A 71703-nucleotide genomic window follows, 5' to 3' on the forward strand; every position below is an offset into this window, starting at 1 on the left:
ACACAACCCTTCGTTAGCGTGTTTAAAGGCTAGCTGCGTTCTCCTTGTGTTTGTTGCTCCTAGTTGCTACTAGCAATGAGGTTACACTTTTAGTTAGAATTTTCTCGGTTTACAACACCACAAACCCGGTACGTAAACGAACGTCTAACATGAAACTGCCTGGTTCCAATATTTCGTACGATCGATTGCATTTTAATTTTAACGACTGTGTAATTTCAATGATAATTTCGACGCTTAAATGACTAGTACTTTAAAGTCAATTTAAAAAAATTTGTTCAGCTTATAATACGTACATGTAGGGCCAAGCCAACTCTAGGTAGGCCCTAGAACCTAGGAGCAACAAACACAAGGAGAACGCAGCTAGCCTTTAAACACGCTAACGAAGGGTTGTGTACGAATTTCATTGGACGAGCGTCACGAGCCTTTACGCTGAACGTATTACGGGCGGGGACAATTTCCGAATTTTCCCCTTCCGACTGCAGCAGGCTCTAAAGCGTGTAGCCAATGAAAAACGTACACAAGAAAATCCACGACTTTTGACGGGTTGCGTTCTCCTTGTGTGGGGTTCTGTGTTTGTTGCTCCTAGCTAGAACGTAGCCCTGCCTACGAAATTGTACACATTGAGTTGGGAATATTAATCTAGAGGTCCAATCGAAACGTCGGATTTCAGTATTTCGCGAAACAAGTTTTTAAAAATAAGAATACTGTCGTCTGCTCCCATCGGCGTCCCAAATGACGAGAAAACGTTATCATTCTACCCGTGGCGCCGTCTATCTCTCAATGATTCGTTCAAATAAGACGCGTTTTCAAGCAAAAAGATTTTTTTTCTTCAAAATAATGGATGGCGCCACGGGTCATATGATAACGTTTGCTCGTCATTTTAGAGCAGACGGCACATTCGTATTTTTCAAAAACTTGTTTCGCGGGGAGCAGATTTGATTGGATCTCTAGATTAATATTCCCAACTCAATGATTGTACCGGCACCAGAATGACTAGAATGTTAAAAAAAAACAAAACAGATGTTGTAAAATGTAACAAATTGTAGATTATCAATGTACGTTGAAACATCAACAAACCAGCCAAAACTTTATATTAATAGTAGTGTTTCAAACGTTAATTCAAACTTGATTCTTGATTATTTTTCCACATAAATATTTTAACATAATATAACATAACGAATATAAGCAATTAGAGCGCGCATCTACGCGTAAAAATAACAAAACATCTGCTAGAAAGAACGACCTCGCATTGCTCTTTGCGTCTCTCTGAATAGTCTAGATTGAAAATGAGCGGCAGCAACATGGAATCACGCAACTGGGCGGCATTCGGAGACACAGGGTTCATCGTTCTAGGAATATTCTTCTTCGTAACCGGTCTGTGGTGGCTACTGACGTCCATTAAACACTATCTGAAGTCCAAACTAGAGTCCAAAGACTTCGTTTCGACGGCTATCCTGTCGGACAAGCCGCTGTTGGGTTATTTCAAGATCCTGTTCAACTGTACGAGTTTAGCCTTGCAGCTGAACCACTTCGACAACAGAAGCTACGAAGACAACTCGAAATCGTGGCTGATTATAATGGTTCACTTTTCGTTCTTGGTCAACGGTCTAGTCGACGTTCTTTCGTCCATAAGTAACGCTTTAGTCAATGTCCAGTACGTTTCTTTGGTAATCGCGTCCTTGGTCGAAGTGATTTTGTTTAAATCGTACCGCGACGATGGAGTTTCTTACGTCGCTCAGTTTCTGTTAGAATTGACCATTCTGGCGTTGGTGTACGTGACTGTTATCGAAGTGTCCTACACTGGGAATCCGTTGTGGCCCATCGTCAGATCCGGCGTCTGCGTCCTCGAAGGACTTTGGCTCGTCCAAATCGACATGTTCTCGAGACACGCTGCTCTCGATTGTTTTGGGCTGCAAATCGAACAAAGTGTTTCGTTCGTCTCTTCAGTATTCGCGATTCACGTCAACGCTGTCGTGTTGTTCACTTTAATTACGACGTATATTGTCTACACTTGCCATTGTAAACCAACTGGTAATCAGATTTGTAAGGTATAAGAGACCTAGGAGTGATTATGTTGGGAGAATTTGGAGCGTTTCCACCAATCTACTTCGCGGTCCTGCCCTTCAAGAGAGTATGAACTAAATCCTAAAATCGTCCTCCAAAACGGGCTACGACTGGTTTTAAACGTAACTAGCGCCAACCACCCGGTTCACCCCTAGCGTCTGTTCATCCTGGTGGCATCAATTTGTTCATACTTCCTTTAAAGGGCGAAAGTATCCTTTGAATTTTGAGGGTATAGGCTCCATAATCAGAAGCTGGGAGTTATGCCCGAGTCACGTGACAAAATGGGTGGTGCACCTCGAATTCGCCCCGAATAATGACGGAAGCTTGACCTTTCTTGCTAGGGTTATGCTCCCTTTAAGAGTCAATCAAAGCAGTGGCGTATCCAGACTTATGGTCGCCCGGGGTGGAACATCGAATATAAGTATAATGATAATCTGCGACCTACCATTAAAAATGGCCAAAAACGCGCCCCCTTGAAAATGTGGTCCCGGGGCCATTGCCCCCCTCACCCCCCCCGGTAGATACGCCACTGAATCAAAGCAGCCTGGTATCTCATGTTTTCCGTAAAACTGACGTCTTCCGAAACGATTGAAGCACGCGATAGTGACGTATTTCCTTCCCCCATTTCCCTGACGTGGGAATACGGCACCATGATACTCGCGGATCGTCATTCTCCCTAACAATACGTTCTTGGTGACGTCACCGGAAGTCTAAATGGATATAAAACTAGTCTGTCGTTTAAAACCGCATTTATTAACAGGGCTGATTAATTTATATCAATTTAAATAATGATTTAAGTTTTTATAAAATAAAAAACCCTTGATACAAACTACTTAATGTATTTTAAAGTAGGAATAATTCATTATAAAAATAAAATCTAAAACAATTCCACTACAAAGCTAATCGAAGTCAAATAAAATATGAAATAGTAATTAAATTTATATGAAATTAAGATAAGCAAAGTTTCGTGAAATTAGATTGGAAATCACCATTCATTGTTAATAAATAATAAAATTTAATAAAACTAATAAACCTAATATTAAAAATAAATTCGAAAGAAACTTTAAAAGTAGCTCAAATTATGTTATTGTCTATATTTTCGAACATAATTGCATTTTTCGAATATTAAAAATACTGAAATTTCGCGAATAGTCCTTGTTACGAAGCGGGACGTTTTGACCCCGCCAGTTTGACCCGGGTAGTTTTGCCCCGGAACATTTCGATCGCAGAGACGTTTGGACCAGGGCCATTTTGACCCCAAATAATTAAAAATTTATTTACTTTAAAAAACTTTATTTAAAAATATACAGATTAATCAATTAAACAATTATGGGCAATAAATAGTGATTTAAGACCCGTCCAATGAGTGTCACCAAGAATGTCATGAATTCTACTTCGGGAGGATGACAATGTCGATACGATCCTCAGGGTTCAAGGTTCCCTTTACCCCCAGGTACGAGAGGTGGTTCAATGGCGTCGGAATCGTCAGTTTTTGGGCGGATTAGATTTATTTCGGGGGATGAGCGTGAGGTAGATTGGGAACTACGCTACAAATCGACTCAACATCGTAACATTCTACCCAAGTAGAAATACACACTTATTGTAGCAATAATGCATTTAACACATCTATATCTTATTATACCTGTGGTTCTCAACCTTGGTCACCTCGTGGAACCCCATTTCCGTTTAAAATTTATCGTGGAATCATTGCTTGAAAAAAAGTTCGGTATTTAAATTTTTTTCTGCCGAAAATAAATCTATTATAGCACAGCTCCAAATCTCGGGAAGTCCTAGAATTTGAAATGGAGCCTAATTTGAGAATCACTGCTGTATACTGTAAATATTATTAGCTGGAAACACTTACCTTCCTAGGGATCTAAGTACGTTCTTGGTACTAAGTATAAATTTGGTCTATTTCTCGCCAACTGCACTCCTGTAAAAGGGTCATAGGCGCGATACACAGTGGTTGAAGGATAAGTTAATTCGCGGGGTTGTTATCGGAAGAAAAGGCCGAGGGTCTAGCCACTGTCCGATAGACTACATGTACACCGATTTCGCGTACTCAGCACTGTTAAAGGTACAGACTTTAAACAGTAGGCGCACTCTCATTAGTACCGTGAAAGGTACGAGCGTATACACCTTGAAGTGACTTGATTTCCATATTTTTTCTCGAATTCTGCAGATATTTAAATATATCGATAACGTCATAGTAACGTCAGTTCAAACTTTGTACATTTTCGTAATTAAAGCTGATAAAATCAAGGAAATGCGTTTCATGACTTTTAAGAGAATCGAAGATAAATCCTTCAAAAGCAACCTGTGGGCTATAATCTTTGGTAAGAAACCTATTTAGAAAGTTAAGGTGTGAAATGTATAGGTGTTTCTTAAGGGTCCTTCCAGTTGCTCTATCATAAATTAAATCTAGCCATATTAATTAATTAAAAAATCCAACTGTATTTTTTGGTTTTCTCTTGTGTTTTAGGTATTTTCAAAAATCAAACAATTTAAAAAAAAATTACGGATTTGTAAATTTTCTTTTATATTTTGTGAATTTTCAGTAGAATTGTGTAGATTTATAGATTTGCCCAAGAATTATGTAAATTTGTGGGTTTACTCTAGAGTTTTTAAACTTATGGATTGTATTTAGAATTGTTTAGATTTAGGGATTTGATTTAGAATTGTTTAGATTTATGAATTTAATTTAAAGTTTTGTAGATTTATAAATTTGCTCTAAAATTATGTAAATTTGTGGAATTTGATTTATAATTGTGTAGATTTATGGATTTGATTTAGACTTGTGTAGATTTGTGGATTTGCTCTAGAATTATGTAGATTTGTGGATTTGCTCTAGAATTATGTAGATTTATGGATTTGATTTATAATTGTGTAGATTAAGGGATTTGATTAAGAATTGTTTAGATTAGTGTATTTGATTTATAATTGTGTAGATTTAGGGATTTGATTTCTAGTTATGTAGATTTAGGGATTTGATTTATAATTGTGTAGATTAAGGGATTTTATTTAGAATTGTGTAGATTTGTGTATTTGATTTATAATTGTACAGATTTAGGGATTTGATTTATAATTATGTAGATTTGTGGATTTTCTCTAGAAATGTGCGGGTTTCTGGATATTTCCTTAGATATATGTAGTTTCCATAAATACACTGATTTGCGTTTTTCATGGACTCGTTTCGATAGTTTTGTAGATTTTATTTAAATTGGTAGGTTTGTGGATATTGCAAAAAATTTAGTGAATTAGTGGATGGTTTTAAAAAAAAAACATAATTAAAATAAAATACAAAATGATTGTAAAATGTTTTCTTCGGTTTGGGATCCTTCTGTGGATTTTTGGGTGGAGCAAAATAAATCAGCACCTGGTACAACTGAGTATCTTATCTAAAGAGCAAGGTATTTAGATTTTATGTACGCCAATAAGTTTGATAAATAACTGAACCCTCATAATCTAAACGCGATGCAGGTGTTTTAACGATGTGTAGGTGAAACGTAAACAGCGTGCATATTTTATCAGACCCTAAGTAGGTGGATCTTCCGTAATGACTAGGCTGAATATCCGCCGCCCTCGAACGAAATAGCGGCCAACAACGTAAATTGGACTTTAACGCTACGGCAATAAATAATTAGTGAACGTTTCGACGGTGGCGGGAGTTTGGTGGCACTTCAATCTTCGATAGAAATTCGTCATGGGGACCTTCGCGGGTCACGTCCTTCCTGGGCTCTTCATCTTCGTCGCGGGTTTCCACTGGATACTCGCGATCTTCAACCAGTACTTCCAGACGTTGTCTCGACGGAAAAAATCCGGTGGACAACTGGGTTTCAAGGCCAGATGCACATATCCGTTTCCTTGTTGTCCCAATTATCCGTTGGAAGGAATGCTGAAGATGGCCTTGGCCGGAATCGGCTTGGCTGGAGAAGTGGCTACTGGCATTAAAAGTGAGTCTTGTGATGGTACCACGCTGACTTGGGTTAATTAACTAAGTAACTGCAGTGGCGCGCTGGATCTAAAAATATTGGTTGCCACATCATTCATATTTTAACACATTGTTGACCTTGGACATTCGAAATCACTGAAATTCTTTCGCAAGTGCGAAAAGTATCACAAAGAGCGGCCATAATTCTAATCTTTAATCATGGCTGCTACTTGTGATACCTAATTTGCAAATGCACAGAGTGAGTTACGCATTTTCTAGTCGGGAGAGAGATCGGAAGAAGTGGTTTTTACGTGTTAGGGGAGGGGAATTAGTATTAGTTAGTCCAAGGTGGATCTTGGGACGCGCAATAAAGCTTAACTTTATTGGATACCAGGTCATAAAGGGCTTCATGGGAACGAAAAGGCTGACGCCTTGGCCAGGGAGGGCGCTAAAGATGGGTTTAGTGGGTCTGAACCTGCTCTTCCCATCCCCCGTGGCCTGGTACGCGGCCTGGTCTCCAAGTATATTTCGGATCGTCAACTCAAGCTTTGGCTTGAGATGGATGGTCAAAGGCAGGTCAAAGAATTTATCCCTAGCTCCTCTAGGCAGAGAGCAAAAGAGCTACTCTCGATCTCTAAGACGAATATAAGGTTGGTAACTGGCCTACTTACAGGCCATTGCCAACTTAACAGACACTTCAATCTTATTGGAGTCATCGATGACCCAATTTGTAGGGCTTGTCGGGATAAGGAGAAAACCGCCTCTCACATTCTTTGTAGCTGTGACTATTATGCGGCTCAAAGGTTTGAGCATCTCGTTATGCATCGGCTGGAGACGCGTGACTTCTTCAACATCCCGGCCAAACGAATTCTTAACCATGTGTCGGAAATAGAACATTTTATCTAAAGTCACAGGATAGGGGTTGCACGGCTTTCCACCACTTTCAATAATAATAGTCCAAGGTTCCCTTAATCAATAAACAATGAGTTAAAAATATTAACGACTTGGCCAGCCTCAAGCTACTTGCCTTCCAGTAAGGTGAGACCCTGGTCAGTTCGCCACTACGTGAAGGAATGCACTTCAAACACAAAGTCGTTTAGTCCAGAAAGAAACCTATTTCCACTAGGTGGAGTTCGGAACTGATACATTGCAGTTTTTCCGCGTTAAGTATACATCTTTGAGATAATTAGATAATTCAAGGACAGTAGATACAGGGACGAGAAAGCAGGGGAAAAAAATTGATTTTAAACGTCTTCATATTCACGGGGAGTTAGATGTAAACAAACCGCGGCCATTGTTAAGACGTGGTTCACCATGGACAGTATTATTGTAGTTAGTTTTTACCATTTTGATGTTAAATTAAAAATAAAACTACGAGCGTAAATAAAAAATGCCCATTTGTTTTGAACACTGAAGCCTCGTCAAGAACCGCTAAAATTAGGTGACCGCCATTTTTTTGTTTACAACTAACTCTCCTTGCATTTATGTCGTTTTAGGTGATATATAATCCAACAGAGGCCACCAATACACTTTCTCATCCCTGTATCTACTGTCCTTGGATAATTCAATGATTGGGAGTAGAGGTTGGTGATGGAGTTATACAAAATCCACATAAACGAAGCCAGGCGCTTTTGAGATTTCAATAGCCTTTCGAAACCTAGCTTAAAGATATTAAAAATTTTAATATATAGCTATTCTATGAGCAAATACCTAACCACAATTGCTACTGCGGTCTAAGGCTAGATGACCTCTATTTGCAAGCTTTTCATTTCATGCAAATATTAATTTCCAGCGAAGTTTAATAATCAGCTAGGCTAAAACCCAAGGCACAATCCTAGGCCCACAACATTTAGCGACCTTTAATGGAATTATCCCAAGTGGCCGGGTAAATTGCTTATGTGTCATGGTCTCATTAGTTCTGAAAATTACCTGACTCGAATTTGTTAAATTATACGATTCGCAAGTTTTCAAATTATCATTCACAAAATTTTCAAATTATGATTCACAAAGTTTTCAAATTATGATTCACAAAGTTTTCAAATTATATGAATCGCAAAGTTTACAAATAATATGAATCGCAAAGCTTTCTCGTGGGTGTAACCATGTTCTTGTACATGGTAACGAATTTGTGTCGGTCATAGAATTAAGACGCCCATGATGATCACGTGGTTATTTGATTTTTAATTTAGTTACAGGACAGGCTCAGTATTTCGAACTGGAGAACAGCCAACACGTGGTCATGTACTTCTTCTTTATCCTCAGCGGACTGGCCGATGTCTTGACGTCGTCTGGACACTGTGTCCCGCGCAACACGGACTACGCGGCTCTCCTTATGGTACGCGCACAAACCATCGAGTCTATTCATATTCCAGAAGTGTGTCACTTCCACATTACGCTCATTTTTACTAATAGCTTGGTCTAGAATGAATGCGCAATTTAGGTGACCCAGTAGATCAGCAGGGGCCCTAATGAACTTTGTCTTAGGTGACCCAAACGAAGCTGAGAAATGTCGGCAAGGGCCATAATAAAGCTTAAGCCTAGGAACCCGGAATTTGGTCTAAGATGGTCCGAGACCAGGCTAGGGAAAGGTTGACAAGGGCCACAATAAAAAGCTTAGGGACCGATAACTTGGTCTAAGGTGGTCCGAGACGATGCTAGGAAAAGGTTGGAAATGGCCATAATAAAGCTTAAGCCTAGAGACCCGGACCTTGGTCTAAGGTGGTCCGAGACGAGACTAGGGAAATGTTGGCAAGGGCCATAATAAAGCTTAAGCTTACGGACCCGGAACTTGGTCTAATGTGGTTAGAGACGAGGCTAGGGAAAGGTTGGCAAGGGCCATAATAAAGCTTAAGAATAGGAACCCGGAACTTGGTCTAAGGTGGTCCGAGACGAGGCTAGGGAAAGGTTGGCATTGGAAATAATAAAGCACCTAGGGACCCGGAACTTGGTCTAAGGTGGTCCGAGACGAGGTTGCAAAAAGGTCGGCAAGGGCCATAAACAGCTTAAGCCTAGGAGCTCGGAATTTGGTCTAACGTGGTCCGAGACGAGGCTAGGGAAAGGTCGGCAAGGGAAATAATCAGGCTTAAGCCTAGGGACCCGAAACTTGGTCTAATGTGGTTCGAGACGACGCTAGGAAAAGGTCGGCAAGGGAAATAATTAAGCTTAAGCCTAGGGACCCAGAACTTGGTCTAAGGTGGTCCGAGACGGGGCTAAGAAAAGGTCGACAACAGAAATAATAAAGATTAAGCCTAGGGACCCAGAACATGTTCTTAGGTGGTCCGGGACGAGGCTACGAAAAGGTCGGCAAGGGAAATAATAAAGATTAAGCCTAGGGACCCAGAACTTGGTCTAAGGTGGTCAGAGACAGGGCTACGAAAAGGTCGACAAGGGAAATAATAAAGATTAAGCCTAGGGACCCAGAACTTGTTCTTAGGTGGTCCGGGACGAGGCTACGAAAAGGTCAGCAAGGGAAATAATGAAGCTTAAGCCTAGGGACCCAGAACTTGGTCTAAGGTGGTCCGAGACGGGGCTACGAAAAGGTCGACAAGGGAAATAATAAAGATTAAGCCTAGGGACCCAGAACTTGTTCTTAGGTGGTCCGGGACGAGGCTACGAAAAGGTCAGCAAGGGAAATAATGAAGCTTAAGCCTAGGGACCTAGAACTTGTTCTTAGGTGGTCCGGGACGAGGCTACGAAAAGGTCGGCAAGGGAAATAATAAAGAATAAGCCTAGGGACCCAGAACTTGGTCTAAGGTAGTCCGAGACGGTTCTACGAAAAGGTCGACAAGGGAAATAATAAAGATTAAGCCTAGGGACCCAGAACTTGTTCTTAGGTGGTCCGGGACGACGCTACGAAAAGGTCGGCAAGGGAAATAATAAAGATTAAGCCTAGGGACCCAGAACTTGGTCTAAGGTGGTCCGAGACGGGAATACGAAAAGGTCGACAAGGGAAATAATAAAGATTAAGCCTAGGGACACAGAACTTGTTCTTAGGTGGTCCGGGACGAGGCTACGAAAAAGTCGGCAAGATAAATAATAAAGATTAAGCTTACGGACCCGGAACTTGGTCTAATGTGGTTAGAGACGAGGCTAGGAAAAGGTTGGCAAAGGCCATAATAAAGCTTAAGAATAGGAACCTGGAACTTGGTCTAAGGTGGTCCGAGACGAGGCTAGGGTAAGGTTGGCAAAGGAAATAATAGAGCGCCTAGGGACCCAAAACTTGGTCTAAGGTGGTCCGAGACGAGGTTGCAAAAAGGTCGGAAAGGGAAATAATAAAGATTAAGCCTAGGGACCCAGAACTTTGTCTAAGGTGGTCCGAGACGATTCTAGGAAAAGGTCGGCAAGGGAAATAATTAAGCTTACGCCTAGGGACCCAGAACTTGTTCTTAGGTGGTCCGGGACGAGGCTACGAAAAGTTCGGCAAGGGAAATAATAAAGATTAAGCCTAGGGACCCAGAACTTTGTCTAATGTGGTCGGAGATGAGACTAGGGAAAGGTTGGCAAGGGCCATAATAGAGCTTAAGCCTAGGGACCCGGAAGTTGGTCTAATGTGGTCCGAGACGAGGCTAGGGAAAGGTCAGCAAGGACCATAATAAAGCACCTACGGACCCAGAACCTAATCTTAGGTTGTCTAAGACAAGACTACGAAAAGGTCTGCAAGGGCCATAAAAAAGCTTAAGCCTAGGAACCTGGAATTTGGTCTAATGTGGTCCGAGACGATCTAGGAAAAGGTTGGAAAGGGAATTGATAAAGCTTAAGCCTAGGGACCCGGAACTTGGTCTAAGGTGGTCCGAGACGGGAATACGAAAAGGTCTACAAGGGAAATAATAAAGATTAAGCCTAGGGACACAGAACTTGTTCTTAGGTGGTCCGGGACGAGGCTACGAAAAGGTAGGCAAGATAAATAATAAAGATTAAGCTTACGGACCCGGAACTTGGTCTAAGGTGGTCCGAGACGAGGCTAGGGTAAGGTTGGCAAAGGAAATAATAGAGCGCCTAGGGACCCAAAACTTGGTCTAAGGTGGTCCGAGACGAGGTTGCAAAAAGGTCGGAAAGGGCCATAAAAAGCTTAAGCCTAGGAGCTCGGAATTTGGTCTAAGGTGGTCCGAGACGACACAGGGGAAAGGTCGGCAAGGGAGATAATCAAGCTTAAGCCTAGGGACCCGAAACTTGGTCTAATGTGGTCCGAGACGAGGCTAGGAAAAGGTCGGCAAGGGAAATAATTAAGCTTAAGAATAGGTACCCGGAACTTGGTCTAAGGTGGTCCGAGACGAGGCTAGGGAAAGGCTGGCAAAGGAAATAATAAAGCGCCTAGGGACCCGAAACTTGGTCTAAGGTGGTCCGAGACGAGGTTGCAAAAAGGTCGGCAAGGGCCATAAAAAGCTTAAGCCTAGAAGCTCGGAATTTGGTCTAAGGTGGTCCGAGACGAGGCTAGGGAAAGGTTGGCAAAGGAAATAAAAGAGCGCCTAAGGACCCAAAACTTGGTCTAAGGTGGTCCAAGACGAGGTTGCAAACAGGTCGGCATGGCCCATAAAAAGCTTAAGCCTAGGAGCTCAGAATTTGGTCTAAGGTGGTCCGAGACGAGGCAGGGGAAAGGTCGGCAAGGGAAATAATCAAGCTTAAGCCTAGGGACCCGAAACTTGGTCTAATGTGGTCCGAGACGATTCTAGGAAAAGGTCGGCAAGGGAAATAATTAAGCTTACGCCTAGGGACCCAGAACTTGTTCTTAGGTGGTCCGGGACGAGGCTACGAAAAGTTCGGCGAGGGAAATAATAAAGATTAAGCCTAGGGACCCGGAAGTTGGTCTAATGTGGTCCGAGACGAGGCTAGGGAAAGGTCAGCAAGGACCATAATAAAGCACCTACGGACCCAGAACCTAATCTTAGGTTGTCTAAGACAAGACTACGAAAAGGTCTGCAAGGGCCATAAAAAAGCTTAAGCCTAGGAACCTGGAATTTGGTCTAATGTGGTCCGAGACGATCTAGGAAAAGGTTGGAAAGGGAATTGATAAAGCTTAAGCCTAGGGACCCGGAACTTGGTCTAATGTGGTCCGAGACGGGGCTACGAAAAGGTCGACGAGGGAAATAATAAAGATTAAGCCTAGGGACCCAGAACTTGTTCTTAGGTGGTCCGGGACGAGGCTACGAAAAGGTCGGCAAGGGAAATAATAAAGATTAAGCCTAGGGACCCAGAACTTTGTCTAATGTGGTCGGAGATGAGACTAGGGAAAGGTTGGCAAGGGCCATAATAAAGCTTAAGCCTAGGGACCCGGAAGTTGGTCTAATGTGGTCCGAGACGAGGCTAGGGAAAGGTCGACAAGGACCATAATAAAGCACCTACGGACCCAGAACCTAATCTTAGGTTGTCTAAGACAAGACTACGAAAAGGTCTGCAAGGGCCATAAAAAAGCTTAAGCCTAGGAACCTGGAATTTGGTCTAATCTGGTCCGAGACGATCTAGGAAAAGGTTGGAAAGGGAATTGATAAAGCTTAAGCCTAGGGACCCGGAACTTGGTCTAATGTGGTCCGAGACGGGGCTACGAAAAGGTCGACAAGAGAAATAATAAAGATTAAGCCTAGGGACCCAGAACTTGTTCTTAGGTGGTCCGGGACGAGGCTACGAAAAGGTTGGCAAGGGAAATAATAAAGATTAAGCCTAGGGACCCAGAACTTGGTCTAAGGTGGTCCGAGACGGGGCTACGAAAAGGTCGACAAGGGAAATAATAAAGATTAAGCCTAGGGACCCAGAACTTGTTCTTAGGTGGTCCGGGACGAGGCTACGAAAAGGTCGGCAAGGGAAATAATAAAGAATAAGCCTAGGGACCCAGAACTTGGTCTAAGGTGGTCCGAGACGGGGCTACGAAAAGGTCGACATGGGAAATAATAAAGATTAAGCCTAGGGACCCAGAACTTGTTCTTAGGTGGTCCGGTACGAGGCTACGAAAAGGTCGGCAAGGGAAATAATAAAGATAAAGCCTAGGGACCCAGAACTTGGTCTAAGGTGGTCCGAGACGGGGCTACGAAAAGGTCGACAAGGGAAATAATAAAGATTAAGCCTAGGGACACAGAACTTGTTCTTAGGTGGTCCGAGACGAGGCTACGAAAATGTCGGCAAGGAAAATAATAAAGATTAAGCCTAGGGACCCAGAACTTGGTCTAATGTGGTTAGAGACGAGGCTAGGAAAAGGTTGGCAAAGGCCATAATAAAGCTTAAGAATAGGAACCTGGAACTTGGTCTAAGGTGGTCCGAGACGAGGCTAGGGTAAGTTTGGCTAAGGAAATAATAGAACGCCTAGGGACCCGGAACTTGGTCTAATGTGGTCCGAGACGAGGCCAGGAAAAGGTCGGCAAGGGAAATAATTAAGCTTACGCCTAGGGACCCAGAACTTGGTCTTAGGTGGTCCGAGACGAGGGTTCGAAAAGGTCGGCAAGGGAAAAAATTAAGATTAACACTAGGGACCCAGAACTTGGTCTAAGGTGGTCAGAGATGAGGCTAGGGAAAGGTTGGCAAGGGCCATAATAGAGCTTAAGCCTAGGGACCCGGAACTTGGTCTAATGTGGTCCGAGACGAGGCTAGGGAAAGGTCAGCAAGGACCATAATAAAGCACCTAAGGACCCAGAACCTAATCTTAGGTTGTCTAAGACAAGACTACGAAAAGGTCTGCAAGGGCCATAAAAAAGCTTAAGCCTAGGAAACTGGAATTTGGTCTAATGTGGTCCGAGACGATCTAGGAAAAGGTTGGAAAGGGAATTGATAAAGCTTAAGTCTAGGGACCCGGAACTTGGTCTAATGTGGTCCGAGACGGGGCTACGAAAAGGTCGACAAGGGAAATAATAAAGATTAAGCCTAGGGACCCAGAACTTGTTCTTAGGTGGTCCGGGACGAGGCTACGAAAAGTCGGCAAGGGAAATAATAAAGATTAAGCCTAGGGACCCAGAACTTGGTCTAAGGTGGTCCGAGACGGGGCTACGAAAAGGTCGACAAGGGAAATAACAAAGATTAAGCCTAGGGACCCAGAACTTGTTCTTAGGTGGTCCGGGACGAGGCTACGAAAAGGTCAGCAAGGGAAATAATGAAGCTTAAGCCTAGGGACCCAGAACTTGGTCTAAGGTGGTCCGAGACGGGGCTACGAAAAGGTCGACAAGTGAAATAATAAAGATTAAGCCTAGGGACCCAGAACTTGTTCTTAGGTGGTCCGGGACGAGGCTACGAAAAGGTCGGCAAGGGAAATAATAAAGAATAAGCCTAGGGACCCAGAACTTGGTCTAAGGTGGTCCGAGACGGGGCTACGAAAAGGTCGGCAAGGGAAATAATAAAGATTAAGCCTAGGGACACAGAACTTGTTCTTAGGTGGTCCGAGACGAGGCTACGAAAATGTCGGCAAGGGAAATAATAAAGATTAAGCCTAGGGACCCAGAACTTGGTCTTAGGTGGTCCGAGACGAGGCTACGAAAAGGTCGGCAAGATAAATAATAAAGATTACGCTTAGGGACCCGGAACTTGGTCTAATGTGGTTAGAGACGAGGCTAGGTAAAGGTTGGCAAAGGCCATAATAAAGCTTAAGAATAGGAACCTGGAACTTGGTCTAAGGTGGTCCGAGACGAGGCTAGGGTAAGGTTGGCAAAGGAAATAATAGAGCGCCTAGGGACCCGGAACTTGGTCTAATGTGGTCCGAGACGAGGCTAGGAAAAGGTCGGCAAGGGAAATAATTAAGCTTACGCCTAGGGACCCAGAACTTGGTCTTAGGTGGTCCGAGACGAGGGTTCGAAAAGGTCGGCAAGGGAAAAAATTAAGATTAAGCCTAGGGACCCAGAACTTGGTCTAAGGTGGTCCGAGACGAGGCTAGGGAAAGTTTGGCAAGGGCCATAATAGAGCTTAAGCCTAGGGACCCAGAACTTGGTCTTAGGTGGTCCGAGACGAGGCTAGGGAAAGTTTGGCGAAGGCCATAATAGAGCTTAAGCCTAGGGACCCAGAATTTGGTCTTAGGTGGTCCGAGACGAGGCTGCGAAAAGGTCGACAATTGAAATAATAATGATTAAGCCTAGGGACCCAGAACTTAGTTTAAGGTGGTCCGAGACGAGGCTACGAAAAGGTCGGCAAGAGAAATAATAAAGCTTAAGCCTAGGGACCCAGAACTTGGTCTTAGGTGGTTCGAGACGAGGCTACGAAAAGGTCGACAATTGAAATAATAATGATTAAGCCTAGGGACCCAGAACTTGGTCTTTGGTGGTCCGAGACGAGGTTACGAAAAGTTCGGCAAGGGAAATAATAAAGATTAAGCCTAGGGACCCAGAACTTGTTCTTAGGTGGTCCGATACCAGGCTACGAAAAGGTCGGCAAGGGAAATAATAAAGAATAAGCCTAGGGACCCGGAACTTGGTCTAATGTGGTTAGAGACGAGGCTAGGAAAAGGTTGGCAAGGGCCATAATAGTGCTTAAGCCTAGGGACCCGGAACTTGGTCTAAGGTGGTCCGAGACGAGGCTAGGGAAAGGTTGGCAAAGGAAATAATAGAGCGCCTAGGGGCCCGAAACTTGGTCTAAGGTGGTCTGAGACGAGGTTGCAAACAGGTCGGCAAGGGCCATAAAAAGCTTAAGCCTAGGAGCTCGGAATTTGGTCTAAGGTGGTCCGAGACGAGGCTATGAAAAGGTCGACAAGGGAAATAATAAAGATTAAGCCTTGGGACCCAGAACTTGTTCTTAGGTGGTCCGATAAAAGGCTATGAAAAGGTCGGCAAGGGAAATAATAAAGATTAAGCCTAGGGACCCGGAACTTGGTCTAATGTGGTTAGAGACGAGGCTAGGAAAAGGTCGACAAGGGAAATAATAAAGATTAAGCCTAGGGACCCAGAACTTGGTCTAAGGTGGTCCGAGACGAGGCTAGGGAAAGGTTGGCAAAGGAAATAATAAAGCGCCTAGGGACCCGAAACTTGGTCTAAGGTGGTCCGAGACGGGGCTACGAAAAGGTCGACAAGGGAAATAACAAAGATTAAGCCTAGGGACCCAGAACTTGTTCTTAGGTGGTCCGGGACGAGGCTACGAAAAGGTCAGCAAGGGAAATAATGAAGCTTAAGCCTAGGGACCCAGAACTTGTTCTTAGGTGGTCCGGGACGAGGCTACGAAAAGGTCGGCAAGGGAAATAATAAAGAATAAGCCTAGGGACCCAGAACTTGTTCTTAGGTGGTCCGAGACGAGGCTACGAAAATGTCGGCAAGGGAAATAATAAAGATTAAGCCTAGGGACCCAGAACTTGGTCTTAGGTGGTCCGAGACGAGGCTACGAAAAGGTCGGCAAGATAAATAATAAAGATTAAGCTTAGGGACCCGGAACTTGGTCTAATGTGGTTAGAGACGAGGTTAGGAAAAGGTTCGCAAAGGCCATAATAAAGCTTAAGAATAGGAACCTGGAACTTGGTCTAAGGTGGTCCGAGACGAGGCTAGGGTAAGGTTGGCAAAGGAAATAATAGAGCGCCTAGGGACCCGGAACTTGGTCTAATGTGGTCCGAGACGAGGCTAGGAAAAGGTCGGCAAGGGAAATAATTAAGCTTACGCCTAGGGACCCAAAACTTGGTCTTAGGTGGTCCGAGACGAGGGTTCGAAAAGGTCGGCAAGGGAAAAAATTAAGATTAACACTAGGGACCCAGAACTTGGTCTAAGGTGGTCCGAGACGAGGCTAGGGAAAGTTTGGCAAGGGCCATAATAGAGCTTAAGCCTAGGGACCCAGAACTTGGTCTTAGGTGGTCCGAGACGAGGCTAGGGAAAGTTTGGCAAGGGCCATAATAGAGCTTAAGCCTAGGGACCCAGAATTTGGTCTTAGGTGGTCCGAGACGAGGCTGCGAAAAGGTCGACAATTGAAATAATAATGATTAAGCCTAGGGACCCAGAACTTACGTTTAAGATGGTCCGAGACGAGGCTACGAAAAGGTCGGCAAGGGAAAAAATTAAGATTAAGCCTAGGGACCCAGAACTTGGTCTAAGGTGGTCCGAGACGAGGCTAGGGAAAGTTTGGCAAGGGCCATAATAGAGCTTAAGCCTAGGGACCCAGAACTTGGTCTTAGGTGGTCCGAGACGAGGCTAGGGAAAGTTTGGCAAGGGCCATAATAGAGCTTAAGCCTAGGGACCCAGAATTTGGTCTTAGGTGGTCCGAGACGAGGCTGCGAAAAGGTCGGAATTGAAATAATAATGATTAAGCCTAGGGACCCAGAACTTACGTTTAAGGTGGTCCGAGACGAGGCTACGAAAAGGTCGGCAAGGGAAATAATAAAGATTAAGCTTAGGGACCCGGAACTTGGTCTAATGTGGTTAGAGACGAGGCTAGGAAAAGGTTGGCAAAGGCCATAATAAAGCTTAAGAATAGGAACCTGGAACTTGGTCTAAGGTGGTCCGAGACGAGGCTAGGGCAAGGTTGGCAAAGGAAATAATAGAGCGCCTAGGGACCCGGAACTTGGTCTAATGTGGTCCGAGACGAGGCTAGGAAAAGGTCGGCAAGGGAAATAATTAAGCTTACGCCTAGGGACCCAGAACTTGGTCTTAGGTGGTCCGAGACGAGGGTTCGAAAAGGTCGGCAAGGGAAAAAATTAAGATTAAGCCTAGGGACCCAGAACTTGGTCTAAGGTGGTCCGAGACGAGGCTAGGGAAAGTTTGGCAAGGGCCATAATAGAGCTTAAGCCTAGGGACCCAGAACTTGGTCTTAGGTGGTCCGAGACGAGGCTAGGGAAAGTTTGGCAAGGGCCATAATAGAGCTTAAGCCTAGGGACCCAGAATTTGGTCTTAGGTGGTCCGAGACGAGGCTAGGAAAAGGTCGGCAAGAGAAATAATAAAGCTTAAGCCTACGGACCCAGAACTTGGTCTTAGGTGGTTCGAGACGAGGATACGAAAAGGTCGACAATTGAAATAATAATGATTAAGCCTAGGGACCCAGAACTTGGTCTTAGGTGGTCCGAGACGAGGTTACGAAAAGTTCGGCAAGGGAAATAATAAAGATTAAGCCTAGGGACCCAGAACTTGTTCTTAGGTGGTCCGATACCAGGCTACGAAAAGGTCGGCAAGGGAAATAATAAAGAATAAGCCTAGGGACCCGGAACTTGGTCTAATGTGGTTAGAGACGAGGCTAGGAAAAGGTTGGCAAGGGCCATAATAGAGCTTAAGCCTAGGGACCCGGAACTTGGTCTAAGGTGGTCCGAGACGAGGCTAGGGAAAGGTTGGCAAAGGAAATAATAGAGCGCCTAGGGGCCCGAAACTTGGTCTAAGGTGGTCCGAGACGAGGCTATGAAAAGGTCGACAAGGGAAATAATAAAGATTAAGCCTTGGGACCCAGAACTTGTTCTTAGGTGGTCCGATACCAGGCTATGAAAAGGTCGGCAAGGGAAATAATAAAGATTAAGCCTAGGGACCCGGAACTTGGTCTAATGTGGTTAGAGACGAGGCTAGGAAAAGGTTGGCAAGGGCCATAATAGAGCTTAAGCCTAAGACCCAGAACTTGATCTTAGGTGGTACGAGACGAGGCTACGAAAAGGTCGACAAGGGAAATAATAAAGATTAAGCCTAGGGACCCAGAACTTGGTCTAAGGTGGTCCGAGACGAGGCTAGGGAAAGGTTGGCAAAGGAAATAATAAAGCTTAAGAATAGGAACCAGGAATTTCGTCTAAGGTGGTCCGAGACGAGGCTAGGGAAAGGTTGGCAAAGGAAATAATAAAGCGCCTAGGGACCCGAAACGTGGTCTAAGGTGGTCCGAGACGAGGTTGCGAAAAGGTCGGCAAGGGCCATAAAAAGCTTAAGCCTAGGAGCTCGGAATTTGGTCTAAGGTGGTCCGAGACGAAGCTATGAAAAGGTCGACAAGGGAAATAATAAAGATTAAGCCTTGGGACCCAGAACTTGTTCTTAGGTGGTCCGATACCAGGCTACGAAAAGGTCGACAAGGGAAATAATAAAGATTAAGCCTAGGGACCCAGAACTTGGTCTAAGGTGGTCCGAGACGAGGCTAGGGAAAGGTTGGCAAAGGAAATAATAAAGCTTAAGAATAGGAACCCGGAACTTCGCCTAAGGTGGTCCGAGACGAGGCTAGGGAAAGGTTGGCAAAGGAAATAATAAAGCGCCTAGGGACCCGAAACGTGGTCTAAGGTGGTCCGAGACGAGGTTGCAAAAAGGTCGGCAAGGGCCATAAAAAGCTTAAGCCTAGGAGCTCGGAATTTGGTCTAAGGTGGTCCGAGACGAGGCTAGCGAAAGGTCGGCAAGGGAAATAATTCAGCTAACGCCTAGGGACCCAGAACTTGGTCTTAGGTGGTCCGAGACGATTCTACGAAAAGGTCGGCAAGGGCCATAATAAAGCTTAAGAATAGGAACCCGGAACTTGGTCTAAGGTGGTCCGAGACGAGGCTAGGGAAAGTTTGGCAAGGGCCATAATAGAGCTTAAGCCTAGGGACCCAGAACTTGGTCTTAGGTGGTCCGAGACGAGGTTGCAAACAGGTCGGCAAGGGCCATAAAAAGCTTAAGCCTAGGAGCTCGGAATTTGGTCTAAGGTGGTCCGAGACGAGGCTACGAAAAGGTCGACAAGAGAAATAATAAAGCTTAAGCCTAGGGACCCAGAACGTGGTCTAAGGTGGTCCGATACGAGGCTACGAAAAGGTCGACAAGAGAAATAATAAAGCTTAAGCCTAGGGACCTAGAACTTGGTCTTAGGTGGTCCGAGACGAGGCTAGGGAAAGTTTGGCAAGGGCATAATAGAGCTTAAGCCTAGGGACCCAGAACTTGGTCTTAGGTGGTCCGAGACGAGGCTAGGGAAAGTTTGGCAAGGGCCATAATAGAGCTTAAGCCTAGGGACCCAGAATTTGGTCTTAGGTGGTCCGAGACGAGGCTGCGAAAAGGTCGGCAAGAGAAATAATAAAGCTTAAGCCTAGGGACCCAGAACTTGGTCTAATGTGGTTAGAGACGAGGCTAGGAAAAGGTCGGCAAGATAAATAATAAAGATTAAGCTTAGGGACCCGGAACTTGGTCTAATGTGGTTAGAGACGAGGCTAGGAAAAGGTTGGCAAAGGCCATAATAAAGCTTAAGAATAGGAACCTGGAACTTGGTCTAAGGTGGTCCGAGACGAGGCTAGGGTAAGGTTGGCAAGGGCCATAATAGAGCTTAAGCCTAGGGACCCAGAACTTGGTCTTAGGTGGTCCGAGACGAGGCTAGGGAAAGTTTGGCAAGGGCCATAATAGAGCTTAAGCCTAGGGACCCAGAATTTGGTCTAAGGTGGTCCGAGACGAGGCTGCGAAAAGGTCGACAATTGAAATAATAATGATTAAGCCTAGGGACCCAGAACTTACGTTTAAGGTGGTCCGAGACGAGGCTACGAAAAGGTCGGCAAGGGAAATAATAAAGATTAAGCTTAGGGACCCGGAACTTGGTCTAATGTGGTTAGAGACGAGGCTAGGAAAAGGTTGGCAAAGGCCATAATAAAGCTTAAGAATAGGAACCTGGAACTTGGTCTAAGGTGGTCCGAGACGAGGCTAGGGCAAGGTTGGCAAAGGAAATAATAGAGCGCCTAGGGACCCGGAACTTGGTCTAATGTGGTCCGAGACGAGGCTAGGAAAAGGTCGGCAAGGGAAATAATTAAGCTTACGCCTAGGGACCCAGAACTTGGTCTTAGGTGGTCCGAGACGAGGGTTCGAAAAGGTCGGCAAGGGAAAAAATTAAGATTAAGCCTAGGGACCCAGAACTTGGTCTAAGGTGGTCCGAGACGAGGCTAGGGAAAGTTTGGCAAGGGCCATAATAGAGCTTAAGCCTAGGGACCCAGAACTTGGTCTTAGGTGGTCCGAGACGAGGCTAGGGAAAGTTTGGCAAGGGCCATAATAGAGCTTAAGCCTAGGGACCCAGAATTTGGTCTTAGGTGGTCCGAGACGAGGCTAGGAAAAGGTCGGCAAGAGAAATAATAAAGCTTAAGCCTAGGGACCCAGAACTTGGTCTTAGGTGGTTCGAGACGAGGATACGAAAAGGTCGACAATTGAAATAATAATGATTAAGCCTAGGGACCCAGAACTTGGTCTTAGGTGGTCCGAGACGAGGTTACGAAAAGTTCGGCAAGGGAAATAATAAAGATTAAGCCTAGGGACCCAGAACTTGTTCTTAGGTGGTCCGATACCAGGCTACGAAAAGGTCGGTAAGGGAAATAATAAAGAATAAGCCTAGGGACCCGGAACTTGGTCTAATGTGGTTAGAGACGAGGCTAGGAAAAGGTTGGCAAGGGCCATAATAGAGCTTAAGCCTAGGGACCCGGAACTTGGTCTAAGGTGGTCCGAGACGAGGCTAGGGAAAGGTTGGCAAAGGAAATAATAGAGCGCCTAGGGGCCCGAAACTTGGTCTAAGGTGGTCTGAGACGAGGTTGCAAACAGGTCGGCAAGGGCCATAAAAATCTTAAGCCTAGGAGCTCGGAATTTGGTCTAAGGTGGTCCGAGACGAGGCTATGAAAAGGTCGACAAGGGAAATAATAAAGATTAAGCCTTGGGACCCAGAACTTGTTCTTAGGTGGTCCGATACCAGGCTATGAAAAGGTCGGCAAGGGAAATAATAAAGATTAAGCCTAGGGACCCGGAACTTGGTCTAATGTGGTTAGAGACGAGGCTAGGAAAAGGTTGGCAAGGGCCATAATAGAGCTTAAGCCTAAGACCCAGAACTTGATCTTAGGTGGTACGAGACGAGGCTACGAAAAGGTCGACAAGGGAAATAAAAAAGATTAAGCCTAGGGACCCAGAACTTGGTCTAAGGTGGTCCGAGACGAGGCTAGGGAAAGGTTGGCAAAGGAAATAATAAAGCTTAAGAATAGGAACCCGGAACTTCGCCTAAGGTGGTCCGAGACGAGGCTAGGGAAAGGTTGGCAAAGGAAATAATAAAGCGCCTAGGGACCCGAAACGTGGTCTAAGGTGGTCCGAGACGAGGTTGCAAAAAGGTCGGCAAGGGCCATAAAAAGCTTAAGCCTAGGAGCTCGGAATTTGGTCTAAGGTGGTCCGAGACGAGGCTAGCGAAAGGTCGGCAAGGGAAATAATTCAGCTAACGCCTAGGGACCCATAACTTGGTCTTAATTGGTCCGAGACGATTCTACGAAAAGGCCGGCAAAGGAAATAATAAAGATTAAGCCTAGGGACCCAGAACTTGGTCTAATGTGGTTAGAGACGAGGCTAGGAAAAGGTCGGCAAGGGCCATAATAAAGCTTAAGAATAGGAACCCGGAACTTGGTCTAAGGTGGTCCGAGACGAGGCTGGGGAAAGGTTGGCAAAGGAAATAATAGAGCGCCTAGGGACCCGAAACTTGGTCTAAGGTGGTCTGAGACGAGGTTGCAAACAGGTCGACAAGGGCCATAAAAAGCTTAAGCCTAAGAGCTCGGAATTTGGTCTAAGGTGGTCCGAGACGAGGCTATGAAAAGGTCGACAAGGGAAATAATAAAGATTAAGCCTTGGGACCCAGAACTTGTTCTTAGGTGGTTCGATACCAGGCTACGAAAAGGTCGGCAAGGGAAATAATAAAGATTAAGCCTAGGGACCCGGAACTTGGTCTAATGTGGTTAGAGACGAGGCTAGGAAAAGGTCGACAAGGGAAATAATAAAGATTAAGCCTAGGGACCCAGAACTTGGTCTAAGGTGGTCCGAGACGAGGCTAGGGAAAGGTTGGCAAAGGAAATAATAAAGCGCCTAGGGACCCGAAACTTGGTCTAAGGTGGTCCGAGACGAGGTTGCAAAAAGGTCGGCAAGGGCCAAAAAAGCTTAAGTCTAGGAGCTCGGAATTTGGTTTAAGGTGGTCCGAGACGAGGCTACGAAAAGGTCGGCAAGAGAAATAATAAAGCTTAAGCCTAGGGACCCAGATCTTGGTCTTAGGTTGTTCGAGACGAGGCTACGAAAAGGTCGACAATTGAAATAATAATGATTAAGCCTAGGGACCCAGAACTTGGTCTTAGGTGGTCCGAGACGAGGTTACGAAAAGTTCGGCAAGGGAAATAATTAAGATTAAGCCTAGGGACCCAGAACTTGTTCTTAGGTGGTCCGATACCAGGCTACGAAAAGGTCGACAAGGGAAATAACAAAGATTAAGCCTAGGGACCCAGAACTTGTTCTTAGGTGGTCCGAGACGAGGCTACGAAAATGTCGGCAAGGGAAATAATAAAGATTAAGCCTAGGGACCCAGAACTTGGTCTTAGGTGGTCCGAGACGAGGCTACGAAAAGGTCGGCAAGATAAATAATAAAGATTAAGCTTAGGGACCCGGAACTTGGTCTAATGTGGTCGGAGATGAGACTAGGGAAAGGTTGACAAGGGCCATAATAGAGCTTAAGCCTAGGGACCCGGAAGTTGGTCTAATGTGGTCCGAGACGAGGCTAGGGAAAGGTCGACAAGGACCATAATAAAGCACCTACGGACCCAGAACCTAATCTTAGGTTGTCTAAGACAAGACTACGAAAAGGTCTGCAAGGGCCATAATAAAGCTTAAGAATAGGAACCTGGAACTTGGTCTAAGGTGGTCCGAGACGAGGCTAGGGTAAGGTTGGCAAAGGAAATAATAGAGCGCCTAGGGACCCGGAACTTGGTCTAATGTGGTCCGAGACGAGGCTAGGAAAAGGTCGGCAAGGGAAATAATTAAGCTTACGCCTAGGGACCCAGAACTTGGTCTTAGGTGGTCCGAGACGAGGGTTCGAAAAGGTCGGCAAGGGAAAAAATTAAGATTAAGCCTGGGGGTCCAGAACTTGGTCTAAGGTGGTCCGAGACGAGGCTAGGGAAAGTTTGGCAAGGGCCATAATAGAGCTTAAGCCTAGGGACCCAGAACTTGGTCTTAGGTGGTCCGAGACGAGGCTAGGGAAAGTTTGGCAAGGGCCATAATAGAGCTTAAGCCTAGGAACCCAGAATTTGGTCTTAGGTGGTCCGAGACGAGGCTGCGAAAAGGTCGACAATTGAAATAATAATGATTAAGCCTAGGGACCCAGAACTTACGTTTAAGGTGGTCCGAGACGAGGCTACGAAAAGGTCGGCAAGGGAAAAAATTAAGATTAAGCCTAGGGACCCAGAACTTGGTCTAAGGTGGTCCGAGACGAGGCTAGGGAAAGTTTGGCAAGGGCCATAATAGAGCTTAAGCCTAGGGACCCAGAACTTGGTCTTAGGTGGTCCGAGACGAGGCTAGGGAAAGTTTGGCAAGGGCCATAATAGAGCTTAAGCCTAGGGACCCAGAATTTGGTCTAAGGTGGTCCGAGACGAGGCTGCGAAAAGGTCGACAATTGAAATAATAATGATTAAGCCTAGGGACCCAGAACTTACGTTTAAGGTGGTCCGAGACGAGGCTACGAAAAGGTCGGCAAGGGAAATAATAAAGATTAAGCTTAGGGACCCGGAACTTGGTCTAATGTGGTTAGAGACGAGGCTAGCAAAAGGTTGGCAAAGGCCATAATAAAGCTTAAGAATAGGAACCTGGAACTTGGTCTAAGGTGGTCCGAGACGAGGCTAGGGCAAGGTTGGCAAAGGAAATAATAGAGCGCCTAGGGACCCGGAACTTGGTCTAATGTGGTCCGAGACGAGGCTAGGAAAAGGTCGGCAAGGGAAATAATTAAGCTTACGCCTAGGGACCCAGAACTTGGTCTTAGGTGGTCCGAGACGAGGGTTCGAAAAGGTCGGCAAGGGAAAAAATTAAGATTAAGCCTAGGGACCCAGAACTTGGTCTAAGGTGGTCCGAGACGAGGCTAGGGAAAGTTTGGCAAGGGCCATAATAGAGCTTAAGCCTAGGGACCCAGAACTTGGTCTTAGGTGGTCCGAGACGAGGCTAGGGAAAGTTTGGCAAGGGCCATAATAGAGCTTAAGCCTAGGGACCCAGAATTTGGTCTTAGGTGGTCCGAGACGAGGCTAGGAAAAGGTCGGCAAGAGAAATAATAAAGCTTAAGCCTAGGGACCCAGAACTTGGTCTTAGGTGGTTCGAGACGAGGATACGAAAAGGTCGACAATTGAAATAATAATGATTAAGCCTAGGGACCCAGAACTTGGTCTTAGGTGGTCCGAGACGAGGTTACGAAAAGTTCGGCAAGGGAAATAATAAAGATTAAGCCTAGGGACCCAGAACTTGTTCTTAGGTGGTCCGATACCAGGCTACGAAAAGGTCGGCAAGGGAAATAATAAAGAATAAGCCTAGGGACCCGGAACTTGGTCTAATGTGGTTAGAGACGAGGCTAGGAAAAGGTTGGCAAGGGCCATAATAGAGCTTAAGCCTAGGGACCCGGAACTTGGTCTAAGGTGGTCCGAGACGAGGCTAGGGAAAGGTTGGCAAAGGAAATAATAGAGCGCCTAGGGGCCCGAAACTTGGTCTAAGGTGGTCTGAGACGAGGTTGCAAACAGGTCGGCAAGGGCCATAAAAATCTTAAGCCTAGGAGCTCGGAATTTGGTCTAAGGTGGTCCGAGACGAGGCTATGAGAAGGTCGACAAGGGAAATAATAAAGATTAAGCCTTGGGACCCAGAACTTGTTCTTAGGTGGTCCGACACCAGGCTATGAAAAGGTCGGCAAGGGAAATAATAAAGATTAAGCCTAGGGACCCGGAACTTGGTCTAATGTGGTTAGAGACGAGGCTAGGAAAAGGTTGGCAAGGGCCATAATAGAGCTTAAGCCTAAGACCCAGAACTTGATCTTAGGTGGTACGAGACGAGGCTACGAAAAGGTCGACAAGGGAAATATTAAAGATTAAGCCTAGGGACCCAGAACTTGGTCTAAGGTGGTCCGAGACGAGGCTAGGGAAAGGTTGGCAAAAGAAATAATAAAGCTTAAGAATAGGAATCCGGAACTTCGTCTAAGGTGGTCCGAGACGAGGCTAGGGAAAGGTTGGCAAAGGAAATAATAAAGCGCCTAGGGACCCGAAACGTGGTCTAAGGTGGTCCGAGACGAGGTTGCAAAAAGGTCGGCAAGGGCCATAAAAAGCTTAAGCCTAGGAGCTCGGAATTTGGTCTAAGGTGGTCCGAGACGAGGCTATGAAAAGGTCGACAAGGGAAATAATAAAGATTAAGCCTTGGGACCCAGAACTTGTTCTTAGGTGGTCCGATACCAGGCTATGAAAAGGTCGGCAAGGGAAATAATAAAGATTAAGCCTAGGGACCCGGAACTTGGTCTAATGTGGTTAGAGACGAGGCTAGGAAAAGGTTGGCAAGGGCCATAATAGAGCTTAAGCCTAGGACCCAGAACTTGATCTTAGGTGGTACGAGACGAGGCTACGAAAAGGTCGACAAGGGAAATAAAAAAGATTAAGCCTAGGGACCCAGAACTTGGTCTAAGGTGGTCCGAGACGAGGCTAGGGAAAGGTTGGCAAAGGAAATAATAAAGCTTAAGAATAGGAACCCGGAACTTCGCCTAAGGTGGTCCGAGACGAGGCTAGGGAAAGGTTGGCAAAGGAAATAATAAAGCGCCTAGGGACCCGAAACGTGGTCTAAGGTGGTCCGAGACGAGGTTGCAAAAAGGTCGGCAAGGGCCATAAAAAGCTTAAGCCTAGGAGCTCGGAATTTGGTCTAAGGTGGTCCGAGACGAGGCTAGCGAAAGGTCGGCAAGGGAAATAATTCAGCTAACGCCTAGGGACCCAGAACTTGGTCTTAGGTGGTCCGAGACGATTCTACGAAAAGGTCGGCAAGGGCCATAATAAAGCTTAAGAATAGGAACCCGGAACTTGGTCTAAGGTGGTCCGAGACGAGGCTAGGGAAAGTTTGGCAAGGGCCATAATAGAGCTTAAGCCTAGGGACTAAGAACTTGGTCTTAGGTGGTCCGAGACGAGGTTGCAAACAGGTCGGCAAGGGCCATAAAAAGCTTAAGCCTAGGAGCTCGGAATTTGGTCTAAGGTGGTCCGAGACGAGGCTACGAAAAGGTCGACAAGAGAAATAATAAAGCTTAAGCCTAGGGACCCAGAACGTGGTCTTAGGTGGTCCGATACGAGGCTACGAAAAGGTCGACAAGAGAAATAATAAAGCTTAAGCCTAGGGACCCAGAACTTGGTCTTAGGTGGTCCGAGACGAGGCTAGGGAAAGTTTGGCAAGGGCATAATAGAGCTTAAGCCTAGGGACCCAGAACTTGGTCTTAGGTGGTCCGAGACGAGGCTAGGGAAAGTTTGGCAAGGGCCATAATAGAGCTTAAGCCTAGGGACCTAGAATTTGGTCTTAGGTGGTCCGAGACGAGGCTGCGAAAAGGTCGACAATTGAAATAATAATGATTAAGCCTAGGGACCCAGAACTTAGTTTAAGGTGGTCCGAGACGAGGCTATGAAAAGGTCGGCAAGAGAAATAATAAAGCTTAAGCCTAGGGATCCAGAACTTGGTCTAATGTGGTTAGAGACGAGGCTAGGAAAAGGTCGGCAAGATAAATAATAAAGATTAAGCTTAGGGACCCGGAACTTGGTCTAATGTGGTTAGAGACGAGGCTAGGAAAAGGTTGGCAAAGGCCATAATAAAGCTTAAGAATAGGAACCTGGAACTTGGTCTAAGGTGGTCCGAGACGAGGCTAGGGTAAGGTTGGCAAAGGAAATAATAGAGCGCCTAGGGACCCGGAACTTGGTCTAATGTGGTCCGAGACGAGGCTAGGAAAAGGTCGGCAAGGGAAATAATTAAGCTTACGCCTAGGGACCCAGAACTTGGTCTTAGGTGGTCCGAGACGAGGGTTCGAAAAGGTCGGCAAGGGAAAAAATTAAGATTAAGCCTAGGGACCCAGAACTTGGTCTAAGGTGGTCCGAGACGAGGCTAGGGAAAGTTTGGCAAGGGCCATAATAGAGCTTAAGCCTAGGGACCCAGAACTTGGTCTTAGGTGGTCCGAGACGAGGCTAGGGAAAGTTTGGCAAAGGCCATAATAGAGCTTAAGCCTAGGGACCCAGAATTTGGTCTTAGGTGGTCCGAGACGAGGCTGCGAAAAGGTCGACAATTAAAATAATAATGATTAAGCCTAGGAACCCAGAACTTAGTTTAAGGCTGTCCGAGACGAGGCTACGAAAAGGTCGGCAAGAGAAATAATAAAGCTTAAGCCTAGGGACCCAGAACTTGGTCTTAGGTGGTTCGAGACGAGGCTACGAAAAGGTCGACAATTGAAATAATAATGATTAAGCCTAGGGACCCAGAACTTGGTCTTTGGTGGTCCGAGACGAGGTTACGAAAAGTTCGGCAAGGGAAATAATAAAGATTAAGCCTAGGGACCCAGAACTTGTTCTTAGGTGGTCCGATACCAGGCTACGAAAAGGTCGGCAAGGGAAATAATAAAGAATAGGCCTAGGGACCCGGAACTTGGTCTAATGTGGTTAGAGACGAGGCTAGGAAAAGGTTGGAGAGGGCCATAATAGAGCTTAAGCCTAGGGACCCGGAACTTGGTCTAAGGTGGTCCGAGACGAGGCTAGGGAAAGGTTGGCAAAGGAAATAATTGAGCGCCTAGGGGCCCGAAACTTGGTATAAGGTGGTCTGAGACGAGGTTGCAAACAGGTCGGCAAGGGCCATAAAAAGCTTAAGCCTAGGAGCTCGGAATTTGGTCTAAGGTGGTCCGAGACGAGGCTATGAAAAGGTCGACAAGGGAAATAATAAAGATTAAGCCTTGGGACCCAGAACTTGTTCTTAGGTGGTCCGATAAAAGGCTATGAAAAGGTCGGCAAGGGAAATAATAAAGATTAAGCCTAGGGACCCGGAACTTGGTCTAATGTGGTTAGAGACGAGGCTAGGAAAAGGTCGACAAGGGAAATAATAAAGATTAAGCCTAGGGACCCAGAACTTGGTCTAAGGTGGTCCGAGACGAGGCTAGGGAAAGGTTGGCAAAGGAAATAATAAAGCGCCTAGGGACCCGAAACTTGGTCTAAGGTGGTCCGAGACGAGGTTGCAAAAAGGTCGGCAAGGGCCAAAAAAGCTTAAGCCTAGGAGCTCGGAATTTGGTTTAAGGTGGTCCGAGACGAGGCTACGAAAAGGTCGGCAAGAGAAATAATAAAGCTTAAGCCTAGGGACCCAGAACTTGGTCTTAGGTTGTTCGAGACGAGGCTACGAAAAGGTCGACAATTGAAATAATAATGATTAAGCCTAGGGACCCAGAACTTGGTCTTAGGTGGTCCGAGACGAGGTTACGAAAAGTTCGGCAAGGGAAATAATTAAGATTAAGCCTAGGGATCCAGAACTTGTTCTTAGGTGGTCCGATACCAGGCTACGAAAAGGTCGGCAAGGGAAATAATAAAGAATAAGCCTAGGGACCCGGAACTTGATCTAAGGTGGTCCGAGACAAGGCTAGCGAAAGTTCGGCAAGGGAAATAATTCAGCTAACGCCTAGGGACCCATAACTTGGTCTTAATTGGTCCGAGACGATTCTACGAAAAGGCCGGCAAAGGAAATAATAAAGATTAAGCCTAGGGACCCAGAACTTGGTCTAATGTGGTTAGAGACGAGGCTAGGAAAAGGTCGGCAAGGGCCATAATAAAGCTTAAGAATAGGAACCCGGAACTTGGTCTAAGGTGGTCCGAGACGAGGCTGGGGAAAGGTTGGCAAAGGAAATAATAGAGCGCCTAGGGACCCGAAACTTGGTCTAAGGTGGTCTGAGACGAGGTTGCAAACAGGTCGACAAGGGCCATAAAAAGCTTAAGCCTAGGAGCTCGGAATTTGGTCTAAGGTGGTCCGAGACGAGGCTATGAAAAGGTCGACAAGGGAAATAATAAAGATTAAGCCTTGGGACCCAGAACTTGTTCTTAGGTGGTTCGATACCAGGCTACGAAAAGGTCGGCAAGGGAAATAATAAAGATTAAGCCTAGGGACCCGGAACTTGGTCTAATGTGGTTAGAGACGAGGCTAGGAAAAGGTTGGCAAGGGCCATAATAGATCTTAAGCCTAGGGACCCAGAACTTGATCATAGGTGGTACGAGACGAGGCTACGAAAAGGTCGACAAGGGAAATAATAAAGATTAAGCCTTGGGACCCAGAACTTGTTCTTAGGTGGTCCGAGACGAGGCTACGAAAAGTTTGGCAAGGGAAATAATAAAGATTAAGCCTAGGGACCCAGAACTTCGTCTTAGGTGGTCCGAGTCAAGGCTACGAAAAGGTCGACAAGGGAAATTATAAAGATTAAGCCTTGGGACCCAGATCTTGTTCTTAGGTGGTCCGATACCAGGCTACGAAAAAGTCGGCAAGGGAAATAATTAAGCTTACGCCTAGGGACCCAGAACTTGGTCTTAGGTGGTCCGAGACGAGGGTTCGAAAAGGTCGGCAAGGGAAAAAATTAAGATAATAATAATCAGCTAGGCTAATACCCAAGGCACCACCTTAGGCCTAAGTCATCAAGCGACTTTTGAAGCCTTTGTGGTTAGAGACGAGGCTAGGAAAAGGTTGGCAAGGGCCATAATAGAGCTTAAGCCTAGGGACCCAGAACTTGGTCTAAGGTGGTCCGAGACGAGGCTAGGGAAAGGTTGGGAAGGGCCATAATAGAGCATAAGCCTAGGGACCCGGAACTTGGTCTAATGTGGTCCGAGACGAGGCTAGGGGAAGTTCAGCAAGGACCATAATAAAGCACCTACGGACCCAGAACCTAATCTTAGGTTGTCTAAGACAAGACTACGAAAAGGTCTGCAAGGGCCATAAAAAAGCTTAAGCCTAGGAACCTGGAATTTGGTCTAATGTGGTCCGAGACGATCTAGGAAAAGGTTGGAAAGGGAATTGATAAAGTTTAAGCCTAGGGACCCGGAACTTGGTCTAATGTGGTCCGAGACGGGGCTACGAAAAGGTCGACAAGGGAAATAATAAAGATTAAGCCTAGGGACCCAGAACTTGGTCTAAGGTGGTCCGAGACGAGGCTAGGGAAAGGTTGGCAAAGGAAATAATAAAGCGCCTAGGGACCCGAAACTTGGTCTAAGGTGGTCCGAGACGAGGTTGCAAAAAGGTCGGCAGGGGCCAAAAAAGCTTAAGCCTAGGAGCTCGGAATTTGGTTTAAGGTGGTCCGAGACGAGGCTACGAAAAGGTCGGCAAGAGAAATAATAAAGCTTAAGCCTAGGGACCCAGAACTTGGTCTTAGGTTGTTCGAGACGAGGCTACGAAAAGGTCGACAATTGAAATAATAATGATTAAGCCTAGGGACCCAGAACTTGGTCTTAGGTGGTCCGAGACGAGGTTACGAAAAGTTCGGCAAGGGAAATAATTAAGATTAAGCCTAGGGACCCAGAACTTGTTCTTAGGTGGTCCGATACCAGGCTACGAAAAGGTCGGCAAGGGAAATAATAAAGAATAAGCCTAGGGACCCGGAACTTGATCTAAGGTGGTCCGAGACAAGGCTAGCGAAAGTTCGGCAAGGGAAATAATTCAGCTAACGCCTAGGGACCCATAACTTGGTCTTAATTGGTCCGAGACGATTCTACGAAAAGGCCGGCAAAGGAAATAATAAAGATTAAGCCTAGGGACCCAGAACTTGGTCTAATGTGGTTAGAGACGAGGCTAGGAAAAGGTCGGCAAGGGCCATAATAAAGCTTAAGAATAGGAACCCGGAACTTGGTCTAAGGTGGTCCGAGACGAGGCTGGGGAAAGGTTGGCAAAGGAAATAATAGAGCGCCTAGGGACCCGAAACTTGGTCTAAGGTGGTCTGAGACGAGGTTGCAAACAGGTCGACAAGGGCCATAAAAAGCTTAAGCCTAGGAGCTCGGAATTTGGTCTAAGGTGGTCCGAGACGAGGCTATGAAAAGGTCGACAAGGGAAATAATAAAGATTAAGCCTTGGGACCCAGAACTTGTTCTTAGGTGGTTCGATACCAGGCTACGAAAAGGTCGGCAAGGGAAATAATAAAGATTAAGCCTAGGGACCCGGAACTTGGTCTAATGTGGTTAGAGACGAGGCTAGGAAAAGGTTGGCAAGGGCCATAATAGATCTTAAGCCTAGGGACCCAGAACTTGATCTTAGGTGGTACGAGACGAGGCTACGAAAAGGTCGACAAGGGAAATAATAAAGATTAAGCCTTGGGACCCAGAACTTGTTCTTAGGTGGTCCGAGACGAGGCTACGAAAAGTTTGGCAAGGGAAATAATAAAGATTAAGCCTAGGGACCCAGAACTTCGTCTTAGGTGGTCCGAGTCAAGGCTACGAAAAGGTCGACAAGGGAAATTATAAAGATTAAGCCTTGGGACCCAGATCTTGTTCTTAGGTGGTCCGATACCAGGCTACGAAAAAGTCGGCAAGGGAAATAATTAAGCTTACGCCTAGGGACCCAGAACTTGGTCTTAGGTGGTCCGAGACGAGGGTTCGAAAAGGTCGGCAAGGGAAAAAATTAAGATAATAATAATCAGCTAGGCTAATACCCAAGGCACCACCTTAGGCCTAAGTCATCAAGCGACTTTTGAAGCCTTTGTGGTTAGAGACGAGGCTAGGAAAAGGTTGGCAAGGGCCATAATAGAGCTTAAGCCTAGGGACCCAGAACTTGGTCTAAGGTGGTCCGAGACGAGGCTAGGGAAAGGTTGGGAAGGGCCATAATAGAGCTTAAGCCTAGGGACCCGGAACTTGGTCTAATGTGGTCCGAGACGAGGCTAGGGGAAGTTCAGCAAGGACCATAATAAAGCACCTACGGACCCAGAACCTAATCTTAGGTTGTCTAAGACAAGACTACGAAAAGGTCTGCAAGGGCCATAAAAAAGCTTAAGCCTAGGAACCTGGAATTTGGTCTAATGTGGTCCGAGACGATCTAGGAAAAGGTTGGAAAGGGAATTGATAAAGTTTAAGCCTAGGGACCCGGAACTTGGTCTAATGTGGTCCGAGACGGGGCTACGAAAAGGTCGACAAGGGAAATAATAAAGATTAAGCCTAGGGACCCAGAACTTGTTCTTAGGTGGTCCGGGACGAGGCTACGAAAAGGTCGACAAGGGAAATAACAAAGATTAAGCCTAGGGACCCAGAACTTGTTCTTAGGTGGTCCGGGACGAGGCTACGAAAAGGTCGACAAGGGAAATAACAAAGATTAAGCCTAGGGACCCAGAACTTGTTCTTAGGTGGTCCGGGACGAGGCTACGAAAAGGTCAGCAAGGGAAATAATGAAGCTTAAGCCTAGGGACCCAGAACTTGTTCTTAGGTGGTCCGAGACGAGGCTAGGGAAAGTTTGGCAAGGGCCATAATAGAGCTTAAGCCTAGGGACCCAGAACTTGGTCTTAGGTGGTCCGAGACGAGGCTAGGGAAAGTTTGGCAAGGGCCATAATAGAGCTTAAGCCTAGGGACCCAGAATTTGGTCTTAGGTGGTCCGAGACGAGGCTGCGAAAAGGTCGACAATTGAAATAATAATGATTAAGCCTAGGGACCCAGAACTTACGTTTAAGGTGGTCCGAGACGAGGCTACGAAAAGGTCGGCAAGGGAAATAATAAAGATTAAGCCTAGGGACCCAGAACTTGGTCTTAGGTGGTCCGAGACGAGGCTACGAAAAGGTCGGCAAGATAAATAATAAAGATTAAGCTTAGGGACCCGGAACTTGGTCTAATGTGGTTAGAGACGAGGCTAGGAAAAGGTTGGCAAAGGCCATAATAAAGCTTAAGAATAGGAACCTGCAACTTGGTCTAAGGTGGTCCGAGACGAGGCTAGGGTAAGGTTGGCAAAGGAAATAATAGAGCGCCTAGGGACCCGGAACTTGGTCTAATGTGGTCCGAGACGAGGGTTCGAAAAGGTCGGCAAGGGAAAAAATTAAGATTAAGCCTAGGGAACCAGAACTTGGTCTAAGGTGGTCCGAGACGAGGCTAGGGAAAGTTTGCCAAGGGCCATAATAGAGCTTAAGCCTAGGGACCAAGAACTTGGTCTTAGGTGGTCCGAGACGAGGCTAGGGAAAGTTTGGCAAGGGCCATAATAGAGCTTAAGCCTAGGGACCCAGAATTTGGTCTTAGGTGGTCCGAGACGAGGCTAGGAAAAGGTCGGCAAGAGAAATAATAAAGCTTAAGCCTAGGGACCCAGAACTTGGTCTTAGGTGGTTCGAGACGAGGATACGAAAAGGTCGACAATTGAAATAATAATGATTAAGCCTAGGGACCCAGAACTTGGTCTTAGGTGGTTAGAGACGAGGCTAGGAAAAGGTTGGCAAGGGCCATAATAGAGCTTAAGCCTAGGGACCCGGAACTTGGTCTAAGGTGGTCCGAGACGAGGCTAGGGAAAGGTTGGCAAAGGAAATAATAGAGCGCCTAGGGGCCCGAAATATGGTCTAAGGTGGTCTGAGACGAGGTTGCAAACAGGTCGGCAAGGGCCATACAAATCTTAAGCCTAGGAGCTCGGAATTTGGTCTAAGGTGGTCCGAGACGAGGCTATGAAAAGGTCGACAAGGGAAATAATAAAGATTAAGCCTTGGGACCCAGAACTTGTTCTTAGGTGGTCCGATACCCGGCTATGAAAAGGTCGGCAAGGGAAATAATAAAGATTAAGCCTAGGGACCCGGAACTTGGTCTAATGTGGTTAGAGACGAGGCTAGGAAAAGGTTGGCAAGGGCCATAATAGAGCTTAAGCCTAGGACCCAGAACTTGATCTTAGGTGGTACGAGACGAGGCTACGAAAAGGTCGACAAGGGAAATAATAAAGATTAAGCCTAGGGACCCAGAACTTGGTCTAAGATGGTCCGAGACGAGGCTAGGGAAAGGTTGGCAAAGGAAATAATAAAGCTTAAGAATAGGAACCCGGAACTTCGTCTAAGGTGGTCCGAGACGAGGCTAGGGAAAGGTTGGCAAAGGAAATAATAAAGCGCCTGGGGCCCCGAAACGTGGTCTAAGGTGGTCCGAGACGAGGTTGCAAAAAGGTCGGCAAGGGCCATAAAAAGCTTAAGCCTAGGAGATCGGAATTTGGTCTAAGGTGGTCCGAGACGAGGCTATTAAAAGGTCGACAAGGGAAATAATAAAGATTAAGCCTTGGGACCCAGAACTTGTTCTTAGGTGGTCCGATACCAGGCTATGAAAAGGTCGGCAAGGGAAATAATAAAGATTAAGCCTAGGGACCCGGAACTTGGTCTAATGTGGTTAGAGACGAGGCTAGGAAAAGGTTGGCAAGGGCCATAATAGAGCTTAAGCCTAGGACCCAGAACTTGATCTTAGGTGGTACGAGACGAGGCTACGAAAAGGTCGACAAGGGAAATAATAAAGATTAAGCCTAGGGACCCAGAACTTGGTCTAAGGTGGTCCGAGACGAGGCTAGGGAAAGGTTGGCAAAGGAAATAATAAAGCTTAAGAATAGGAACCCGGAACTTCGCCTAAGGTGGTCCGAGACGAGGCTAGGGAAAGGTTGGCAAAGGAAATAATAAAGCGCCTAGGGACCCGAAACGTGGTCTAAGGTGGTCCGAGACGAGGTTGCAAAAAGGTCGGCAAGGGCCATAAAAAGCTTAAGCCTAGGAGCTCGGAATTTGGTCTAAGGTGGTCCGAGACGAGGCTAGCGAAAGGTCGGCAAGGGAAATAATTCAGCTAACGCCTAGGGACCCAGAACTTGGTCTTAGGAGGTCCGAGACGATTCTACGAAAAGGTCGGCAAGGGCCATTATAAAGCTTAAGAATAGGAACCCGGAACTTGGTCTAAGGTGGTCCGAGACGAGGCTAGGGAAAGTTTGGCAAGGGCCATAATAGAGCTTAAGCCTAGGGACCCAGAACTTGGTCTTAGGTGGTCCGAGACGAGGTTGCAAAAAGGTCGGCAAGGGCCATAAAAAGCTTAAGCCTAGGAGCTCGGAATTTGGTCTAAGGTGGTCCGAGACGAGGCTAGCGAAAGGTCGGCAAGGGAAATAATTCAGCTAACGCCTAGGGACCCAGAACTTGGTCTTAGGAGGTCCGAGACGATTCTACGAAAAGGTCGGGAAGGGCCATTATAAAGCTTAAGAATAGGAACCCGGAACTTGTTCTTAGGTGGTCCGAGACGAGGCTACGAAAAGTTTGGCAAGGGAAATAATAAAGATTAAGCCTAGGGACCCAGAACTTCGTCTTAGGTGGTCCGAGTCAAGGCTACGAAAAGGTCGACAAGGGAAATTATAAAGATTAAGCCTTGGGACCCAGATCTTGTTCTTAGGTGGTCCGATACCAGGCTACGAAAAAGTCGGCAAGGGAAATAATTAAGCTTACGCCTAGGGACCCAGAACTTGGTCTTAGGTGGTCCGAGACGAGGGTTCGAAAAGGTCGGCAAGGGAAAAAATTAAGATAATAATAATCAGCTAGGCTAATACCCAAGGCACCACCTTAGGCCTAAGTCATCAAGCGACTTTTGAAGCCTTTGTGGTTAGAGACGAGGCTAGGAAAAGGTTGGCAAGGGCCATAATAGAGCTTAAGCCTAGGGACCCAGAACTTGGTCTAAGGTGGTCCGAGACGAGGCTAGGGAAAGGTTGGGAAGGGCCATAATAGAGCTTAAGCCTAGGGACCCGGAACTTGGTCTAATGTGGTCCGAGACGAGGCTAGGGGAAGTTCAGCAAGGACCATAATAAAGCACCTACGGACCCAGAACCTTATCTTAGGTTGTCTAAGACAAGACTACGAAAAGGTCTGCAAGGGCCATAAAAAAGCTTAAGCCTAGGAACCTGGAATTTGGTCTAATGTGGTCCGAGACGATCTAGGAAAAGGTTGGAAAGGGAATTGATAAAGTTTAAGCCTAGGGACCCGGAACTTGGTCTAATGTGGTCCGAGACGGGGCTACGAAAAGGTCGACAAGGGAAATAATAAAGATTAAGCCTAGGGACCCAGAACTTGTTCTTAGGTGGTCCGGGACGAGGCTACGAAAAGGTCGACAAGGGAAATAACAAAGATTAAGCCTAGGGACCCAGAACTTGTTCTTAGGTGGTCCGGGACGAGGCTACGAAAAGGTCGACAAGGGAAATAACAAAGATTAAGCCTAGGGACCCAGAACTTGTTCTTAGGTGGTCCGGGACGAGGCTACGAAAAGGTCAGCAAGGGAAATAATGAAGCTTAAGCCTAGGGACCCAGAACTTGTTCTTAGGTGGTCCGAGACGAGGCTAGGGAAAGTTTGGCAAGGGCCATAATAGAGCTTAAGCCTAGGGACCCAGAACTTGGTCTTAGGTGGTCCGAGACGAGGCTAGGGAAAGTTTGGCAAGGGCCATAATAGAGCTTAAGCCTAGGGACCCAGAATTTGGTCTTAGGTGGTCCGAGACGAGGCTGCGAAAAGGTCGACAATTGAAATAATAATGATTAAGCCTAGGGACCCAGAACTTACGTTTAAGGTGGTCCGAGACGAGGCTACGAAAAGGTCGGCAAGGGAAATAATAAAGATTAAGCCTAGGGACCCAGAACTTGGTCTTAGGTGGTCCGAGACGAGGCTACGAAAAGGTCGGCAAGATAAATAATAAAGATTAAGCTTAGGGACCCGGAACTTGGTCTAATGTGGTTAGAGACGAGGCTAGGAAAAGGTTGGCAAAGGCCACAATAAAGCTTAAGAATAGGAACCTGCAACTTGGTCTAAGGTGGTCCGAGACGAGGCTAGGGTAAGGTTGGCAAAGGAAATAATAGAGCGCCTAGGGACCCGGAACTTGGTCTAATGTGGTCCGAGACGAGGGTTCGAAAAGGTCGGCAAGGGAAAAAATTAAGATTAAGCCTAGGGAACCAGAACTTGGTCTAAGGTGGTCCGAGACGAGGCTAGGGAAAGTTTGCCAAGGGCCAATATAGAGCTTAAGCCTAGGGACCAAGAACTTGGTCTTAGGTGGTCCGAGACGAGGCTAGGGAAAGTTTGGCAAGGGCCATAATAGAGCTTAAGCCTAGGGACCCAGAATTTGGTCTTAGGTGGTCCGAGACGAGGCTAGGAAAAGGTCGGCAAGAGAAATAATAAAGCTTAAGCCTAGGGACCCAGAACTTGGTCTTAGGTGGTTCGAGACGAGGATACGAAAAGGTCGACAATTGAAATAATAATGATTAAGCCTAGGGACCCAGAACTTGGTCTTAGGTGGTTAGAGACGAGGCTAGGAAAAGGTTGGCAAGGGCCATAATAGAGCTTAAGCCTAGGGACCCGGAACTTGGTCTAAGGTGGTCCGAGACGAGGCTAGGGAAAGGTTGGCAAAGGAAATAATAGAGCGCCTAGGGGCCCGAAACTTGGTCTAAGGTGGTCTGAGACGAGGTTGCAAACAGGTCGGCAAGGGCCATACAAATCTTAAGCCTAGGAGCTCGGAATTTGGTCTAAGGTGGTCCGAGACGAGGCTATGAAAAGGTCGACAAGGGAAATAATAAAGATTAAGCCTTGGGACCCAGAACTTGTTCTTAGGTGGTCCGATACCCGGCTATGAAAAGGTCGGCAAGGGAAATAATAAAGATTAAGCCTAGGGACCCGGAACTTGGTCTAATGTGGTTAGAGACGAGGCTAGGAAAAGGTTGGCAAGGGCCATAATAGAGCTTAAGCCTAGGACCCAGAACTTGATCTTAGGTGGTACGAGACGAGGCTACGAAAAGGTCGACAAGGGAAATAATAAAGATTAAGCCTAGGGACCCAGAACTTGGTCTAAGATGGTCCGAGACGAGGCTAGGGAAAGGTTGGCAAAGGAAATAATAAAGCTTAAGAATAGGAACCCGGAACTTCGTCTAAGGTGGTCCGAGACGAGGCTAGGGAAAGGTTGGCAAAGGAAATAATAAAGCGCCTAGGGACCCGAAACGTGGTCTAAGGTGGTCCGAGACGAGGTTGCAAAAAGGTCGGCAAGGGCCATAAAAAGCTTAAGCCTAGGAGCTCGGAATTTGGTCTAAGGTGGTCCGAGACGAGGCTATTAAAAGGTCGACAAGGGAAATAATAAAGATTAAGCCTTGGGACCCAGAACTTGTTCTTAGGTGGTCCGATACCAGGCTATGAAAAGGTCGGCAAGGGAAATAATAAAGATTAAGCCTAGGGACCCGGAACTTGGTCTAATGTGGTTAGAGACGAGGCTAGGAAAAGGTTGGCAAGGGCCATAATAGAGCTTAAGCCTAGGACCCAGAACTTGATCTTAGGTGGTACGAGACGAGGCTACGAAAAGGTCGACAAGGGAAATAATAAAGATTAAGCCTAGGGACCCAGAACTTGGTCTAAGGTGGTCCGAGACGAGGCTAGGGAAAGGTTGGCAAAGGAAATAATAAAGCTTAAGAATAGGAACCCGGAACTTCGCCTAAGGTGGTCCGAGACGAGGCTAGGGAAAGGTTGGCAAAGGAAATAATAAAGCGCCTAGGGACCCGAAACGTGGTCTAAGGTGGTCCGAGACGAGGTTGCAAAAAGGTCGGCAAGGGCCATAAAAAGCTTAAGCCTAGGAGCTCGGAATTTGGTCTAAGGTGGTCCGAGACGAGGCTAGCGAAAGGTCGGCAAGGGAAATAATTCAGCTAACGCCTAGGGACCCAGAACTTGGTCTTAGGAGGTCCGAGACGATTCTACGAAAAGGTCGGCAAGGGCCATTATAAAGCTTAAGAATAGGAACCCGGAACTTGGTCTAAGGTGGTCCGAGACGAGGCTAGGGAAAGTTTGGCAAGGGCCATAATAGAGCTTAAGCCTAGGGACCCAGAACTTGGTCTTAGGTGGTCCGAGACGAGGTTGCAAACAGGTCGGCAAGGGCCATAAAAAGCTTAAGCCTAGGAGCTCGGAATTTGGTCTAAGGTGGTCCGAGACGAGGCTACGAAAAGGTCGACAAGAGAAATAATAAAGCTTAAGCCTAGGGACCCAGAACGTGGTCTTAGGTGGTCCGATACGAGGCTACGAAAAGGTCGACAAGAGAAATAATAAAGCTTAAGCCTAGGGACCCAGAACTTGGTCTTAGGTGGTCCGAGACGAGGCTAGGGAAAGTTTGGCAAGGGCATAATAGAGCTTAAGCCTAGGGACCCAGAACTTGGTCTTAGGTGGTCCGAGACGAGGCTAGGGAAAGTTTGGCAAGGGCCATAATAGAGCTTAAGCCTAGGGACCCAGAATTTGGTCTTAGGTGGTCCGAGACGAGGCTGCGAAAAGGTCGACAATTGAAATAATAATGATTAAGCCTAGGGACCCAGAACTTACGTTTAAGGTGGTCCGAGACGAGGCTACGAAAAGGTCGGCAAGGGAAATAATAAAGATTAAGCCTAGGGACCCAGAACTTGGTCTTAGGTGGTCCGATACCAGGCTACGAAAAGGTCGGCAAGGGAAATAATAAAGATTAAGCCTAGGGACCCGGAACTTGGTCTAATGTGGTTAGAGACGAGGCTAGGAAAAGGTTGGCAAGGGCCATAATAGATCTTAAGCCTAGGGACCCAGAACTTGATCTTAGGTGGTACGAGACGAGGCTACGAAAAGGTCGACAAGGGAAATAATAAAGATTAAGCCTAGGGACCCGGAACTTGGTCTAATGTGGTTAGAGACGAGGCTAGGAAAAGGTTGGCAAGGGCCATAATAGATCTTAAGCCTAGGGACCCAGAACTTGTTCTTAGGTGGTCCGAGACGAGGCTACGAAAAGTTTGGCAAGGGAAATAATAAAGATTAAGCCTAGGGACCCAGAACTTCGTCTTAGGTGGTCCGAGTCGAGGCTACGAAAAGGTCGACAAGGGAAATAATAAAGATTAAGCCTTGGGACCCAGATCTTGTTCTTAGGTGGTCCGATACCAGGCTACGAAAAAGTCGGCAAGGGAAATAATAAAGATTAAGCATAGGGACCCAGAACTTGGTCTTAGGTGGTCCGAGTCGAGGCTACGAAAAGGTTGACAAGGGAAATAATAAAGATTAAGCCTTGGGACCCAGAACTTGTTCTTAGGTGGTCCGATACCAGGCTACGAAAAGGTCGGCAAGGGAAATAATAAAGATTAAGCCCAGGGACCCGGAACTTGGTCTAATGTGGTTAGAGACGAGGCTAGGAAAAGGTTGGCAAGGGCCATAATAGAGCTTAAGCCTAGGGACCCAGAACTTGATTTTAGGTGGTACGAGACGAGGCTACGAAAAGGTCAACAAGGGAAATAATAAAGATTAAGCCTAGGGACCCAGAACTTGGTCAAAGGTGGTCCGAGACGAGGCTAGGGAAAGGTTGGCAAAGGAAATAATAAAGCGCCTAGGGACCCGAAACTTGGTCTAAGGTGGTCCGAGACGAGGTTGCAAAAAGGTCGGCAAGGGCCATAAAAAGCTTAAGCCTAGGAGCTCGGAATTTGGTCTAAGGTGGACCGAGACAAGGCTAGCGAAAGGTCGGCAAGGGAAATAATTCAGCTAACGCCTAGGGACCCAGAACTTGGTCTTAATTGGTCCGAGACGATTCTACGAAAAGGTTGGCAAAGGAAATAATAAAGATTAAGCCTAGGGACCCAGAACTTGGTCTAATGTGGTTAGAGACGAGGCTAGGAAAAGGTTGGCAAGGGCCATAATAAAGCTAAAGAATAGGAACCCGGAACTTGGTCTAAGGTGGTCCGAGACGAGGCTAGGGAAAGGTTGGCAAAGGAAATAATAGAGCGCCTAGGGGCCCGAAACTTGGTCTAAGGTGGTCTGAAACGAGGTTGCAAACAGGTCGGCAAGGGCCATAAAAAGCTTAAGCCTAGGAGCTCGGAATTTGGTCTAAGGTGGTCCGAGACGAGGCTATGAAAAGGTCGACAAGGGAAATAATTAAGATTAAGCCTTGGGACCCAGAACTTGTTCTTAGGTGGTCCGATACCAGGCTACGAAAAGATCGGCAAGGGAAATAATAAAGATTAAGCCTAGGGACCCGGAACTTGGTCAAATGTGGTTAGAGACGAGGCTAGGAAAAGGTTGGCAAGGGCCATAATAGAGCTTAAGCCTAGGGACCCAGAACTTGGTCTTAGGTGGTCCGAGTCGAGGCTACGAAAAGGTCGACAAGGGAAATAATAAAGATTAAGCCTTGGGACCCAGAACTTGTTCTTAGGTGGTCCGAGACGAGGCTACGAAAAGTTTGGCAAGGGAAATAATAAAGATTAAGCCTAGGGACCCAGAACTTGGTCTTAGGTGGTCCGAGTCGAGGCTACGAAAAGGTCGACAAGGGAAATAATAAAGATTAAGCCTTGGGACCCAGAACTTGTTCTTAGGTGGTCCGATACCAGGCTACGAAAAAGTCGGCAAGGGAAATAATAAAGATTAAGCATAGGGACCCAGAACTTGGTCTTAGGTGGTCCGAGTCGAGGCTACGAAAAGGTCGACAAGGGAAATAATAAAGATTAAGCCTTGGGACCCAGAACTTGTTCTTAGGTGGTCCGATACCAGGCTACGAAAAGGTCGGCAAGGGAAATAATAAAGATTAAGCCTAGGGACCCGGAACTTGGTCTAATGTGGTTAGAGACGAGGCTAGGAAAATGTTGGCAAGGGCCATAATAGAGCTTAAGCCTAGGGACCCTGAACTTGATCTAGGGTGGTCCGAGATGAGGCTAGGGAAAGGTCAGCAGGGGAAATAATAAAGATTAAGCCTAGGGACCCAGAACTTGGTCTTAGGTGGTCAGGGTTGCCACAATATTTTAGGAGTAAAATTTACTGAAATTTTTTTCCCATTAATTTTTAGAGATTTATCATTTTTAAATATTTTTCATGCCTTTTTCAGGGCACATAAAATTAAATTTTTGAAGTTTATATAGTCAAGAATGAATTTATCTTTACATCCATAAAAGTGACGTCTTCCGACGCCATTGAAGCTTACGCTGGTGACGTTTTGTTTTGCCGCCTAGAAAAATTCGACCATGATTCCCGCGGGTCGTCTCAACCTAATCATTCTTGTGTGGCATAAGAATTTTTCGTTAACTTTGAAATTTCCTCGCTAAGATAATGGTGTCGGTCTCTTGTCATTCCTTATGGCTATCAGTAATTTCCAGTATTTGACACAGTTGTGTAGTTTAAATTTTGCATGAATTTTTTCTGGTGTAGCTCACGCCACTGACACGAAATTTCAGTAAAAGTAGTGTATGATTAACATTTCTATTCGCGACCGAAAACTATCGCAACGCCCCCTATGTTTCGCCATTGAAACTTAAATATGTAGCGGCTAAAGCTAATTTTTCCTTATCGATATTGGTAAATTTGACTTTATAAATAATGATACTTGCATTTTAATATAATTTTTGCTTCGTTTGCTTATCTTTTGAAAAGTTTATGAAAGAAAAAAAACGTCTTTATGACTTAAATTTTTCTGTAATAGACACAAGATCACAGGTGCTATACCTAGAAGTTATTAGTGCCGTTACGTCAACTAGACTCGTTTCGGTCGCCTTTGTAACAGTACAGGCAATGGACTAATTTATGCTAGAAATAGCGTGACTTAAGAAATATTTTCAGCGAATAGTTGAAAGTGTAGCACTAATGTAGCCAATAGGGGGAAATGTAGCAATAACAACTAAAATTTGAAAATGTAGCATTAATAGAGCCTATAGTTAAAAGTATAGCACTAATAGTTGAAATTGTGGCACTATTAAAGCAATATTTGAAAGTGTAGCAGCAATAGAGCAATATTTTAAAGTGTAGCACTAAAAGAGCAATATTTTAAAGTGTAGCACTAAAAGAGCAATATTTAAAAGTGTAGCACTAATAGAGCAATATTTGAAAGTGTAGCACTAATAAAGCGAATAGTTTAAAGTGTAGCACTAATGGAGCCAACAGTGGAAATTGTAGCACTAATAAAGCCAATAGTCGCAAGTGTAGTATTAATAGAGCCAATAGTCGCAAGTGTAGTATTAATAGAGCCAATAGTTGACAATGTAGCACTAATAGAGCGATTAGTTGAAAGTGTAGCACTAATGGAGCCAACTGTGGAAATTGTAGCCAATTGTTTTCAGTAACTAATACGTTATTCTTTTCAGGCCATGTCAGTGACTGCAATGCTCTTCCACAACCACACCAACGGCCATTCCATGCTGGACGGCCACCTTCACAACCTCTTGGTTTGTCTATTCGCGTGTGGCGCCATCAGCGTGGCCCTGGAAATAAGATTCCCGCGAAGCCCGCTGTTTCCCATTTTCAGGTCCCTGTTCACGATGGTCAGCGGCACCTGGTTTCTGGAGGTCGCTTTCATACTGTACAATCCGATGCCCAACGCTCGCAGCTGGGAACCCATCAGCCATAGCGAAATGATGCTGGTGACGGTCATTTTCGCGGCGCATTTGGCGGCTAATATATTATTCGTCATCCTAATCGGACTATTGGTGTATCTTAAATACCGCAAAGATTTGAAAAATAAAGAAGCCAAATTCGGATACAATCAACTGAATGATAATGAAAGGGCTGTTAATTTGAAGAATTTGGATCCTTTGGTCACGAATGGTTGTACGCGTTGTAAGGATCATCGAGATGACGATGATTCCGAAGTATAGCCGGCAATCCAGCTAGCCAGTAAGTCAAACCTATAGCTTTCGGGTTTCCGTTAAAATAAAAAAGTAAAAAGTGAATTTATGCATTGATTTTGAATTTTAAATTGAAAATACCTTTTTGTAATATAATTGCCTTAACAATTTATGACGTCAACAAAGGGTAAAATGGCGGCGAAGTGATTAACATATAAATATTTTAAAGTTAATTTTCATAACTAAATATTAGTTTTAAGTGACATAATTTTATTTTTATAATTTTATAATTCTGGACATAAAAATCTTATGATGTTCCCTAAATCACAAATTCGAAATGTGTCTAATCTTTAATTTGTTATTTGGCGTACATTAATTGGTTATTTTGCATGAATTCATTGGTCAAAAAGTTGTGCCTCCGGCCTTTCAGGAAAAGACTAAAGATTACTGAGGAGCCCAAAGGCCCAAAAAGAGGCGGAGACTAGAGATCAAAATATTCACTATAGCATAAGTAACATAATAAAAATAAATATGACACTTCCTATTGCTTTAATGCTAATTTTCTAACCGAACCTTTTTTTCGGCACTGACACTCTCTTTAAGCTGTGACTTGGACTCGCGACTAGCAGTTTTGGATGACTACTTTTTGATAAAAATTTAAGCCTAATATCGGAGAGCACGTTCTGGAGTCGCGAGGGGCTTTGGCTTTGTTTCGAAGCCCGCGTGCGAATCACGCGTGATAAAAAAAACACGAGATCGTGGCGCCGAGAACAACGTTTTTATTTTTATAATTTTAGCCGAATATTTCGCCTATCTATCGGGAACCAGATATTTCGGCTTAGTGGAAGTCTCGCGTATTTTAGACACTAGAGGGCTCTGTGCTGAGAAAACATCTTGATTACGCAATAACTATGAAAATCAGTTTGGTTGTAAATCTTGTTAATTGTCATAGTTATTGTTATTATGGTACTTATGATTATAGCAATGGATACTAGAGACCAAAAGCCAAACCATTTTATACTTGGTCGACGGGTTATGAAGTCGGAGACTAAATATTACTGAGGAGACGGGAGACTAGATACTGCAGTGAAGACTGGAGACCAAGAAAAACTTTTTAATTTTGCGTCTCCGGTCTCCGAATTTGGAGACTCAATATTGCAGAGAAAACTGGAGACCAGATCTTGATATAGAGACTGGATATCAAAACAGCCCATTTCAATCTTGGTCTCCGTCCTCTGCGGTTTAAGAGATTGGAGATGCCATCTTGTAGACGCATGCTCAGGATGCGAGGCGTAAAATAAAAATGCAGGGATAGGGGGTAATTAGTAACACCGCTGCAAAGCTTCAGTCCCATTCGGTCGACGACGATTTTGGGTTCGTCCCATTCGACCGAAAGTAGCCCAAATTGGCGATTTTTGATTAAATAAATTTTTAGTCCCATTCGACCGAAAGTAGCCCAAATGGGCGATTTCTGATTAAATACATTTTTAGTCCCATTCGACCGAAAGTAGCCCAAATGGGCGATTTTTGATTAAATAAATTTTTAGTCCCATTCGACCGAAAGTAGCCCAAATGGGCGATTTTTGATTAAATCAATTTTTAGTCCCATTTGACCGAAATTTCATTGGACATAACCCAATCTAAAAATATTCGATTTGGGTACATTTGTTCGAATTTCATTCGTCGGAACGGTGCACAGTGGGGCAATCTGAGCCCAAACCTGGTCATAATTAATATCTCAAAAACCGTTTCCTGTACTAATTTCAAATTTTTGTGACACTTAACACGGGTTGGGGGACAATTAAAAATGATAACATCGATGACCTTGAACCATGTCTTCAAGGTCATTGAAAAATCATCTCGGGAATCGTTAGATTTAGAAACTTCGTTCCAATTAGAAAGTTGTTCCTCATCATATTTAATGTCTAAATAAATTCGGCCCGAATTCATTTGATCAATTGAAAGTCGGAAAATAAGTTGGTCATCAAGTAAACAATGCTAAACTGTTTACAATAAAAATTTAATAAATCCAAAAATTACGTAAAAGAAATTATCCCATTGACTGAGCATTGTTTTAAGTTGAATCGACGAACTGTAAAGAAAATAAATTTTCGATTACTTGGCTTTCTTTTTTACAATTTGAATCATATCAAACCCATTTAGCATAAAATGTGGCGAAGAACACTTTTCTAATTGGATTTTTTTTAATATCCATTATGGTTCTCAACATAAATTTGAATAAATAGAATATTCGGGAACAGAACATATGTTATGTCCGATTCATAATAACTTTCCTGTAGCCAGTTTAGCATTATTTACTTGATGACCAACTGGTTTTAAGTGTGAAATTTTTCAGCTTTCAATTGATCAAATGAATTCGGGCTAAAGTTATTCAGACATTAAATATGATGAGGAACACCTTTCTAATTGGAACGAAGTTTCTAAATCTAACGGTTCTCGAGATAATTTTTCAATGACCTTGAAGAAACGGTTCAAAGTCATCGATGTTATCATTTTTAATTGTTCCCCAACACGTGTTAAGTGCCACAAAAATTTGAAATTAGTACAGGAAACGGTTTTGATGTTATCGCCATGGATCGTTTTTAAATTGGACACCCTTTTTAATTTCATATATCTATTTAAAATCTGTACAAAAAATAGAAAATAGGCAAATATCGCCAAAATGTTTAATCGATATTGTGATAAATAATGAACATTCATGAACTTAAATCAAAAATTGCAACTTAATCTACCTAAATTCATAACTAAAAGTCACATTAATTCTAAAAGGAATATATTAGTTAAAGACCTTTAACGTCGTTTTCCAGAATTCACACTATTTGAACTACGTGGCTTTGTATAATAGTTTCATAACTCTAAAATATCGATATCTACTTGGTATTGATATTTCCAAAACCAAAGACTGCAAAAAAAATATCTTAACCTTTTAAATCAAGCCTGAATGTATACCAAAAATTATGCAAAAACTCCTACTTAAAATTTCTAAAAAATTCTACTACTTCTAAGGAGCCTGGTGGAGAATAAAATTTTGCAGTCAAAAATAAAACACCGGTAAATTGTGCGGTGGTTTATAAACAAATATTATAAATTAAAAAAAAATCATACGCCTGATTTATTTTTTTGACTTTTGGCCAGGTTTGGGCTCAGTTTGCCCCACTGTGCGGTGGTACAAATGTCCGAATGCCGGAAAACAGGATCGTATGTCCGAAAACGTATTTCATTTGCCCGAAACATTTATCACCACTTTTGTTGGTGATTTTAGTCGTTCAATTTATGTTAACTTTACTGGCGAATTTCATTTGTTCGAATAATCGTTTGTCCGTTTTTTCGAACATTAGGAATTGGTTGTTTTTTTTTTAAATATTGTTAATATAAGAAAATAGTAACATTAACGTGAACCTAACCTAACATAACCTAATCTAACCTAATCTAACCTAACCTAACCTAAAATATCCACAACATTCAACGCAATTCCCACTTACTATATCGGCCAAAGCAAAAAGGGACATAATATGATAAAATGATTAGACATTATAATGCTTATATCCGTTTATTATTGAAATATTTTACATTTCATTTTATTTTGAATTTAAAAAAACAGCAATAAGAAATACTAATTTAGCGACAGAATTCGGACAAGTGATGCTACCGATTCGGACGAATGAAACAAACAAGATGTCCAACTCGTACAATTGAAACATTTGTTATTTCGGCGGTTCGAACATTTGTTCCACCGTTCGGACGATTGAAATTCGAACAAATGTACCAACCCCTATTTATCGATTTTCAATTTTCTAGCCCACGGGGCGGGAAAAATTAAATTATTCGGTCGAATGGGAAAACACCGCCGATCCAAAGCCGCTGACGCCGATATTTTCTCCTGCGCCGGACCGCCGCCACCAAGTCATTTACTTTTCGGCGCACCGCCGACGCCGCCGCCGCCGATAAATTTTGTCCCGCCACCCAATTTGTTTTCGAGATTTTTTAAGTACCTTATTTTTTAAAAGGGGGAAGAAACTTTTACCCCTTCACACCACCGCCACCCCCGAAAAAAATCAGCGCGTCGTGCCACCACGGGGTGTTTTTCGTGAAACGTCGCTGCCGAATCAAATCAAATCGGCGCTATGCTCTAACTGCAAAGTTTGCAAACTCTATTAAAAATAGTGGAAAAAGTAGACGTACTGAAACCAAGGCAGATTATATAATATTACACCCGTGACCATTAGTTTCAAACTGACTCGGAAAAACAATATTAAACGACAAAATAAACGTAAAAAATTTTCACGCGTTAAAATGTGAGCGTTGGAAATGTATGTCGGCGTATAGTTTACCTTTTTAGCCGAGGCAAGAATGGTTTTATTCCAACCAGGGAGAATGACTCTGATGAGTGGATCACCGGGAATCATAATCCCCCTTCCACGAGTGGGAGGGAGATAAAACGTCACCGGCGCGCTCCAATGGCGTCGGGGGACGTCAGTTCATGAGATACCCGGCTGATTTGATTGTGGTTTAGGGGGAGGAAGCTTACTGTGAGAGCGTGAGGGGGTTGGCAAATCGTCTCGGTAGAGTCACTATCCCCAAGTAGAAATGAAAATATTCTTGGTTTAGGCATACGCGGTGAATGTCTGCGTTTGACAAAACTAGAGCACGCGTATGTAGATGAAATAACACACCTAACGCGCTTACTTTAATGGTTAGAGTCCTGGTTCAATTCGCCGCTGGAAGCAACGTTACGTTAAAGAGAGGAATTAACTCCGGAGGTAGGTGCGATTTTAATCGTTTCCTTATATAATTTTACTAACTGCACTAACTAACCTACCTCGAAATCCCAAAACAGGGCTGAGGACATAATCGTAGTAAAATGAGAGCAAAGAGCTGCACTAACTAACCTACCTCGAAATCCCAAAACAGGGCTGAGGACATAATCGTAGTAAAATGAGAGCAAAGAGCTGCACTAACTACCCTACCTCGAAATCCCAAAACAGGGCTGAAGACAGAATCGGAAAACAATGAGATCAAAGAGCTGCACTAACCACCCTACCTCGAAATCCTAAAACAGGGCTGAGGACATAGTCGTAGTAAAATTAGATCAAAGAGCTGCACTAACTACCCTACCTCGAAATCCCAAAGCAGGGCTGAGGACAGAATCAGAGTAAAATGAGGTCGAAGAGCTGCACTAACTACCCTACCTCGAAATCCCAAAACAGGGCTGAGGACATAATCGTAGTAAAATGAGATCAAAGAGCTGCACTAACTACCCTACCTCGAAATCCCAAAACAGGGCTGAAGAAAGAATCGGAGTAAAATGAGATCAAAGAGCTGCACTAACTACCCTACCTCGAAATCCCAAAGCAGGGCTGAGGACAGAATCGGAGTAAAATGAGGTCAAAGAGCTGCACTAACTACCCTACCTCGAAATCCCAAAACAGGGCTGAGGACATAATCGTAGTAAAATGAGATCAAAGAGCTGCACTAACTATCCTATCTCGAAATCCCAAAACAGGGCTGAGGACAGAATCGGAGTAAAATGAGGTCAAAGAGCTGCACTAACTAACCTACCTCGAAATCTCAGAACCGGGCTGAGGACAGAATCAGAGTAAAATTACGTCAAAGAACTGCACTAACTATCCTACCTCGAAATCCCACAACCGGGCTGAGCACAGAATCGGGCTAAAATGAGATCAAAGAGCTGCACTAACTACCCTACCTCAAAATCCCAGAACAGGGCTGAGGACAGAATCAGAGTAAAATGAGGTCAAAGAGCTCCACTAACTAACCTACCTCGAAATCCCAAAACAGGGCTGAGGACATAATCGTAGTAAAATGAGATCAAAGAGCTGCACTAACTATCCTATCTCGAAATCCCAAAACAGGGCTGAGGACAGAATCGGAGTAAAATGAGGTCAAAGAGCTGCACTAATTAACCTACCTCGAAATCCCAGAAAAGGGCTGAGGACAGAATCGGAGTAAAATGAGATCCGCACTAACTAACCTACCTCGAAATCCCAGAACAGGGCTGAGGACAGAATCGGAGTAAAAAGACGTCAAAGAACTGCACTAACTACCTACCTTGAAATCCCAGAACAGGGCTGAGCACAGAATCGGAGTAAAATGAGATCAAAGAGCTGCACTAAATACCCTACCTAAAAATCCCAAAACCGGGCTAAGGACAGAATCGGAGTAAAATTACGTCAAAGACCTGCACTAAGTTAGGGTTTAAAAAAACCCGTTTTTTTTTTAAATACCCAGCCCAGTGGGTTTTTTCGGGTTTTATTGGGTTTTATTGGGTTTTTTATTTTAAAAATATTAAATATTTTATGTTAAATATATTATGTTTATTAAATATATTATGTTTATTAAATTATTATTGTTTATTAAATATATTATGTTTATTAAATATATTATGTTTATTAAATTATTATTGTTTATTAAATATATTATGTTTATTAAATTATTATTGTTCATTAAATATATTATGTTTATTAAATATATTATGTTTATTAAATTATTATTGTTTATTTAATATATTATGTTTATTAAATATATTATGTTTATTAAATATATTATGTTTATTAAATATATTATGTTAATTAAATATATTATGTTTATTAAATATATTGTGTTTATTAAATATATTGTTTCTTGAAAATATATTATATTTTCAAGAAACAATTTAATTTTACAATTTTACATGTGAAAAGGCAATGAAACTTGTGAAAGTCTATAGATATTTCCGCGCTGAACCAAAAAATTTTCCACTCGTTTTTTTTTTAAATTCAAAACTTTGAATGTGGGTTTTTTAATTGGGTTTTTTAAGTGGGTTTTTTTTTAAGTGGGTAATACGAACCCTGGCACTAACTACCCTGTCTCGAAATCCCAGAAAAGTTGAAAAATATCTAATCTAATGAACATATATGGCGACCAAACTTTTGTAGGAAACTAATAAGACTTAGTAGGAAACCAATAAAACTTAGTAGGAAATCTAAACTTTAGTAGGAAACCCATAAACACTAGTAGGAAATTCAGCAACATTAGTAAATAACCTAACTACTTTAGTAGGAAACCCAACAACTTCAGCACGAAACCCAAGAACATTAGTATAGGAAACCTAACAACTTTATTAGGAATTTCAACCACTTTAGTAGGAAACCTAACCTCTTTGTTGGAAACCTATAAACCTTAGTAGGAAACCTAAACTTTAGTAAAAAACCCATAAACCCTAGTAGGAAATCCAGAACATTAGTAGGAAACCCAGAACATTAGTAGGAAACCCAACAACTTCAGTTTGGAAACCCATAAACCCTAGTAGGAAAACCAACAACTTTAGTAGGAAACCCAACCACTTTAGTAGGAAAACCAACAACTTTAGTAGGAAACCCAACCACTTTAGTAGGAAACCCAACCACTTTAGTAGGAAGACCACCAACTTCAATAGGAGAACCAACAACTTTAGTAGGAAATCCACTCACTTTAGTAAGAAAACCAACCACTTTAGTAGAACAACCAACAATTTTAGTAGGAAAACCAACAACTTAAGTAGGAAAACCAACCACTTTAGTAGAAAAACCAACCACTTTAGTAGGAAAACCAACCACTTCAGTAGGAAACCCAACAACTTAAGTAGGAAACCCAGTAACTTTAGTACGAACCCAGTAACTTCAGTAGAAAGCCTAAATTCTTTAGTAGGAAAATACACGCATAAATTAAGCCAAAAAACCCTGTATTTCCAGATCGCCATGGAAGACATCGCCGGTTTTGTAGTTCCAGGAGTATCCTTCGTCCTTCTGGGATTATGGTGGCTGGCGGTGCCCTTGCACAAATACTTCAAGTCCCAGCAGAATCAACCCGACCACAAACCGACCGAACCATACGTCAGCCAGTCCAGCTACCACTTCGGCTTTTGCCCCAAGACACCGGTGGAAGGCCTGTTCCAAATAACCGGCGGCCTGACGTGCGTCGTAGCCTCCATCCTGCAACGGAACGACCCGGAGAAACCGTCTCACCACATTCTGTACCTCGGTTACGTCATCAGCGGAGCCGTTGACGTCATAAAAGCTAACAGCAAAATACTGCCGAAGGGTTCCGGATACGTCAGCTTAGTCGTGGCGCATATCCTGGAGGTTATGCTACTGCACCTTCAACAAAGCACGGAATTGAAAGTGAAAGTGAGCGAACTACCCTACGTGGGCAACGATACCCACTTAATCGACGGAATTACCCACGTCGATATGGACAGTAAATTCCAGTACTACGTCGGGCAGTCCACCATCGAGAATTACACCGAATTTCTTATGTCTCTCACCGTGTTGAGTGTCTGCGTTGTTTTGATTCTTGAAATGAAATTTCGACACGCCATCGGTTTCGCGGTGATCAGGGCTGTTTTCTGTTTGGTGCACGGTTCCTGGCTTTGTCAAATGGGCGTCTTGTCCCGAAAAATTGACGACTACGACCCGGTCGGGTCCTACTCGAATTTGGTTAATTTAATGTACGTGACTCACGTAGGTGGCGCTGCCGCCTTAGCCGCTATCGCCATTATTTTGTGTTACTTAATTTATTTGAAAAATATTAGATGCTTCAGCGTTTTCAGATCCGTTCCTACCGATTTTCATATCTAACAAAATAGACGCGTTCGTTAAAATAGCGTACGCCATCTGGTGACGGTTTTCGAAACAAGGCTGAATAGACTAATTCCACTTTCCAATTTGTTTGATTCTATTTTAGCTATTAAATAGTGGTTTAGTAACGAATCTAGAGATGGCGCTAGTGGCCTACAAAACGCCATCTTGTGACGGTTTACAAAATAAGGCTAAATATTCCGATTTCACCCATCTATATCGCAAATCTCACTCGCAGTCGTAAAGCTCACTCGCCAACGCAAAGCTCACTCACAGTCGCAAAACTCACTGACAGTCGCAATACTCACTCGCAGTCGCAAAACTCACTCACAGTCGCAAAACTCACTTACCGTCGCAAAGCTCACTCGCCAACGCAAAGCTCACTCACGCAGTCTCCACCTTCTATTCTCATTAGCATAAGAATTTCTGTTGTGTTTTTAATATGTTGCGTTTAAATTGAATAAACCAGTTTCTTTTTAACTTGACTTGTCTTGGATATTCAATCGCGCTCTGCTGGTAATGATTTGATATCCATGTGATTTAAATTTAATATATGTAAGCGCATATTAAAAGTAGTCATAATTTCACACTTAATTATACGTGGTGAGGAATATGCGAAATTTTCACTTTAGGTTTCAGTTTTAAAGCAACTGTCGGCTTTATCATTGCCAACTGCGTCATGATAAGGAACTTGTTATTAGAGATGGCAATGAATAAACAGCGAGGCTATTTTTAACAATAGGTACTTTTGTTTATTTTTTTAGATGTATTATTTGTCAAGGATTACAATAATGCAAAAAGTTTGAACCGCAATTTATTATTTAGAAAGTTATGATAAATTTAAAATTGTGACTTGCCAGCAATTTTTACCTAGGAAAATACGACATATTTCGAGATTTTTGTACTTGTTGGATGAGGTAGGACCGATGACGAATTAGATTTAACGACAAGATATTACTAAATTTTTAAAACGTGTGCAAACCGAAAATGTGTTTACGGCTTTTTTGGTTTTGTTATTGTTTTTTGTTTATTATTTGACAAGGATTACAGTAATGCGAAAAGTTTTAACCGCAATTTATTATTTAGAAAGATTGATAAATATAAAATTGTTATTTGCCAGCAATTTTGGGTTGTGAAGAATAGCTGCCCCCCACCCGATTTTTTTGGATAGAGGGCAAGATGGGGATTACTTTAATTTTCATTTTATTTTGTCGAAAATGAATATTAACAAAGATATGCATTTTTAAACATTGGCCTTTTGCAGTGAATTTTCCCTAGGACGATTCTGTAAATTCCTAGATTTTAATGCGTTGTGGATAACGTGGCGCTGATGACGAAAAAGAAAATGTGGAAATGCAAAACATACTAACTTACTTTTTTATTTCAGGTATTTTCGCCGTATTTCAATGCATTTTAGGGGTTTTGGCGGGGATAATAGGTTAGGTTATTTATATTATTAGGTTGGATTAATATCGGGTTGACGATACTTGATGCGTCAGGCTTTTTAGTATGGGGTTGGGGAGGCGCCGCGCGCCCCCAGCGCTCGAGCGAAGTGAGTGCGCGGCGCCGTTAGGCGCCAATACTTAGAATACATTCGACATTGTATAAGTCAACATCACACAGACGACATATAATATGACATAGTATGGTTAAAAAAAGGCTAAAATGCGTTGAATCCCCAACCCTTAAAAGTTAGTACTGTTTTGCATTTCAGCCTTTTTCTTTTTCGTCATCAGTCCTACTTTATCCAAAAAGTATTAAAATCTAGTAATTTAAAGAATCGTCCTCGTCATCAGTCCTATCTCATCCAACACATACAGAAATCTCGAAATATGTCGTATTTTCCGTTGTAAAAATTGCTAGCAAGTAGCAATTTTACATTGATCATATCTTTTTAAATAATAACTTGCGGTTAAAACTTTTTGCATTACTGTAATCCTTGACAAATAACAAACCAAAAAAAAAACAAAAGTACGTATTGTTAAAAAATCCCAAAAGCGATACAGGGCCAATAACCCAAAATGCTTTTTAGCTAGGAATTTGAAATTTTCAGGACACAGAACGTACAGGGGGCCACTTGACAACGGAAATTTCCTTGACCTTGAACAATGTCTTCAAAATTTATCTCCAGAACCATTTGAGATACAAAGTTGGTTTCAATAGTCTTAGTCGATAATTCAAAATAACGGTCAAAAACGCCGCCGATCAGTTTAGTAAAATATTTTCGGCGGCGTAATCGTGGCCATTTTCGGTATGGAGATACAGGCCGGAAGGCAGGCAATGCTGCCAGATTTCGATAGACCGAAAACGGCCAACTCTCTCAAAATGTTTTCGTTTTCAAAACGAAAATTTTGCGGCGTAGCTATCGACTAAGACTATTAGAAACGTGTTCCCCGTCACATTTTAGGACTAAATAGCTTTGGACCCACCTATTTTGACCAATAACAAGTCGAAAAGTATATGAATTGAAATTCTAAGTTTAAATGACTTTAACACGATGGAAAACCTCGTGATAAAAACCTTTCAACTTGGAACCATTTCTTTAAATGCATTGGTTTTCGAGAAACCAGCTTGTTGTCGCGCCGATGGTTTTAAAAGTAATGAAAGTCACAATCTAAATATCCAAAGCAACTTTTGAGGATATGTTTTGGCAAAATTATTAAAATGTAAGTAATTTTGTAATAAATAAAACCGTAAATTTTCAATAATTTTAAGAATTAATCTTAATATCTATATAAATTAGTATTAAGAGCGAGGGATAAAAAATGGGAATTACTAGGTAGAAAACGCGAAAATGAAATTATTGCAAGAGGAAAATTTTAGATATCAAATGTGGAAGCTCTGTATAGACGTCTGCTATGCTGTCGTAATTGGATTCTGCAGTTTTGTGTTTCCAACTAAACGACTACTCGCAGCCGGGAGTAGTGGCTCACTCCTGTAATCCCAGGCGTCCGGGAGGCAGAGATTGTGGATGGTCGTGTGAGCACGACTACCAATTCCTCAACGGGTGGTCGGAATACTTCCGCCGCGGGTGTCCCCACCCCTGTCCCCACGTATCCCCCCGTTGGCGTGGCCGTTACACATATCTCGCCCTGATTAATCAGATGGTGTTTCGCCGGGCTCGCGGTCTTCTCAGACTCAATCAGCCCTTTCTTCCTTGAATAAAAAAAAACGACTACTCGCAAAATATTATAACCTTAATTATTATTATGTTTTATATTTTAAATAAAATTTTTGTTTAAATACATAAGAAATTAAACGGTTAAAGGAGTTTGCAACTTTCTATGTAAGCTAATTCTCATAATGAATTTATAAAACAGACATGTACTAAATTCTATCTATCCAAGTCTGCACTTATTATTTTAAACTTCTGGTTCTATGCAACAGTATTTAAATTTGACATACGTCATGAAAAACTGAAGATCCAAGTCAAGTAGTAGTAAAAAAAAATTGACAATAGAGTTACAATAAAATGACCACATTTCTTTCTAGAAAGGCCTGATGAAATGTGTGCAGTTACACTGCAGTAGCCTGTTTGAATTGTTAAAGAGACTTTCAAGAAATACCTAGTCAAATTGAAATAAGTCATTCAGTCGTAACTTTTTGTTTACAATGTACGGCATGTTAACTTTAATAACTTTCTTGATTAAATTGATTGCAAATCTATTTTATTGATGACTTCTTTACTAGTTTAGTTTCTATAGTGAGTTTCAGCAATTTAAATGCTGTAATTTTACACGTAATCCTTTACAATTTAAAATTTTCTCAGTTTACTGTTACAGTTTCAAGGCTCAAATTTAAGGAAAGGGTTTTAAAATCTATAAAAGGTGAGGAAAATCGATGGAAATTATTTTAGAAATATATTTTGCTTTTTCAAATAATTCCAAAAAATAACTCTTTAATCTAAAACATTTCAAATATCTGTGCCTTCATAGATCCGAACTACCCCTCAAATCAACCTTCCAACTGCTTTGATTAAAGCATTTTTTATTTAATAGCTGTCCCTTTGCTCTGCATCACAGGGCAAATTTTGACTAAAATTTATAATTGAAAATAAAATCCATAAGTTAGAAAATAAATAGGTTTTATTTTTAAAAATATTTTGTACAGACATTTTAATATTATTGAATGTAATTTAATATATTGAATATTATTTTAAATATTTTACTTAACATTGGTAAATAAAGATGATAATTGGTTATATCAAATTGAGGTTTAATTTGCCATTAAGACTTAGATAATAGGTGTATAACTGGTTCTAGTAAGCAAGTGAAATATGCTAATTTTAGTAAAACTTTCAATCAAAAACAGACCTTTGATGAGATAGTGTTTATGGGTAGCATAGCATGATTTGTGAAGAGCTTCTAATCGTTTACTTTTATCTCAATCATGTATCAAGAGTTTTCCAACTCTGCCGAGCTTTCAAATAAAAAACCAACCATGTGTAATGTGTAATTTATATTATGATAGAATGGGGTACACCGACATTGTAAATGAAAATAGCCACAAAGGCAATTAATATGAATATATATTATATTAAAAATCTAAAAAAAAATTCTAACGCGCTTAGTGTAAGTAAGCACATTTATCAACAGTACTTGAATGGGGGGCTCCAGTCCTGTTCTGGCTGTACTACCTTACAACGGTATGGCTCGTACACTACTGATCCTCAAATAACAATAATTTATCTTTAAGCTTTTGAAAAATTAAGACGCCTTTACATAGAGGATTAAGTTTGAATGCCCAAAACGTTTATTGTTATGAAAAATTATTCAAATATTTACCATACTTCATTACTGTAATTAAAATTCTCAAAATTATTTTCACAATGCTAAATGGATACACCTAAATCAAAATTCAACGATTATTTTTTTTTAACTCTGAAAAAATTAGCTGGGTAAAAAAAAATATGTAAGAGATAAAACAAAATTAACTTCAAACTAAATTTCATTTTCCACAAAATTATTTCTGGTACTACTAAATACGTTAAGTTTTAACCTAGAATATATGATCGGGTTCTTCTACAGGCTAATTTTCCCTACGAAGCAAAGGCTTAACGGTTAAATGTTAACTACTATTAAATTGCAATTAAATGAATTACGAAAATGATAATTGTTACTTAAAAAATACTTATTTATGTATAAATAATGAGATTTAAATAAAGTTCCCATACGAAATGGTTTATTATTTCTTGAGTAAAGTGCTAAAATCAACGTTAACTCGACGACGGACAAAATTTTATTTTTGCATTTTTCCGGGAAACTGGCTACGAGCTGATCAGTCGGCCTTCCATGTCAGAAATGGTACACTAACTCATAACAGTACGAAGCTTCTTATCTACAGTCGACTAACTTTCGTTAAATAACGGGACTCTAATACGTTTCTCGCTGAAGTTGACAGTAGCAACAAATCCGTATGGGTATCTCTGTACTGTACACCAACGCTGTTACATTAATATTAATTGTAGTACTGGCAGACAATAATTGTTGACAGTAAGAATAATGCCGCTAGGCATCCACAATACTGAATCTTGGGCATGAAAATCGCTTAAAATAAAGTCTTAAAATTTTTTAGCGACCCGACTATTGATTCTCCTGCGCTTGGCTGTATTAATTTTAGCCATAGGAAATTGCGCTGACCTCTTAAATAAGAATGGCCTACCGGCCATTCTTAATACTTAAAAAATTTCAGATTTATAAAGAACAATACGACTTCTATAAGGCTGAAGAAAAGAAGTGGTTCACTCTAAGACAAGAATCCCATTCTCAGGATCAAAAACTCGATGTACATGTTCCATCAGTATCTACAGTAAAACAAGAACTAGAAAATATTTCTGAATCAAATAAAGCCAATACAACTTTGAGAGCTGATGAAGAATTTATTGGACAGTTGGAGGACGCAGTGTCCTATGATGTTAATCCTCATTTATATGTACCAATTATAGACAATCACTCAATTAAACAAGAACAAGAAGATGTTTATCAGATACACAATGATTCTGTGTGTGAACAATCAAACTCAACTAAATTGAAAGACATGACAGAGTTAATGGACAACTCTTTTCACTATATTGCAACTGCACTTTCTAAATACATACCCAAAGGTTGGGCTTTTTCTTTTAATGAAATGGACCAAGAATTAAATTTGCTGAAATTTTTTAAAATAAACAATAGCAACATAATCTCTATAACGATTGAACTAGATTCAGAAGTAAATATTGAGATAAAAGTTTTAAACAAACTTATTTCCTCGGATCACGTAGCTGTTTTTATGTTTAAAAATTTGTTTAGTGATGTAAAGACTCTATCGTTTGACCAGGTTACGCAAGCCATCAGTATTTTAGATGACTATGGAATTTGCAAAGGTGTTACTAGTTAAATTTTGAAAAAAGAATTTGAAACTGTTTCAAAGAAAACTGGTTTCTACTCCGGGCATGATAACGCTATTCATTCATTCTCACGCGATTACTTAACGACAAATACCATTTGCCAAAAGTGCAAAAATCTCAAAACTTATCTCAGAAAAAGAAAGACTCGTCAGAATTTAAATGATAAAAGTATATCTAGCGTGTCAAATTCTAAGAAGAAAAGCAAGCGTTTGAGTTTTGTAAATATGGAAAAATCAACCCTCCTTAAAACAATTCAAAGGCAAAATAAACGTGAAGCTTACAGAAAAAACCAGGTTACCAAGAAGAAACAAATAGAACGTGAAATAAAAGAAAATGGTCAAACTCTATCTGAAGTTGATAGTGATTTAATGTATCAAACATTGGAAAGCCACAAAAATTACTATCCTGAAGACTCGGATCGAAGCCTATTTATTCAAGAACAAATCAAGGCTTTAAAATGTAAAAATAAACACGGAAGACGGTGGCACCCAAAGATGATACAATGGTGTTTGTACCTTCAAAATAAGTCTCCTTCAGCTTACGAAGCAATGGAAAGAAGTAGTTGCTTTGAGTTACCTTCAAGGAGAACTCTATACAATTACGCGTCCCATTTTGGAGCAAAATCTGGGTTCAACAATGATTCGTTTAAGGAGTTGAAAACCATTTTTACGGAAACATGTGTAGAAGAACACCAAAAATTTGTTAATTTATTAGTTGACGAAATTAAGGTGAAAGAGGACGTTGTATATAAGAACAACACAGGGGAATTGATTAGTTTTGTCAAACGAAACGCTTATGGTGACTCGGTTGTTGAAGAAAAAAGATTATTAACATCATCGGAGACAACTCCAGTAGCAACTCATATACTGCAAATCATGGTGCAAGGTATAACTACCAAACTTAAATTCCCTTTGGCACATTTTCCAAGTGATAGTTTATCCAGTGATATTCTATATTCCATTATTTGGGAAGCTATATCGAAATTAGAATATTTAGGAATCAGGGTTCTTGCAGTCACAGGAGATGGAGCAAGCGGCAATAGGAAAGTGCTCAAAACATCTGTTGACGAATCTGGGTTCAAATGTCGAAATGACTATGCCTTAGAAAGTGAACGAGATATATTTTTTATTTGTGACCCGCCTCACCTTATTAAAACCGCTAGAAATGGTTTTCAAAGCAGTGGTGAATTACCCGAACATACGAAAAACCTTTATAAAAATGGTCAGCATATTCATTGGAAATGCATATGTAACTTAGTTCAAGAAGATTTACCACGAAAGATCAAACTGTTGCCAAAATTAACCCTGGAACATGTCTATCCAAGGTCATATGCCAAAATGAAAGTCAATTTAGCAGCCCAGGTATTAAGCAAAACTATTGCAAATGCTTTAGAGAAACGTTACAGCGACACGGTGAGAGAAACTGTGGCTTTTATAAGAATTATGGACAATTAACTTGAAAACCTAGTACGTCCATGGTAATTATTAATAAAGAAAACAGTTCCGAAAAGGTCTCATGGGTAAAAAACTAAAAAATTGGATAAAAAAGGAGTAGTGTATAAAATTAAATGTAAAACTTGTGGGGGGGGACTCAGCAAAGAAACGTCAGAAGGCTTGAAAATAACTGGTATATATGAATAACCAAAAATATATATATTTTTGGAATAACGTACAAATTTTAGCTAATTATTAATTGTGTATTTTTTCACATCAGCAAAGTCCGTATCTGGAATTATAAAATTTTTGCTCGGAAAAGGCGCCCAGTTTGTTCTCTCTTATCGTTTGAATCAAGATAACCTGGAAAAGGAATTTGGAAAGCACCGTGCAGCATGTGGAGCTAATACAAATCCCAGTGCTGAGAATGGAAATACCACCGTATTTAAAGACAATTCAGTTTAATAAAAATAACCATTTTATTTAAAAGTTGATTAAGAATTTGGTTCTTCACACTTCTTTTTTAGTCCTTTTCGTAAACTAGCCTTTGACTTAAGTAGAATTTTCCTCGAAGCTTGGTACTTATTTCTATAATGTAGTAGCTGAAAACTATTCGTGAGTTCTGAACCGTTAAGAGAACGGCCTAGGACTGAGCTGTGACGTCACGCAAAAGTTCTGGATAGTTCCGAACTTTTGTACGAATAGTTGTGATTCGTACGATTTGACGTACGCAGCCCGATGTGCGGACGAATTTTAGAGATTTCAACCTTGAGTTCCGGCCAGTACTTGCTCTTGAGCAGGTACCATTTAGAACGGTTCCGAACGGTTCAACAAGAGGTTCTTGTCTGCGAATAGTTTGCATTTGGGTAGTTCTAGAATTTTTTTTGCCGAATAGTGCGCATGGGGACTGGTTGAACGGTTCAGAACTCACGAATAGTTTTCAGCTAATGACAGTGCTTTCCCTCTTAACTTTATAAATGATTCCACTAGTTTGATTAGTAATTTGTTTTCCCCTTCAAAATGCAATGATTCCAAAATTCTTAGCCATATTTGGTTTACATTTTGATCATTCAAGACGTTTTCTTTCGCCAAATCTCTCCTATTAACATTTTCACGCCTAAGATTTAACGCGGTGCTATAAAAAGGATCTACTAACGAATTTATTAGTTGGAATAATTCAAAGGTGGCTTCGTTAACAAATAGTAGACCATCACGATTCATTCTAATTGTCCAATCAGAAATAGTAGCTATTTTTTTTGAAAGAATGGAATGACTAGGATCACCTTTATAACAAACTAAAGGCATAAAATGTACATTTTCAGGTATCCATTTCTTAATTGAATTTATAGTGGAACCAGCTACGTAAAATAAAATCTCTTCCTCTTTTGCCATTTTAGTATCTTTTGGGTCAGATTTAACATTGGCATCTTTTGGGCAATATTTATCACTTTCTTGGTTAATGGCTAAGTTGTTTGTTATAAACTTTCTTAAATGCATAGAAAACCTACGTAAAAAATCAACAGAGAAAAAACAAAGTTCCCTTTCTGAAAGACAATTGAATTTTGCCAAATAAGCACTAACAGCATTAATATTTTTTTGACTAGACATCAAATTGCGCATGCTTGCATGGTAGTCACAAATGTTTTTGATTATGTGCCCGTTAAAAATATCTTTTCCTTCAGGCCAATCTAGATCTTCAACATTTTTTAAAGTAGTTATAATTTTTTTAATGTTTTTGGGACATTAATAGATGACACCACGCTCTCCAGTAAAGTCGTTTTTTCGAAGAATCGCATAGATTCATTGCCATCTCGAATAACACGGGCCTTATATATTACAGTTGCTTTAAGAGACAGACGAAGATAAAACGTAGCCACCCTATAAATCGCCCTCTTGAAAATCTAGCCAGTGACGTCACTGTTTAGATTCCTCGCTACCTCTCTCTCTCTCTCCAAAAACGAGTTCCAGAGATGCGCCCCCGTTGGGCCAAGACGTCTTTGACGTATGGCCACTCTGCGTCATGTTCTGGAAGTCATTGAGAGTCTACCTCTTTTTTTGTTAGGTAACTTCGTGTGTGTACTGTATGTGCAGACAGGTTTTGAAAATTTTTCCCACGAATTTAACCATGCCCAGGGCTCTTTGGCCTTCTGCACTAGTTTTCGGAGTAGGCATACTGGCAATCGCTTTGACCTTACTAGGGTCTAGCTGAGCTACGTTTTTGTTAGAACTTCACCCATGTACTAGGGGACAACACCCCTGTTTGCTCCCCCCCCTAAAATATTGTGAATCGCTGGAATGTTCTGCCCAAACTCAAAATCGATCCTACGCCCCTGGATTAATATCTCACTTCTACATAATCTTTAGTAGATATTTGACGGTGTTCCTGACGTTTGACCCAGTTGGTCGATTCATCAACTTTTCTGATGACATTCAATTTATCAAGTCTACATGTATATAACTCTTCTTTTAATGGACCTTTCGTCTTGGTGGAATGATTATTGGTCTAGCATCTTTCTTCAACTTGATGTTGAATTCAATAAAGCCTTCTTTATTTTGGCACCTTATAAGAACCTAAAGCTAGGCTTCAATCTTTTGACCATTTTGAAAAAGCTAAAGCTAGGCTATATTTTGGCACCTTGTAAGAAACTAATGCTAAGCTCCTACTTTTGGCGTTTTGGCACTCTGAAAGATTCTAAAGCTAGTCTCTTTAATTTTGGCACCCAGTGAAAAACTAAAGCTAGGTTTCTTTGTTTTGGCACTTTGTAAGATAGTGGGCAGTTCCATTTACGGCTTAAGAAGGCTGGGTCCCCGGGGCGGCGGCAGTGTTTTGTGACACCCCCCAGGACCGTGCAGCAGTTTTCACGGGTCCATCTTCTTCAAGTTTAATCGTTCTGATTTGCACCCCCCCTCGAGCTTCTCCGATGGCACCCCTGGCTACCCTGGTACCCGGGGCGGACCGCCCCCTCGCCCCCCTTACGCCGCCACTGGGCAGTTCTGGCACATTTGGACAATTCCAAAATCGGATTTCGGCAGTGCTATTTATCGTGAATTTATCGCAAAAAGTTATGAAAAATTAAAATAGCTGATTACCTCATGGTACATCTCGACAAACACAGCCAATTTTGCTGAAATAAGTTACTTATTTACAAGCTTTTTTCCTCTAAAAAGTTTCTTAAAACTTTTTGGGCAGTTCTAAAAAATCGTTATTTTAGCCCCTGTGGAACTGAATAAGAAATTAAGCAAGGCTTCTTACTTTTGGCACTCTATAACAAATGGAATCTAGGCTCTTCACTTTTGGAACTCTATAACAAATGGAATCTAGGCTCTTCACTTTTGGAACTCTATAACAAATGGAATCTAGGCTCTTCACTTTTGGAACTCTATAACAAATGGAATCTAGGCTCTTCACTTTTGGAACTCTATAACAAATGGAATCTAGGCTCTTCACTTTTGGAACTCTATAACAAATGGAATCTAGGCTCTTCACTTTTGGCACTCTATAACAAATGGAATCTAGGCTCTTCACTTTTGGCACTCTATAACAAATGGAATCTAGGCTCTTCACTTTTGGCACTCTATAACAAATGGAATCTAGGCTCTTCACTTTTGGAACTCTATAACAAATGGAATCTAGGCTCTTCACTTTTGGAACTCTATAACAAATGGAATCTAGGCTCTTCACTTTTGGCACTCTATAACAAATGGAATCTAGGCTCTTCACTTTTGGCACTCTATAACAAATGGAATCTAGGCTCTTCACTTTTGGAACTCTATAACAAATGGAATCTAGGCTCTTCACTTTTGGAACTCTATAACAAATGGAATCTAGGCTCTTCACTTTTGGCACTCTATAACAAATGGAATCTAGGCTCTTCACTTTTGGCACTCTATAACAAATGGAATCTAGGCTCTTCACTTTTGGAACTCTATAACAAATGGAATCTAGGCTCTTCACTTTTGGAACTCTATAACAAATGGAATCTAGGCTCTTCACTTTTGGAACTCTATAACAAATGGAATCTAGGCTCTTCACTTTTGGCACTCTATAACAAATGGAATCTAGGCTCTTCACTTTTGGAACTCTATAACAAATGGAATCTAGGCTCTTCACTTTTGGCACTCTATAACAAATGGAATCTAGGCTCTTCACTTTTGGCACTCTATAACAAATGGAATCTAGGCTCTTCACTTTTGGAACTCTATAACAAATGGAATCTAGGCTCTTCACTTTTGGAACTCTATAACAAATGGAATCTAGGCTCTTCACTTTTGGCACTCTATAACAAATGGAATCTAGGCTCTTCACTTTTGGCACTCTATAACAAATGGAATCTAGGCTCTTCACTTTTGGAACTCTATAACAAATGGAATCTAGGCTCTTCACTTTTGGAACTCTATAACAAATGGAATCTAGGCTCTTCACTTTTGGAACTCTATAACAAATGGAATCTAGGCTCTTCACTTTTGGCACTCTATAACAAATGGAATCTAGGCTCTTCACTTTTGGCACTCTATAACAAATGGAATCTAGGCTCTTCACTTTTGGAACTCTATAACAAATGGAATCTAGGCTCTTCACTTTTGGAACTCTATAACAAATGGAATCTAGGCTCTTCACTTTTGGCACTCTATAACAAATGGAATCTAGGCTCTTCACTTTTGGCACTCTATAACAAATGGAATCTAGGCTCTTCACTTTTGGAACTCTATAACAAATGGAATCTAGGCTCTTCACTTTTGGAACTCTATAACAAATGGAATCTAGGCTCTTCACTTTTGGAACTCTATAACAAATGGAATCTAGGCTCTTCACTTTTGGCACTCTATAACAAATGGAATCTAGGCTCTTCACTTTTGGAACTCTATAACAAATGGAATCTAGGCTCTTCACTTTTGGCACTCTATAACAAATGGAATCTAGGCTCTTCACTTTTGGCACTCTATAACAAATGGAATCTAGGCTCTTCACTTTTGGAACTCTATAACAAATGGAATCTAGGCTCTTCACTTTTGGAACTCTATAACAAATGGAATCTAGGCTCTTCACTTTTGGCACTCTATAACAAATGGAATCTAGGCTCTTCACTTTTGGCACTCTATAACAAATGGAATCTAGGCTCTTCACTTTTGGAACTCTATAACAAATGGAATCTAGGCTCTTCACTTTTGGAACTCTATAACAAATGGAATCTAGGCTCTTCACTTTTGGAACTCTATAACAAATGGAATCTAGGCTCTTCACTTTTGGCACTCTATAACAAATGGAATCTAGGCTCTTCACTTTTGGCACTCTATAACAAATGGAATCTAGGCTCTTCACTTTTGGAACTCTATAACAAATGGAATCTAGGCTCTTCACTTTTGGAACTCTATAACAAATGGAATCTAGGCTCTTCACTTTTGGCACTCTATAACAAATGGAATCTAGGCTCTTCACTTTTGGAACTCTATAACAAATGGAATCTAGGCTCTTCACTTTTGGAACTCTATAACAAATGGAATCTAGGCTCTTCACTTTTGGCACTCTATAACAAATGGAATCTAGGCTCTTCACTTTTGGAACTCTATAACAAATGGAATCTAGGCTCTTCACTTTTGGCACTCTATAACAAATGGAATCTAGGCTCTTCACTTTTGGCACTCTATAACAAATGGAATCTAGGCTCTTCACTTTTGGAACTCTATAACAAATGGAATCTAGGCTCTTCACTTTTGGAACTCTATAACAAATGGAATCTAGGCTCTTCACTTTTGGAACTCTATAACAAATGGAATCTAGGCTCTTCACTTTTGGCACTCTATAACAAATGGAATCTAGGCTCTTCACTTTTGGCACTCTATAACAAATGGAATCTAGGCTCTTCACTTTTGGCACTCTATAACAAATGGAATCTAGGCTCTTCACTTTTGGCACTCTATAACAAATGGAATCTAGGCTCTTCACTTTTGGAACTCTATAACAAATGGAATCTAGGCTCTTCACTTTTGGAACTCTATAACAAATGGAATCTAGGCTCTTCACTTTTGGCACTCTATAACAAATGGAATCTAGGCTCTTCACTTTTGGCACTCTATAACAAATGGAATCTAGGCTCTTCACTTTTGGCACTCTATAACAAATGGAATCTAGGCTCTTCACTTTTGGAACTCTATAACAAATGGAATCTAGGCTCTTCACTTTTGGAACTCTATAACAAATGGAATCTAGGCTCTTCACTTTTGGCACTCTATAACAAATGGAATCTAGGCTCTTCACTTTTGGCACTCTATAACAAATGGAATCTAGGCTCTTCACTTTTGGCACTCTATAACAAATGGAATCTAGGCTCTTCACTTTTGGCACTCTATAACAAATGGAATCTAGGCTCTTCACTTTTGGCACTCTATAACAAATGGAATCTAGGCTCTTCACTTTTGGCACTCTATAACAAATGGAATCTAGGCTCTTCACTTTTGGCACTCTATAACAAATGGAATCTAGGCTCTTCACTTTTGGCACTCTATAACAAATGGAATCTAGGCTCTTCACTTTTGGCACTCTATAACAAATGGAATCTAGGCTCTTCACTTTTGGCACTCTATAACAAATGGAATCTAGGCTCTTCACTTTTGGCACTCTATAACAAATGGAATCTAGGCTCTTCACTTTTGGCACTCTATAACAAATGGAATCTAGGCTCTTCACTTTTGGCACTCTATAACAAATGGAATCTAGGCTCTTCACTTTTGGCACTCTATAACAAATGGAATCTAGGCTCTTCACTTTTGGCACTCTATAACAAATGGAATCTAGGCTCTTCACTTTTGGCACTCTATAACAAATGGAATCTAGGCTCTTCACTTTTGGCACTCTATAACAAATGGAATCTAGGCTCTTCACTTTTGGCACTCTATAACAAATGGAATCTAGGCTCTTCACTTTTGGCACTCTATAACAAATGGAATCTAGGCTCTTCACTTTTGGCACTCTATAACAAATGGAATCTAGGCTCTTCACTTTTGGCACTCTATAACAAATGGAATCTAGGCTCTTCACTTTTGGCACTCTATAACAAATGGAATCTAGGCTCTTCACTTTTGGAACTCTATAACAAATGGAATCTAGGCTCTTCACTTTTGGAACTCTATAACAAATGGAATCTAGGCTCTTCACTTTTGGCACTCTATAACAAATGGAATCTAGGCTCTTCACTTTTGGCACTCTATAACAAATGGAATCTAGGCTCTTCACTTTTGGAACTCTATAACAAATGGAATCTAGGCTCTTCACTTTTGGAACTCTATAACAAATGGAATCTAGGCTCTTCACTTTTGGAACTCTATAACAAATGGAATCTAGGCTCTTCACTTTTGGCACTCTATAACAAATGGAATCTAGGCTCTTCACTTTTGGCACTCTATAACAAATGGAATCTAGGCTCTTCACTTTTGGAACTCTATAACAAATGGAATCTAGGCTCTTCACTTTTGGAACTCTATAACAAATGGAATCTAGGCTCTTCACTTTTGGCACTCTATAACAAATGGAATCTAGGCTCTTCACTTTTGGCACTCTATAACAAATGGAATCTAGGCTCTTCACTTTTGGCACTCTATAACAAATGGAATCTAGGCTCTTCACTTTTGGCACTCTATAACAAATGGAATCTAGGCTCTTCACTTTTGGAACTCTATAACAAATGGAATCTAGGCTCTTCACTTTTGGAACTCTATGACAAATGGAATCTAGGCTCTTCACTTTTGGCACTCTATAACAAATGGAATCTAGGCTCTTCACTTTTGGCACTCTATAACAAATGGAATCTAGGCTCTTCACTTTTGGCACTCTATAACAAATGGAATCTAGGCTCTTCACTTTTGGAACTCTATAACAAATGGAATCTAGGCTCTTCACTTTTGGAACTCTATAACAAATGGAATCTAGGCTCTTCACTTTTGGCACTCTATAACAAATGGAATCTAGGCTCTTCACTTTTGGCACTCTATAACAAATGGAATCTAGGCTCTTCACTTTTGGCACTCTATAACAAATGGAATCTAGGCTCTTCACTTTTGGAACTCTATAACAAATGGAATCTAGGCTCTTCACTTTTGGAACTCTATAACAAATGGAATCTAGGCTCTTCACTTTTGGAACTCTATAACAAATGGAATCTAGGCTCTTCACTTTTGGCACTCTATAACAAATGGAATCTAGGCTCTTCACTTTTGGCACTCTATAACAAATGGAATCTAGGCTCTTCACTTTTGGAACTCTATAACAAATGGAATCTAGGCTCTTCACTTTTGGAACTCTATAACAAATGGAATCTAGGCTCTTCACTTTTGGCACTCTATAACAAATGGAATCTAGGCTCTTCACTTTTGGCACTCTATAACAAATGGAATCTAGGCTCTTCACTTTTGGAACTCTATAACAAATGGAATCTAGGCTCTTCACTTTTGGAACTCTATAACAAATGGAATCTAGGCTCTTCACTTTTGGAACTCTATAACAAATGGAATCTAGGCTCTTCACTTTTGGCACTCTATAACAAATGGAATCTAGGCTCTTCACTTTTGGCACTCTATAACAAATGGAATCTAGGCTCTTCACTTTTGGAACTCTATAACAAATGGAATCTAGGCTCTTCACTTTTGGAACTCTATAACAAATGGAATCTAGGCTCTTCACTTTTGGCACTCTATAACAAATGGAATCTAGGCTCTTCACTTTTGGCACTCTATAACAAATGGAATCTAGGCTCTTCACTTTTGGCACTCTATAACAAATGGAATCTAGGCTCTTCACTTTTGGAACTCTATAACAAATGGAATCTAGGCTCTTCACTTTTGGAACTCTATAACAAATGGAATCTAGGCTCTTCACTTTTGGCACTCTATAACAAATGGAATCTAGGCTCTTCACTTTTGGCACTCTATAACAAATGGAATCTAGGCTCTTCACTTTTGGCACTCTATAACAAATGGAATCTAGGCTCTTCACTTTTGGCACTCTATAACAAATGGAATCTAGGCTCTTCACTTTTGGCACTCTATAACAAATGGAATCTAGGCTCTTCACTTTTGGCACTCTATAACAAATGGAATCTAGGCTCTTCACTTTTGGCACTCTATAACAAATGGAATCTAGGCTCTTCACTTTTGGCACTCTATAACAAATGGAATCTAGGCTCTTCACTTTTGGCACTCTATAACAAATGGAATCTAGGCTCTTCACTTTTGGCACTCTATAACAAATGGAATCTAGGCTCTTCACTTTTGGCACTCTATAACAAATGGAATCTAGGCTCTTCACTTTTGGCACTCTATAACAAATGGAATCTAGGCTCTTCACTTTTGGCACTCTATAACAAATGGAATCTAGGCTCTTCACTTTTGGCACTCTATAACAAATGGAATCTAGGCTCTTCACTTTTGGCACTCTATAACAAATGGAATCTAGGCTCTTCACTTTTGGCACTCTATAACAAATGGAATCTAGGCTCTTCACTTTTGGCACTCTATAACAAATGGAATCTAGGCTCTTCACTTTTGGCACTCTATAACAAATGGAATCTAGGCTCTTCACTTTTGGCACTCTATAACAAATGGAATCTAGGCTCTTCACTTTTGGCACTCTATAACAAATGGAATCTAGGCTCTTCACTTTTGGCACTCTATAACAAATGGAATCTAGGCTCTTCACTTTTGGCACTCTATAACAAATGGAATCTAGGCTCTTCACTTTTGGCACTCTATAACAAATGGAATCTAGGCTCTTCACTTTTGGCACTCTATAACAAATGGAATCTAGGCTCTTCACTTTTGGCACTCTATAACAAATGGAATCTAGGCTCTTCACTTTTGGCACTCTATAACAAATGGAATCTAGGCTCTTCACTTTTGGCACTCTATAACAAATGGAATCTAGGCTCTTCACTTTTGGAACTCTATAACAAATGGAATCTAGGCTCTTCACTTTTGGAACTCTATAACAAATGGAATCTAGGCTCTTCACTTTTGGCACTCTATAACAAATGGAATCTAGGCTCTTCACTTTTGGCACTCTATAACAAATGGAATCTAGGCTCTTCACTTTTGGCACTCTATAACAAATGGAATCTAGGCTCTTCACTTTTGGAACTCTATAACAAATGGAATCTAGGCTCTTCACTTTTGGAACTCTATAACAAATGGAATCTAGGCTCTTCACTTTTGGCACTCTATAACAAATGGAATCTAGGCTCTTCACTTTTGGCACTCTATAACAAATGGAATCTAGGCTCTTCACTTTTGGCACTCTATAACAAATGGAATCTAGGCTCTTCACTTTTGGCACTCTATAACAAATAGAATCTAGGCTCTTCACTTTTGGCACTCTATAACAAATAGAATCTAGGCTCTTCACTTTTGGCACTCTATAACAAATAGAATCTAGGCTCTTCACTTTTGGCACTCTATAACAAATGGAATCTAGGCTCTTCACTTTTGGCACTCTATAACAAATGGAATCTAGGCTCTTCACTTTTGGCACTCTATAACAAATGGAATCTAGGCTCTTCACTTTTGGCACTCTATAACAAATGGAATCTAGGCTCTTCACTTTTGGCACTCTATAACAAATGGAATCTAGGCTCTTCACTTTTGGCACTCTATAACAAATGGAATCTAGGCTCTTCACTTTTGGCACTCTATAACAAATAGAATCTAGGCTCTTCACTTTTGGCACTCTATAACAAATAGAATCTAGGCTCTTCACTTTTGGCACTCTATAACAAATAGAATCTAGGCTCTTCACTTTTGGCACTCTATAACAAATAGAATCTAGGCTCTTCACTTTTGGCACTCTATAACAAATAGAATCTAGGCTCTTCACTTTTGGCACTCTATAACAAATGGAATCTAGGCTCTTCACTTTTGGCACTCTATAACAAATGGAATCTAGGCTCTTCACTTTTGGCACTCTATAACAAATGGAATCTAGGCTCTTCACTTTTGGCACTCTATAACAAATGGAATCTAGGCTCTTCACTTTTGGAACTCTATAACAAATGGAATCTAGGCTCTTCACTTTTGGAACTCTATAACAAATGGAATCTAGGCTCTTCACTTTTGGCACTCTATAACAAATGGAATCTAGGCTCT

General features: G+C 42.3%; 2 protein-coding genes across 3 annotated transcripts; both read left to right on the forward strand.

The window, feature by feature from the left end:
- Positions 1-5576: 5576 nt before the first annotated feature.
- LOC149958810 (transmembrane protein 45B-like) lies at positions 5577-44226 on the forward strand. 2 transcript variants are annotated; one of them, XM_090165048.1, is made up of 3 exons: positions 5577-6017; positions 8185-8330; positions 43640-44226. In XM_090165048.1, the coding sequence occupies exons 1-3, from the start codon at positions 5768-5770 to the stop codon at positions 44147-44149; spliced, it is 906 nt and encodes a 301-aa protein (XP_090021174.1). In that variant the 5' UTR covers positions 5577-5767; the 3' UTR covers positions 44150-44226. The 2 variants fall into 2 exon arrangements, with proteins under 2 accessions (XP_090021174.1, XP_090021175.1); XM_090165049.1 differs by having other exon boundaries at positions 8191-8330.
- Positions 44227-48770: 4544 nt separating this feature from the next.
- On the forward strand, positions 48771-52755 carry LOC149958811 (uncharacterized). Its single transcript, XM_090167254.1, has 2 exons — positions 48771-48900; positions 51871-52755. Exon 2 carries the CDS (start codon positions 51877-51879, stop codon positions 52753-52755), a length of 879 nt encoding a protein of 292 aa, XP_090023380.1. The 5' UTR covers positions 48771-48900; positions 51871-51876.
- The last annotated feature ends 18948 nt before the right edge of the window (positions 52756-71703 follow it).

Source organism: Leiobunum rupestre, chromosome 2 (assembly GCF_980474605.1).
Source record: "Leiobunum rupestre chromosome 2, qqLeiRupe1.1.hap1, whole genome shotgun sequence".
NCBI lineage: Eukaryota > Metazoa > Arthropoda > Arachnida > Opiliones > Sclerosomatidae > Leiobunum > Leiobunum rupestre.

What these genes read in the sequence shown, in the direction of transcription:
- LOC149958811 (XM_090167254.1), top strand. Translation starts at nt 51,877, where the DNA reads ATGGAAGACATCGCCGGTTTTGTAGTTCCAGGAGTATCCTTCGTCCTT.
- LOC149958810 (XM_090165048.1), top strand. Translation starts at nt 5,768, where the DNA reads ATGGGGACCTTCGCGGGTCACGTCCTTCCTGGGCTCTTCATCTTCGTC. An exon ending in AGTGGCTACTGGCATTAAAA is followed by an intron (nt 6,018 to 8,184) that starts GTGAGTCTTGTG and finishes TTTTTAATTTAG; the next exon opens with TTACAGGACAGGCTCAGTAT. An exon ending in ACTACGCGGCTCTCCTTATG is followed by an intron (nt 8,331 to 43,639) that starts GTACGCGCACAA and finishes TATTCTTTTCAG; the next exon opens with GCCATGTCAGTGACTGCAAT.